The 72,089-nt window shown below is 39.9% G+C and overlaps 1 protein-coding gene, 1 long non-coding RNA gene and 1 pseudogene across 6 annotated transcripts; 1 reads left to right on the top strand and 2 right to left on the bottom strand.

Annotated features, from left to right (window-relative positions):
* Positions 1-33,387: 33,387 nt before the first annotated feature.
* Positions 33,388-42,256, bottom strand: LOC306643208. The gene is made up of 3 exons (XR_013758852.1): positions 42,128-42,256; positions 36,139-36,270; positions 33,388-35,194 (listed from the first exon to the last, which is right to left on the bottom strand). It is a non-coding gene; the product is annotated as an uncharacterized lncRNA (long non-coding RNA).
* Positions 42,257-42,332: 76 nt separating this feature from the next.
* ZNF396 (zinc finger protein 396) lies at positions 42,333-53,638 on the top strand. 4 transcript variants are annotated; one of them, XM_079109204.1, is made up of 4 exons: positions 42,333-42,392; positions 44,466-44,966; positions 45,264-45,393; positions 48,169-53,638. In XM_079109204.1, the coding sequence occupies exons 2-4, from the start codon at positions 44,547-44,549 to the stop codon at positions 48,612-48,614; spliced, it is 996 nt and encodes a 331-aa protein (XP_078965330.1). In that variant the 5' UTR covers positions 42,333-42,392; positions 44,466-44,546; the 3' UTR covers positions 48,615-53,638. The 4 variants fall into 4 exon arrangements, with proteins under 4 accessions (XP_078965330.1, XP_078965327.1, XP_078965328.1 ...); XM_079109201.1 differs by having other exon boundaries at positions 45,249-45,393; XM_079109202.1 differs by having other exon boundaries at positions 42,351-42,405; positions 45,249-45,393.
* Positions 53,639-67,096: 13,458 nt separating this feature from the next.
* Positions 67,097-69,378, bottom strand: LOC306643207 (lysocardiolipin acyltransferase 1-like; annotated as a pseudogene). The gene has a single exon. The product of its transcript is annotated as a lysocardiolipin acyltransferase 1-like (transcript).
* Between the last annotated feature and the right edge of the window lie 2,711 nt (positions 69,379-72,089).

Here is a 72,089-nt window from a genome sequence, read left to right as displayed (position 1 = left end):
AAAATGTCAAAGTCATATTGTGAACTACACTTTTTCTTAATTTAACTTTACTTATTAGTACTAATATCTAAATTAATAATATGCAATGCTTTAAAACAATAAATTTTTTTTTCAGAAATACAATATATGTAACTAGGTCTTCCCCTTAGGAAAGAGAAGAGATCAACAAATCCTCTCCTCTCAAAATAGCTATAAAATTGAACTGAATTATTCAGTAATAATCAATTACTAATTTCTGTAAATTGACCACAGAGAAAAGAATAAACTGAAGAACTCATATTCACAAAAAAACTGTGGAGATTCAGGTTCAAATAATGAAGATTTATGGCCTGTCATGTTTGCCTCCGCCCTCTATCCTAACCCAGTCAGCATGGTTGCTTTACCAAGACAGGACTGGCCTTCACTTGATTTGGAGCGCAGAGAAGAAACCCACAGCTGGCAGCAAGTGGAAAAAACCTGCATCCTGGTTGAGATGGACAATATAGGACTAGCTAGAAATTTAACAGGAAGATCCCAGAGGTGAGATAGCATTAAGGGCTTGAGAAGCCGTCCATATATCTATGGTTGTCTGGGAGCCTATGTGCATGCACAGTGGAAACACAACAGGGCCTGGTGTTAAAGTACTGCTGGATCAGAGTCAAAAACTGCCCCAAATTTTAATGCATTCCCTCAACTCAAACACAGATCCTCCAGTAACAGAATGGGGTATTTGAGCTCAGTTTCTGACGAGTCATTGAGTGACCATTAAGCCATGCAGACACAGAGGTGACTTAAGAAGTCAGCCTTTCTTCCTGCACAAATGATTAAAATGAGAATTATTTTTAAAAGCCCAAGGAGAGAAATCAATATATTCACACTTCAGTGTGAAAGATTCTGTAGTTCAAATGTAGGCAAGTTATAAAAAAAATATAAAGCAATAACAACCAAGACTCTCAGAGGATAAAAAGAAAACTGAATTCAGAGTTGATGTGATATATTATCTAAGATATCCAGTTTTCAACAAAAATTTATGAGTCCTGAAAAAAAAAGTCTTATAGTGGCCCAGATGTTGGATTTAACAGAAAAATACTTCAAAGCTGCTATTTTAAATATGTTGAAAAAGTTGAAGAAAACCAGGTTTAAAGAATTTAAGGAAAATATTATGAAAATGACTCAATAAGTAGAAATGTCAATAAAGAAATAATTTTTTAAAAAAAGAAAAAAATTTAAAATAACTAGATGGAAATTCTAGAGTTGAAAACAAAGAACAAAGTAAAACTTTGGATATATGGGATAAGCAGCATATTTGAAATAGCTGAAGAAAGAATTAGTAAATTTGAGGATAGATAAAATGTTATCTAATATGAAGAACCAAGAGAAAAAATACTGAAAGAAAATGAACTGTCTCAGATATCTGTGGTACAACAGAAGTATACCAACTACATAATGGGAGTTCCAGAATGAGAGATGAGAGAGAGATGAGAGGAAAAAAAAAAAAGGAAAAAAAATGGCTAAAAACCTTCAAAATGTGATGAAAAACATTAGTCTGGAGGTCTAAGAAGTCTAATGAACTTGAAGTTGGAAAAAGACAAAGAGATCGTCACTTAATCACATCAAATTGTTGAAAACAAAAAAAACAAAGATAAAATATTGAAAACAAGAAAAAAACTATAAGAGAACAATACAAATAAATTCTCATCAGAAAAAAATGAAGGAGAGAAGGTAAGGGAATTCAAAGTGTTGAATAATTGTTAGCCCAAATTTCTATAATCTGCAAAACTATCTTTCAAAAATAAAAGTGAAATAAAAGATATTCAAAGATAAGCAAAGACTGAAATAATGTGTTGCTAACAGATCTGCCTTTATTATAGAAATATTATTATTTATTATTAAGAAATAATAAAGGAGGTCTCTCAACGTGTTAATTACCTTTATATCACTATAACAAAATGCCACAGATAATAAACTTATAGAGAAAAGTTGCATCTTGTCTCACAGTTTTGGAAGTTCAGTCTATGATCAATTGTCCCTGTTGTTTTAGGCCTATGATCAGGCAGCACATCATGGCAGGAGTGCACAGCAGAGCAAAACCATTGACTTCGTGTCCAGAAAGCAAAAGAGAGGAAGAGGCAGAGGCCAGGATCCCACAACCCATTTTGGGAGCATGCTCCCAATGACTTAAGGACTTTCCTAAGGACCTACCTCTTAACAGTTACACCACTTTCTAATAACATCACCCTAGGACTATGCTTTTAATGTGATCCTTGGAGGACAGGTAACATCCAAACTATAGTATTCAAAATGAAATATCACACCAATTAATAGCTTGAATTCACAAGAAGAGAAAAAAAATCAGAAATGGCAAATATGTAGGTTAATACAAAAGACTTAATGATATACATTGTTCTATTATTTCTGCAAATTGCACAAGATTATATTAAACAACTACACTGGATTGTTTGTAACATATATGGATATGGTACTATATATGACATTAATGGCACAAAATTAGGGAAGGGTAGGAAGGAAATGGAGCTATATTAGACCAATGTTGCCATATTTTACCAGAGCAAGTTAGTTTTAAGTAGATTGTGGTATGTTGAAGTGTATATTGATTCCCAGAGCAAATTCTAAGACATTAAATCAAAACTATTGTTTAAAAATCATCCAAGAAATTAAAATACTGTACAAAATTATTTGCTTAACACAAAGAGAGGTAAAAAAGGAATAGAGGAACAAAAAATGTATGAAGCATATAGAAAACAAATGTCAAAATGGCACATATAAATCTGAGCACATTAATAATTGCATTAAATGTGAATGGAATATGTACTCCAATCAAACTCAGAAATCGTGAGACTGGATAAGAGAGAAAATCTAACTATATGTTATGTACAAGTCATATACTTTCAATTCAAAGGCACAACTAGGTTGAAAGCCAAAGGCTATCTGCTTTCACCACTCCCATTTAACATGTTATTGGAGGTTCTGGCCATTACAACAAAAGGTCAGTCAAATGTATTGTGTATGGAATGGAACAGAAAAATAAAAATTTTTATTCATGAACAACATGAATATTAAAAAAAAATGTGTGTGTGTGTAAAATTTGGTCATGTCTCAGGATAAAAGATCAATATATAAAATCTAAAATTTTTACAATTAACAGTCCAAAAATGAAATTAAGAAAGTCTTACAATAGTATCCAAAGAAATAAAGTACTTCAGAAGTTCAAGACTTGGGCTGGGGGTATGACTTGATGGCAGAGTGCTCAAGGCCCTGGGCTCAATCTTTAGCACCACATACACACAAAAAAGTACAAGACTTGTACACTACAATGTAAAACATTTCAAGAGAGATTAAAGATCTAAATAAATGGAGACATAGTCCATTCTCATGGATTGAAAGAAACACTATTATTAAGATGACTTCTCAAACCACCATTTGACCCAGCTACCCCACTGCTTGGTCTATACCCAAAGAATTTAAAATCAGCATTCTACAGTGATGCAGCCACATCAATGTTCATAGCTGCTCAATTCACAATAGCTCAACTATGGAACCAACCTAGATGCCCTTCAATAGATGAATGAATAAAGAAACTGTGGTATATGTACACAATGGAATATTACTCAGCCTTAAAGAAGAATGAAATTATGGCATTTGCAGGTAAATGGATGGAGTTGGAGAATATCATGCAAAGCGAAATAAGCTAAACCAAAGGCAAATGTTTTCTCTGATATATGGATGCTGATCCGTAATGGGGGGAGGGGGCAAGGGAAGAACAGAGGAACTTTGAATTGGGCAGAGGGGATTCAGGGGAGGGAGGGGATATGGGGGTGGGAAAGATGGTGGAATGAGATGGACATTATCACCCGAAGTACATGTATGATTGTACCAATGGTGTGATTCTGCATCGTGTACCAGAGAAATGAGAAGTTGAGCTCCATTTGTATACAGTCAAAATGTATTCAGTTGTCATGTATGACTAATTAGAACAGATAATAATAATAATCAAAAATGGCAATTCTCCCCATATTTCCCTATAGATTAAATAGAATTCTTATCAAAATTCCAGTATGAGCCAGGCATAATGGCTCATGCCTATATCCCAAAACTCAGGAAGCTCAGGCAAGAGAATTCCAAGTTTGAGGCCAGTCATACCTCAAGACCCTGTCTCAAAATAAAAAATAAAAAGATGCTGGGGGTGTGGGTCAGTGGTTGAGTGCCTCTGAGTTCAATTCCTGGTACCAAAGTAAATAAATAATGAAAAGGGGGAAAAAGCTCAATGATAAAGCACACTTGAGTTTAATCCCTAGTACCAGGAAAAAAAATTCTAGTAGGATTTCTTACAGAAATTGGCAAATGAATCCTAAACATATATTAAATGCAAAGGACCCAGAATAGCTAAAACATCTTTATAAGAGTTGCAATACTCATACTACCTGACTTTGAAACTTGCTATAAAGCCACATAATTAAGCAATATAGTATGAACATAAAAGATAAAGATATGGGTCAATAGAATATATAGATCATACATATAAATAGACATATAGATCAATTAAGAGTTCAAAAATAAATCCTTGTATTCATGGTCAATTGATTTTCCACAAAGTTGCCAAGATAGTTCAATTGAAAAAGAATGGCCTTCATCAAAATGTTGCAGGGCACATGGATATACGTATGTACAAAAATAAACTTAAGCCCTTACTTCAAAATATATACAAGTATTAACCAAAATGAATCATGAGCTTAAAAGTAAGACTAAAATGCCAGATGCAATGATGCATGCCTGCAATCCCAATTGCTAAGGCAGGAAGATCATAAATTCAAGGCCAGCTTCTGCAACTTAGGGAGATTGTCTCAAAAAATAAAACAGTGCTGGGAATGTAGCTCAGTGGTAGAGTGCCCCTGAGTTCAGTCTCCAAGTAACCCATACATGCACACATACACACACTGGAGTAAAAACTATAAATCATCTAGTAGAAAACCTTTGTTAATTTCAAATCAGGTAATAGACTTCTCAGACATGGGGTGTGTGTGTGTGTGTGTGTGTGTGTGTGTGTGTGTGTGTGCACGCGCGCGCAATTTATGATTTTGAATCCAAATTTAAAACTTTTGCTCTTCGAAAGGTATCATTAAGAAAATATGAAGTTGAACATCATGGCGCACACCTGTAATCCCAGTGGCTCGGGAGGTTGAGGCAGGAGGATCTTGAGTTCAAAGCCAGCCTCAACAAAAGCAAGTGAAACCTTGTCTCTAAATAAAATACAAAATAGGGCTAGGGATGTGGCTTAGTGATCAAGGGCCCCTGAGTTCAATCCCTGGTACTGCCCCCCAAAAAAAGAAAATATGAAGATAAACCACAGATTATGAGAAAACGTGCATATCTATGTCTTATAAAGAATTTATATCAAGAATAAAGAATTCTTACAATTCAATAACAAGTCAAAAAACTCAATTTTAAAATAGGCACAAGATTTAATAGGTATTTCACCAAAATGATATTCTAATGACTAACCAGCACACAAAAACATGTTTACACAAAGACTTTTACATGAATATTTATAGTATCTGGGCCCTGGGGGGCTGGCTCTGTAGAGAGTTGGGGTTGGGTTTGTCCTGCGGTGCTTGAATGAAGCACAGTAGTCGGTAATGATGATAAGAACAACACTAGCATGTAATCTGTCTCCAGGTAACAGTGGCGTTCTGCCCCAGTACGTGCTCCTCCATTCTCAGGATGCATTGATGGCCACCGTATTATCTGGGCCTCACTCATGCAGTGAGTAAAATTCTCATCAAGACTTGTCTCCCCTGACCACCTAGCTACCTCCTTGCCCCTTCAGGTCACCCTTTCACCTCCCTCCCACAGCCTAAAACAGCATCCCAAATGGTAATGATCCAGCTACTAGCCTGTCATTTCCTGGTAAGGTATATCTTACCTGGTTAAGACTGAGCACTCCTGTTCGGATCTGTCTCTTTGAAATCAAAAGATACGTCCTGTCACCCTGTCATGTCTTATAAAGAGAAGAATGGAGAGAGAAATGAGAATATTTACCACAACATTTACTAGGAATCCACAGCTGCAACATGTAAAAACCAGTGCAAAACCACAGTAGCCAAAAAGGAGGGAGAAATGGGGTTTTCTGAGCTTTGCTGAAAAGAAGGAATTTCTCTCATGGGTTAACTTGCTTGGAAATAGAAGGAGCTGCAGTTGAGACATGTGATTCTCATAACCAGCTACATCCTTTCAGACAGGAGGCAGAAATAATTGGATCCATTTCTATTTTAATTATAACTCTTTTTGGTTTTAAAGAAATCGCCAATGGAAATCTGAAAGCCACTACAAACAACACCATTTCAAATTCCCCAGATTTTAGTGTGGCCTGGATTTCCTTCAACAGGGCCAAAGCCACCCGCCACAATTGGTGTTTGTTGTTGTTACAGATCTAAAGTTTTCCCCAATGAACTGATCTCTCTCTCTCTCTCTCTCTCTCTCTCTCTCTCTCTCTCTTTCTCTCTCTCTTTCCCCCTTTCTTTCCATCCCTGCCTTTCTTATTCTATTTTCCTTTGGATGCAAGGGTAGAGACCTTTAGTATTTTGCCAACCCTTCCCCTACAAAAAATTAGAGGCAGAAGGAAGCCTCTTGTGTTGAATGACAGCCAAGTACAGGTACACGACACTTCCTTTTGTTCCCCCTTTGGTTCCCAGAGTGATTCCCCAACCTCTCTAGGTTCCCACAAGGAGGACAGTTTCCTAGTAGTCAAACGGCACAGTCAGCACTGTGAGACGATGGGCTTGAACCTCGCTGGAGCCATTTCCACTCACTTTCTTCCCATTAGCTCCTGTCTCAAAGATGTCCTTGACAGAGTTGGAATCTCAGCATCATCAATATCATCCAGTGCCCAAGGCAGGGGATGCAGTATCCATGGGGCCCCCAAGAAGATTTCTACTCCCAAGACCCTACAAGAGAATCCTGATGGACATCCGAGGTCCCCACGCCATCCTCTGACATTGATTAGCCCCACGGAAGGCTGGGGCTTGTTGAACCTGGCCTGCACAAAACAGAAGCTAGACTCACCTTTCTTTTGAAGCTGAGTGAATAAATAGAAAAAGCACAATCCATGTGGTAGCCACAGTTTTCTGTTTTAAATTAAAATTCGGATTAAAATGCTAGGAGAGTGCTCCAATGTTTTGCTTGTTTTTAATCCACCCTGCACATACTGCATACTTAAACCCACTGTGATTTGACAGTTCTTAAAAAGTCACTTTGGTGTGGTAGCAGAACAGTGGTTGGTTAGTTGGTTGGTTGATTTCTTTACACACATATGCAAATAAAAGTGCAAAGTGGGGCTGGGGAGATAGCTCAGTTGGTAGAGTGCTCGCCTTGCAAGCACAAGGCCCTGGGTTCAATCCCCAGCACTGCAAAAAAAAAAAAAAAAAGTGCAAAGCATTTGTGGATACACACCCACACATACCAAGACATACAAATAGCAAAATATTGCTGTTTCATAAAACTAAACACAGGGATTATACCACATTAATAACACAATATTACCATTTGAATTTGAAATGTCCCCCCAGAGCTCATGTATTGGAGGTTTGGTCTCTAATCCTGCAGTGTCCGTACGTGGGGCCTCTGGGAGGTGATTGGATCATGAGGGCACTGACCTCATTAAATCAACCTATTTATGGCTTCATAGCTTAATGGGTTTGGGGGGAAGGACTTTGCTATAAAAACAGCTCTTTACTTCCCAGCTGCCATGAGCTGACAGCTTTGTTCCAACACATTCTCCCGGCCCTGATATTCTGCCTCACTACAGACCTAAAAGCAATAGAGAGGGCTAGGGAGATAGCTCAGTCGGTAGAGTGCTTGCCTTGCAAACGTGAGGCCCTGGGTTTGATCCCTAGCACCAGGAAAAAAAAAAAAAAAAAGCAATAGAGATAGCTGACCATGAATTAAAACCTCTGAGACTGTGAGCCAAATCTTTTCTTCCTTAAGTTAATTTTATCAGGTTGTGTGTTATAGCAATGGAAAGCTAACAAACAACGATTTTAGAATACCAGAAAATACCTAAAGGAGAAGCCTCAAAATGTTGGTATTTGGAAATGGTTTCTGAATTAACCATACAATCAAGAGGTTTTAAATACATGAAGAATAAGCAGAAAATATAGAGACTGTGTGAGTGTGCTCATGTCAGGAATGTCTGGATCAACTCTTCTTGAACAAGGTAGGCTTGGTTTACCTAAAGGCATTCCAAGCCTAGAAATGAAGCCTAAGAGATCATTATAAGCCGCCAACAAGTATGTTTGTTCTTGTTTTGTAGTTTTTCTTTCTTTCATGCATCCCTTAATAAAACTGAACAAATTGCATTTGATATTTCCTAATGTTTCAAAAGAGGAAGAAAACTGAAGTGATTAAATACCTCACTCAACAATATTTTTTCTAGGTTTGTGCTGTCCTTCAGAACAGGCATATCCAAGACAATGTGCCTTTTGTACGTTCTCAGAGTGGAACACTGAGGTCCCTGTTCTCTTCTTGACAGCTATTCTCTCTCTAAGCCTCTGGGCCTTTCTGCAACACCTACCAACAATGAGAGCCAGCAACCTCATTAGATGGGCCAAAGTTTTATGTCAACACTGGTTTAGATTTCCATAATTTAAAAAAGTTCCGCAGTAACTCTTCCTATTATCAAGGGCCCATGTAGCATGACTGAATCTATTTAGAGAAGGAAGGGCCTTATAACCATCCTCCTCCAAACACTAAATACAGCTTACACTGGGAGCTTTTCCATTTCCCTGGCATCTTTCTCATGGGAATTTCAGATTTCTTGTCTTCATGATAAGGGTACCGGAAGGCTTTCCCCTGAAGCTTCTTATGCAAAGCTTGAATCCCTTCTCTTGTGGTTTTCCAAATTCTATTATTATTTTGCTTCTCCTGGCTTCTGCTCACCACCTTGTGCCTAAAATTTATTTATAAATATATTAGGATGGGGCTATGAGAGACAGTCCCCCAAAGATATTTATATCCTCATCCCTGAAAACTGTGGCTGTTAGTTTATATGGGAAAACAGAATAAAGGTTGCAGATGAAATTAAGGTTCCTCATGAGCTGACCTTAAAATAGAGGAGATTATCCTGGATTTTCTAAATTGGGCCCATGTAACGTAATATTAAGTGGACTTCAAAGAAGAAGAGGGAAGCAAAGATGGTCAGAGAAGACGATATAACTGGACAAGCAAATGGCCAGGAAGATGTAACATTGCTGACTCTGCAGATGGGAAAGGGGACCATGAGCCCGAGAATGTGGGCAACCTCTAGAAACCAGAGGAGACAAGGAAACATTCTCTAGAGCCTTTGGAAAGGAAAAAGAGCTGCTGACACCTTGATTTTAACCTATTGAAGTTGACTTTGGACTTCTGACTTCCAAAACTACAAGATAATGAATTTGTATTGTTTTAAGTTTACTAAATCAGTGGTAATTTGTTGCAACAGCAAGAGGAAACTAATATAGGATTGAGTAACTCACTGTTACCCACTCTCTTCCAATACCTCTTTAAGTTTGTTAAGTGTGAAAGTGCCAAAGGAATAATTTTTAAAATGATATCCTTATGTGATGGAGATGCTAACTTGAGTATTAATAGTTACATGAAATACGTAGTTGCATTGAAATTACAGGGAGGCTTGGATTTGCTTTAAAATACTCTCATGCAAAAATCAGGTTGTGGAGAGAGAGAGAGGTAATTGGATTATTGTTGGTAATTGTTGAAGCTGGATGATGGGTACACGGGAGCTCAATATGTAATTCTCTTTACTTTTTGTGCAAGTTTGAATATTTTCATAATATAAAGATGAAAGACCTAGGTTCAACAAAATTTCTAATGTCCACATCAAAGGTAGTTTTTTATTGTATGTAAGCTTAAGGGCATTTTCCATTGTTGTCCCTTATAGTTTAGTTCATATGACTTTATTTATTATTAACTTCATCTGCGCTAGAGGCTGGTTGTGGCTCTGGAAGATTCTGACCACCTTCCTGAAATGTTGGCAGAGAAGAAGACATTCAACCTAATGCACATAATGGGTGCAGTGTTACCTTCTTTCTTTGCTGGGTGAAAATGTGCTGGGGCCTTGGACAGTTGGAGGAGAGAGAAGAGAAGTAAGGCAGTGCTGGGGCCAGAGATGGGTCATCCTCAGGGTCTGACACCACTCTGCCTCCCTTCCTCCAGGCTTAGTTTGGTCCTAAAGCTTCCACAGAATTTTTTTTTAAAAAAACATATACATTCTTTTTTAGTTTTGGGGATTGAACCCATGGTCTTGCATATGCTACACTGACCTCTGAAAAGGGAGTTCGTGTGGACACACACCCTTGTACATCACCAAGCTTGGTGTCTTTCCATCATTTCTTCCCCAAGGATGCCCCTCTCCTGCAGGATCACTGTGCTTCAGAGACACTGCCAGCACATTATGTTGCTCTTGAGACCCAGGTGTGCCTGGGTTCCTCTTTTGCCAAGGCAAACATTCTTCTGAAAATGCTCATGTGGAAGCCTTAGGGAGGGACACAAAGGCAAGCATCTCTTTCCAACTAGATGGAACCCAGAGTGGGCCTGGATCCATTCCTGTCCCCCATTGTTCTTGCCTTTGGGAATGTAATACTTCGTAATAAGTTCTGCAAGAACAAACCGAATTTTGAGTTTTCCATGATTCTGTGGTTGGATACTCAGCTGCAGAATCTATTATGGAGGATGGGTCAGTGACTGGCCTCACAAATCTTGTGATGGGGGTTATACCGTGGGTGCAGGCAGGGCTTAATTACATGGAGTCTTTATTCCTTTCTAGAGAGAGGTCTGTATCTTGGCTTGGTTAGGGATATTTAGAAAAGAGAAAAAGATGGCATTCCAGAGAAACTGCAGACAGCCCAGAACTAGAAAAATATCAGACTTGTCAACAGCAACTTCTGGTATGCAGGGATCATGGAATGATGAATTTGAAAGAGTTGCAAAAAAGAATTGAACTAGAATTTCTTATCCAGCTATTTTGCTATTTAATGTGAGAGTGAAATAAAGATATCCTTGAACACAGAGACTTTCATAGAATGTTATTACATAAAAAAGAAAAAAACTTTTAGATAATACTCTTAGAGAAAAAAATTTAGCAAGAAGTCACTTTGGAATAAGGGATACTGGGTCAGTACATAATTTGGTAAAGTTTAATGTTTGTAAATATAAAATTTACTATTGTGTAAATAGGCAAGAACTTTTTTTGTGTGTGTGTATGTGTGTTGGGGGGGGGTGGGTGAGTGGGTACTAGAGAATGATCCAGGAGTACTCGTACTCTACTACTGAGCTACATCCCCAGTCCTTTTTATTTGAGCTACATCCCCAGTCCTTTTTATTTTTTATTTTGAGACAGGGTCTCCCTAAGTTGCTGAGGCTGACCTTGAGCTCGTGATCCTTCTACCTCAGTCTTCTTTTTTTTTTTTTTTTGTAGTACTGGGGATTGAACCCCGGGGCCTTGTGCTTGCAAGGCAAGCACTCTACCAACTGAGCTATATCCCCACCCCCTACCTCAGCCTTCTGAGTCACTGGGATGATAGATGTGCACCACCATGCCCAGCTTCCAATTTAAATTTCTCTTTTTAAGTATGCATGAGAAACCAGAGATCACCTTATGATAGAAGAAAGTCTATAGTATGAATAGAAATCAAATAAACAACAAGAAAAAGGTGGTTGAAAACTAAGATGATACAGACTGCAAAAGAAAATGTTTTGAAATACAATTAGTTTTCTAGGTAGATGAGATATTACATCCACTAAATAAAAACAGGAGGCTATAAAATAGAAACATTTAAAAACCAGAGAGATCTCTTAGATATTAAAAATGTAATAGCAGAAATGAAAAATTCAACAGGAGATTTTGAAGACAAAACTGAGGTCATCTTCCAGGAAGTAGAAAAAGAAATAGAAACACAGAAAGAAAACAGAAGAAAAAGAGAATATAAAATTAGGGATTAGCACAGGAGGTCCAACATTCTAATAACTGGGGCTTCAGAAAGAATGAGAGAGACAGAGAAGAAAATTACCAAAGGGACTATTTTAAAAATGTACAAGGTATTAATGGTGATTATTTAAACCTCAAGAAATAAAAGGACATTTGGTTCTACTCAAGATGAACTGGCAGGGACCAACTTTACTCTCCTGTTTCAATCAGCATAAAATATATGAAACAATGGCTTTACAACACTGGGCAGCAGGCAACCTTGAAGATTAATCTTGAGAGACAGGAAACAAATGAGGGGAGTCCTATGGTTGCCTCAGCTGTGCACATTTAGAGAGTTCCCAGGCTGTGGCCCTGAGAGAGGGGACGTGGACAGAGCCTAGCAAGACTCAGAACTGCACGGCTCAGGGAGATCAAGTTGGCCAAAAGTCTCAGGACAAAGTGAGAATCCAGTATACTATCTGCTGATGGTCACCTTTTTTTTTTTTTTTTTTTTTTTAACCTGGCATTGAACTCACTGAGCCACATCTCCAACACTTTTTTTTTTTTGGTGGTACTGGGGATCGAACCCAGGGCCTGGTGCTTCCAAGGCAAGCACTCTACCAACTGAGCTATCTCCCCAGCCCTCCAACACTTTTTTGTATTTTATTTAGAGACAGGATTTTGCTAAGTTGCTGAGGCTGACTTTGAACTCATGATCCTCCTGTCTCAGCCTCCCTAGCTGCTGAGATTATAGGCGTGTGCCACCGTGTCCAGCTTAGCAGTCACACTTAAGTATTCAGCAAAGGCACGCCAGCACAGGAGTGAGAGGAAGCTACCCCAGGCTAGGGTAAAACTACCTGAAAGGATTCAAGAGCAGGATCTGGCACGGACATGAGCTGAGGACTCTCCTATTCCCACCAGCCAGGCTGGGAAAGGTTTCATGCTCTCTGAATCAGGAGGCCTTGCATCTGTCATGGGAAGCAATCAGCCTAGATTTAGTGCCACTCGGGCGCACAGGAATCATAAAAGTAAGACCTGAAAGGGTCAGAATATTTCCAAGAAAACTAACTGCCTCCCAGAATAAACCTCAAGAATGTTCTCAGAATAAAACAGTATTCAGCGCCCAACAATGGCTGGCATCAAAACCAAAATCACCAGGCAATGAAAAGAAACAGTAAAATATAATTCACTCTCAGAAGAATAATCTGACAGGTGTTGAATAAGCAGACAAAGACATTAAGACAAGTATTAAACCTGTATTCTACAGTTCTGAAAAGTTAAATAAAGATACGTGCGTGGCTTTTTTAAAAATAAGAACTAAATCAAACGTCTAGAAATTAAAACTATAATGTCTGAAAATTTTTAAAAATGCCCTGAATGTATTAATGGCAGATTAGATTTGGTGTAAGAGAAGAACAAAGGAAAATGAGACAGAGGGTGGGTGGAACCCCACAGTGAACTAGGCAGGGAAGTGTAAGCAGCCTAATGTATGGATAAATGGAATCTTAAAGGAGAGAAGAAAATTGGAGGTTGAAACAAACAATAGGAGGCTGGGTATAGTGCTCACCTGTAATTCCAGTGAGTGGGGGGCAGGGGCGGGCAGGAGTGAAACAGACAGCTTGGTCCTTGTCCCATTGCCAATTCAATAATGAGAACAGGATTTTGAGAAAAAAGTTTTATTGCTTTTCTAGCACATGAGAAACGAAGGGGACTCCTGTCCCAGAGGTTGTGATTCTGCCCTTCAGGGAAAACAGGACTTTTAAAGAGTTATTCAAAGGCTACATTCCAGGTGTGCTCTGGTAGCGGGTTCCAGGGTGCACTGATGATGTGTTCTTTGTTAATTTGGAAGATAGTCACTTCCTAGATCCTCTGGCAGACATCTCCTTCCTGTAGAGCACAGATAACTCAAGGTAATTTTGATATCCGCCCCCAGGTTAGGGACGGGGAGAGGAAGAAGAGGAAAAGAACCTGTCTTTTAAAATTAAGCCTCAGCATATATTCAGAGCTTATATTCAAAAGGTGAGTGGACCACTGTTACAAGAGGATTGCAAGTTTGAGGCGAGCCTCAGCAGTTTAGGGAGGACTTAAGCAACTCAGCATGACCATGCCTCAAAATAAAAAATAAAATAAATAAAAAGGGTTGGTTCCACCCCCAATACAAAACAAACAAAAAAACCACTTTGATCAAATCGTGGCTAAACATTTTCCAAGTTTTCTGCAAACTATCAGTCAAAAGATCCAAGGAACTCAGGGAACACTAAGCATTAGAAGCATGAAGAAAACTACACCAATGTACACAATAATCAAATTACTCAAAGCCATTGGTGTGAACATCTTAAAAGCTGCTGGGCATAAGGTGGGCAGAGTATTATGTACAAAGAGACAAAGGTAAGAATTGGGACTTCTCATTGGAAACAATATAACCAAGAAGACCTCTTTAAAATACTGAAAGAAAAGTCCCTAGCCTTGAATTCTACATCCAATGAAGTGTCTTGCAAAAATGAAGGCAGAATAAAGATGTTTTCTCATACTCAAGAGTTGAAAGAAATAATCATAATCAGATTGCTATAAAAATATAACAAATATCCTTCAGGCAGAGGAAAACTGATGTCAGAAGGAAATCTGGATCTAGCTGAAGGGATAAAGAGAACAGGAAATGGTCACTACATGGGTACATGCACGAGATTTTTTCTTATTGTTTCAACCCCTTAAAAAATAATTGGCTATTTAACAAAAGCATTAACATAGCATTGTGGGATTTAGAGCAGGTATAAAATGGACAACATAAATGATTAAAGAAAAAATGTAGGTAAAGAATTGTAATGATCTCATTCTACTTGTGAAGATTGATTGTAATAAGTCAAAGACATACAATATAAACCCTACAGTAACTACTTGGATCCAAGAACGTTTATAAACTTGAAGATAAAGTAATAGAAACTACTCAAAATAAAACACTGAGAAATAAATTAACAGAGCAGCAGTAACTTGTGGAATAATTTAAAGTGATCATATCTATATCCAGTTGAAGCCTCTGAAAGAGGGAATAAAGCTGGTGGTAAAAAAAAAAAATCTGTGGCAATAATGACCCAAATTTATAATTTGATGAAATTATAGCCCTGATCTTAGAAGCTCAGTAAAACCTGTGCACAAGAAGGAGGAGAAGGAGGAAGAGGGGGAGGGGAGGAGGAGGAAAAATAAGTACACTTAAAGCACATTATAACCACATTTTTTAAAGTCAGTGACACAGGGTATACCCTTAAAAGTAGCCAGGGGGCAGGGAGAGGAGACACTTCATAGAATCCAAAAGTGCCAGCAAATTTCCCGTTGGAAAAAGTTCAAGCTGGGAGACGATGTGGCAACATCTTTGAAGCATTGAGGGGGAAGTCTTGTCAACACAAAAGTCTTTACTCAGCCAAAATGCTTTTCAAAAAGGAAAGCAAAATAAAGTCTTTCCCAGACGAACAAAAGCTGAAAGCATCCATCACTTGCAGATTATACTACAGGAAATGTTTAAGGAAGTCCTCCAGGTAGGACATTGATAACCAGACAGAAGACTGGATTTACTCACAGAAGTGAGAACCAGAAACAGGAATTGTTTGGGTAAATAGAAATGTGGTCGCAAAGCCAGACTGGTTGTGAAATGAAATGACAAAAATGTTACGGTAAGAAACCAAGCCCGGGAGGGAGTCGGTTCTGCTCCCCTAGCTCAGCCTTTCTCCAGAAAGCCTAATTAAACATGGATCCCCACCTTTTGGATTGTAAATAACTGCCCTAAGAGTTTGACTACGCCCTCTTGAAACGCAACAGATGCCGGTGAAAAGAGCCATTTCTTCTGTGTTTCTGTGAGCATGCTTTACATTAGAGACCCTGCACAAGGCCTTCAGCTCCATAGATTAGGAATTTTTTTTAGAAAGAGGAAAAAGTTCCAATGATAGGATGGGTCTAAGATGATGTCAAATAACCTATAGATACTGTGAGAAATTGTGGATCACAGCTCAGAAAATGGAGTTTTGTTTTCCTTTGGGCCTGCCAGCCTGAAATAAAGTTTGGAGTTCTCCTTTCAGAGTGCTGCTTGCTGTTTCTTGACCAGTCTGTTTCCCACAACAAATTTTTTTTTTTATTCTTTAAATCTCAAATCAAGATAATGGACTGCTTAAAGCAAAGAAATAATCATACATGTGAGGCTACAAGTAAAATATGTAATAACAGAGGGGAGAGATGGAGGTATACTGTTATAAGATTTTTATAATATATGTGTATTATGAGGTAGTATTATATTGCTTGATACATTGAAGATATCTACTATAATCCTAAATGCAAGCACTAAAAGAATATGACAAAGAGTTATAGCTATAGCTACTAAGGCACAAATGAGATAAGATGGAATCAGAAAAAAATAACACCAAAGTAGGCATAAAAGGAAGAACAAAGAACAAAGAACAGATCGAACAAATGAAACACAAATAATCTAGCGCCACTTGCCGCCGACCAGCGGGACAAACAACACGTACTCTTCAGAAGTTCATGAAGCAGCTTCCCTTTATTCGGACAACACCCTCAATATATAAGCAGTCTCATGCATAAGCAATTGTAATCAGATACGTCCATCCAATCCTACCAAAGGTCAAGCGATCACGAGCTCAGGCACACATGTAAATATATCTGTCCACGTGCTAGGCGGCTTAACCAATTATCATACAGCCAACGCTTCTTGTTTTTCTCAAGGCCGCATTCAGCATGCCCTTTGGCTCTCTGCCAGTCGCCATCTTTGGATGCATGTGGTGTAACCCTGGGCCCCGGGTCTCGCCCTCCACAATCTAGGTAAGTGATTAAGATGTAATCATATCAATTTACATTTCATATTAAATGTAAATCTCTATCTGTCAAAATGGATTAAAAAAGAAATACTCAATAATATGCTCCCTATGAGAAATTCCATTTAAGAGGGATGGAGGTATGATTCAGTGGATAGTTCTTGCCTAGCTTGTGTGAGACCCTGGGATCCATCCCTAGCACCTAGTCCACACACACAAAAAAAGCAATTTTAAGTATAAAATGTGTATACACACACACACACACACACCCAAATAGGTTAATTAATGAAAAAGCAAAGAAAGCAATTTGTCCTACTTGTTAATTATGAATTCATATTGCAAAGATACAGTGTTAAAATAGTGGATTCTAGCAAAGGAGCAGAAAAATGGATCGATAGTACAGAATACAGAGCTAAAAAATGTATCTAAATGTTATTGGATATACATGTATATAGGATATGAGCTTTAAAAATGGTCCCAAAGTATACCAAGGAAAGAAAGCATTATTTAAAAAGTTGTGTTAAGAAAACTGGTTTTCCCTGTGGATAAAAAGAAAACAAGATCTTTACCTTATACTATATATATGTGAGAACACCAGCTGGATTAAAGAACTAAATATTAAAGATAAAACTCACAGGTCATAGATGAAAATTTTGGAGAATATATTTTGTAAAATTGAAGTTGATTGGAATTCCTTCTTACAGAAGATCCCTCCCCAAAAACTAACCACAAAGGAAACAGATATGTGGATTTGAGCATGTCAAATTCAGGATTTCTGTTTTCCAAAGTCTCAATAAACTAAGTTACCAGACAGGTAATATTTATAATGACAGAAACTGATGGAGAATTAATACCTAGACCCTGTCCTGTCAATCATTCACGTCATCTACTAGCCACTGGCATCGCCAGTTACATTTGAATTTATTTATTTATTTATTTATTTATTTATTTATTTATTTATTTATGGCACGGGGTATTGAACTCAGGGGCACTCAACCACTGAGACACATACCCAGCCCTATTTTGTATTTTATTTAGAGACAGGGTCTCACTGAGTTGCTTAGCACCTCACTTTTTGCTGAGGCTGGCATTGAACTCTACATCCTCCTGCCTCAGCCTCCCCAGCACATTTTAATTTAAATTAATTAAAATTGAAGAACATTTAAAATTCAGTTCCTCAATTTTGCTAGCCACTTTTCAGTGCTTGGTAGCTGCCCGTGCCTGGTGATCACCATCCTGGACTGCACAAACTGGACATTTCCATACCCACAGAGTTTTATTAAATAACACTGCTCTAAAATATACAGGGACTTTTTTCAAAACAAGAAGAAGGATAGGTAACTTATTAGAAAAGTGGGCAAAGGCTATAACAAAGGCAAATCCAAATGGCTACTACGTACTTGAAGGGAAGCTCCAACTTATTAGTCACAAGGATATAAGACATCACTTTATATTCATCTGATTGACTAAAACTTGGAAGTTGAGTAATATTGACTATGGATGAGCTTGTGAAAAATGGAAACTTCATATTTGAGAGTGGGAGGAAGGACTGGTGCTGCCATTATGGACAACAACCTAACACTGTTGACTGCAAGTAAATGTGTACCTACATCTATGATACTGAAATCCTTCTATGTATACTGAAGGGTTATGGAAAATAATATTCCTAAAAAACAGCTCCCCAAGAAAAACGGAGGGGCAGTGTGGCTCGGGAGGAGGCCAAACATTAAACCTCTCCCATAGCACCTTTCCCTAATAAAAATGGGCCCTAAACTTAGCCCTTCCCCCATTGCAAATTAGCCCTAAATGGAGGCACAGCAAATACTGAAACTCTGGGAAACAACGGATCCCAGAGTAAGAAAAATGAGCTTCAAACTTTTTATAACCACCATCCTAAGTTAAAGTTTTAACCTGACTGTCAAAACTACATGTACGTGGCTTCCAATCATTACATCACTGTACCCTATAAAACCAAAATTCCCTCTGTAATTGGGGGCCATTTTCCCATCCGGAAAATGGGTCCCGACAGACCCCGAGTCTGCAAAGGAATAAAGGCTTCTCTGAATCCCTTGAGGTCTACCTCCCGTCCTTTTGCTTACATATAACCTGCCTGGAAAGTTACACATTGTATACGACAATTAGAAGCAGAGCTCTGTATCACATGTATAGCAGAAATGTTAAATCAGCAAAAGTTAAAGCTGAGGAATCTTAAGTAGATAATACCCACACCCAGAATCCCAAGGGATGCACATGTAAGAAAAAAGATTGACAAAATGAAGAGTTTCAGTCCAGTAGTCAAATTACAGGATCCTAAAGGCACAATGTCATTGGTGTAGTGTAAAACACAACTAAAGAGCATCATAGAGTTTTTAGGACGTCTGAATTAATGCGAGAATGTTCACCAGACATGCTCTGGAGGAGGGCGACAGACAGGACTGGTGCTCAGAGATGAGGGAGAGCATGGTTAAAGCAGGATGGAGGCCACGTGGGCTGATGAAGACGGTGTGGGTCCCCATGGAATATGTGCCCTTATGGACCCAGACAGAGGAAGGTCATGACTACAGGAAGTGTGCTGCTTAGAAAGAGAGAAGATAAATCAAAAGGTCAGCCACGAGGAAGCAACTTTGAAGAGGAACTTCTTTATTTTTTCTTTCCTCCCTAATTGACTGTCTTGCACAAGCTCCAAAGGCACACATGAAAGAGGAAATGAGGTTCACTGCAATGGGATACTTTTAAAATGGTATTTTAGTAATATTTCCTCTCAGGGGAGTAAAAGTACAGTACAGGCTGAACCTGGCATTTACCTAAATCTCATTTCACTCATAGTAAAGAAACGAAATTATATGATTTATACCTGTACCAGAAAAACGTGAGAATGACTTTGAAGAGTGGTATCCTACCAAGAAACAAGGCAGGATGCTGCGGAAACCCCTTCCATGTTTCCCACCACCTGTGCACTGAGATCATTCACCATCTCGTTCCTACCAACCCTTTCTGCCTCAGCCTCCATCCTGTTCCTGGCAGTGGGAGCTCAGCTTCACCCTAACAGATCGATTTAGCATTCCACCAGCACACCTGGAGGTTTCCTGACCACGGGTCTGTAAAACATCATTCACTAATGCCTCCTTAGGGGCCTGTTTAGTCCCAATTCACTCCTGTGACCCTTTCCTCTCCCTCCTGTCCTAAATGAATGTTCCTGCTTATTAAGTGGTAGGGCACTTCTTTTCTTCATCACTCATTGCCGACATTTTCTTTTAGCAGTTTGAAGCTATCATTCCATTTTCTTTTAGATTCCATTGTTTTGGTCTAGAAGTCAGCTATTGCATATTTTTAATAGATTTTTAAAAGTTCTCCATTATTAATGCTCTGTGTAGGGGGGAGATACTGGGAATTGAACCCATGAGGGCTCTACCATTGAGCTCTATCCCCAGCCGTTTTTTATCTTAACTAAGTTGCCCAGGTTGGCCTGGAATTTGGAATCCTCCTGCCTCAGCCTTCTGAGTAGCTGGGGTTACACGGTACACCACACCTGGTTCAAGTGTTAACTCTTACAATACTGCTTCTGTCCCAAATACCCTCTTACTTCTGAGACTGCTTTCTCTTACTTTCACTTCTTTATTCTGTATATTGTCTTCTGATCCATCAAAAGTTCATCAATTCTTTCTTCAGCTATCTAGTCGGCCATTAAATACATTAAATACTAATTTCGATAGTTGTATTCTTAGTTCTAGAACTTCCCTTTAACTTTTTTTCAAATATTCAGTTGCATCTTTCATCTCTCAATGAACACAGGAGCATGATGACTTTAAAGTTTGAACCTTATAAATTTATTCTCTAGCTCTCTTGTGGGTGAATTTTCCTGGTGGTTATTTTCATGGTCTCATCCCCCTTGTGTGTCTGGTAAGTTTTCCTTTTTCAGGTGAAATCCACATAATGTAAAAATAACCATTTTTAAAGTGTATGATTCAGTGGCATTTAGTGCATTCCCAGTGTTGTGCAAACACTACCTCTATTTGGTTTCAAAATATTGTCACCACCCCAAAAGAAAACCCTGGATCCATGGAACAGCTACTTCCTATACTCCCAGCACAGCCCCAGGCAACTACATATTTGCATTGTTTTTATTTATATCTTTGTATTTAAAATGGGCTTCTTATAGGTTTCTTGTGTAGTTGGGGTCTTCCCTTACTTGGGTCCTGTAAGGGATCCCACGAAAACCACACGGACACGGAAATCACATAAGGGAATTTATAAAGCAAACAAAGTGTCTCCCTGCAGGGTAAGAGAGAAAATGAGAGGAAAAGAGAAAGGAAAGAGAAAGGGCGTGTGCTAGAGAGAGTGTGAAAGTGAGGAGGATAGAGTAAGTGAGTAGGAGAGAGAGAGATGAGAAAAGATGGCGGGGTAGCTACAGTAAAGCAGTTGAATTCCGCCGGGCTAACAGGGGACCAATATCGGAGAAGGATACTTGCAAGCTGACTGATGAACCAATAGCTAGCTAGGATGTTCACAGATTGACAAGTGGTTGGGAGGCGGGCAAAATGGCTGCATCAGAAAGGTGGGGGGAGCAGCTTTGTACATTACAGGTCCCCTTCCCTGTACTGATACCTAAAAGTATCCAAAGCAATAAACTGGGGGCAATAGTTTGCGTCTCTTATGTCAGAGTCACTGTCCTTTCTTGCCTGATGTCCGGGTCTTGAAAACCACCTTTTCCTGTATTTTGTCTGTTAGTTCTTTTGGTTGTTTCAGATGGGTAGATAAATACAGTCTCTGTTACTTCACCTTGGTTAGGAGCGGGAAGTCTGCTGCTCTTTTAAAGCAAAATTTATGTGCAGTTAAATTCATTCTATTCTATTTTAATTTTAATTAATTCAGTTTTCATTTTAGCTTTCTCTGAGGCATGGTGGCATTTGATAACATTTTAACCAGGATTTTGACCATCTTGAAATGCTTCCCTGGTAGCTCATATTCTACAAAATATGCTCACTTCTTCCAAGTTAACCTCCTTTGCCTGTAATCAGCAAGTGCCAGTCTCCAGACCCCCTCTTCCCCAGGAGCTGATGAGAACAGCTGCTGATGGTGTCCTTAATCATCAGATGCACTGACTATTGCCATCCTGTTTTCCAAAACTGGGATCCTCCCATCCCCCACTCCCATCCCCCACTCCCATCCCACCAAGTGTCCACAGAACCCTGGGGCTTCATGCAAACCCGTTAGAGCTCTGGGGGGTTTTGCTCTCTCTTTTAAAATCTAGTCTAGTTAATGTATAGGTGTTTGTAGATTTCTAAAAACAAGCTGCATTTACACCAAGATATTTCGGAGTTATTTTCTCCTCCTTCTCTATTTTTGTCACCAATTCTCAGTGCTGCTACAGCTTCAGATGCTCCCTGCTGCCCAGCCAGACTCTCTTGGGGTGTGAACCTGTCTGAGAACCACTGCCACTGTGGAATGCATGGGATTGGTGCCATCAATCATCTTGCCAGAGGCAGGAACCCGTTTGATTCCCTCCCTGCAGGCCAATAGGTGTCACATTGGCTTAACATGCCATGGCCACAGAGCATCTAAACAAAACGTGGACCTTTTTTCATGCTCGAAACTTACCCATCATAAAAATATCCTCCTCGCTGTTATTGCCTCATCTCTCCCTGCCCCTTCTCAGCCAGATTTCCTGAAAAAGAACTGTCTGCACTCACTCCCTGCATTGTCCTCACGCCTGGCCTGATGGCGACCTGGCTCCCGCGCTCCTCCTCCAGCCTCCCAGCACATCTCTCATCTCCTACTTGCACTATAAGAGATGCGGCACACCCACCCTCTTGGCTTCCCTAGCCCTCTGCCACTCCTCCACTTTTTGTCTCCTCCTCCTGTTTCCTCCCTGTTTGGTTGACAGTCCTAGGGGTCTTTTCCCCACTCCCTCCGTCTCTTCCAGAACCACCCAAGGCTCCTGCAGCTTGATGACTCCTTGCCTAACAGGGGGATGAGGATGAAGAAGACTTGATAATCCAGGGAGCACGCCAGACTTTGGGTTAGACCTTGAGAAAGCTTTTGGAAGAGAATTAAGTCAGCAGGATGAGAATGCGACTCCAAGGACAAGCCTGGTGCTTCCCAGGTGTGGCTTCTAAACACTAAGGAGTCAACAACACTTGGGTATTCAGAATATGGAAAAGACAAAATATGAAGGCAAGAGGTTCCCACAACAAATTATCACATCTGACACTTGATGCAAACACAGGGAAATACATCAAACTGGAATGCTGAATGAGACTTCATTGTTTCGAATTGCCAAGAGGAGTATGACTTTGGCATGTCGAAATTCCCCTGGAGGGAAAAGAGCCATTTTCCAGATGTGTCCATTCCTGTTGGCTTCACACATGTCTATGACATGGTGCAGTAACAGAAGACACCACCCTTCTAAGGCCGCTGGTCTAAACGTCAGGACCTATTAGCCACAATTTTGTCCAATTGCCAACCTCAGGCTGGAAATCTCCCTTCCTGCCAAGAACTGCCCCTGCTCCCCAGCCCAGCTCAAAGCCATCTTTCCCAGGAAGATGTCTGCCATCCTTGCTTGGCCCTAGGTATGAACATCTTGGGCTGCGGAGATATCTCAGTCGATAGAGTGCTTGCCTTGCAAGCGCAAGGCCCTGCTGCCGAGTTTCAAGAGTTTCCTGGGTAAGACTCTTCTTTGGCCATTCTGTAGAATTTGGAAGGCAGGACTGGTCCCTCAAGGCGTTTGGCAACGTACTCACACACCATGTGCACTCAGTGAGCATAGGTGAGCTCAGGTTTGTCTAGAAATTCCCTCAGAAAGGTGGGGATTCCTGCAGGGGGTTGACATTGACAAGGCTTGTGGCAGCTCACCCCAATCCCCACTATGCCTATCAGCCATGATGTGCCACTGGAGAGCCCTGATGTGGCACTATGCCAGCCCCTGCACCAGACAAAGAATTCTCTACCTCAAATGAAGGAGGACAGTAGGGAGGACACTTGAAGCTCTCCCTGTCCTATTTGGCAGCACTTCCAAGAGCTCTTGGAGGGAGTCATAAGGTGGGGGGTAAGTGAAGCCAGAATTGGGGACAGGCAGTTAGTGTAGAAACAGAGGATCGGGTCAGATCGATGAAATGGAGAACATGAAAGCCATCTGCCTCTGGAAGTTGGAGACCACCCTGGGAGAATGGAATGTTAAGGACCTACAGAGCCCATTGATAACCAAATTTACCTGCCCTTGTCAGGGACTACAGGCAAGGAGATGCTAATTAATGCCCCCTGGGCCCTTACCTGCCTGAATCATCTTAGCCCTCCCCCTGCCCATTGCTTCTCACTTTATGCAAAACCAGGCCTAATCACGTAGGCAGGAAGGAAAGAGATAAGAGGGAAAGAACGGGAGAATAAAACCTATAAAAAGGACAAGATTTGTTCAATCTTTGGGTCCCCTTTTTCCACCCGGGGGGAGTCTGCTTTTTACTTTTCTTTAATAAAGCTTACTTTCTACTCTATGCTTGCCTCCGAGTGCTTCTCTGGCGTTATACTTCAACACCTGAGGAAGCAGGACTCGTCACCGGTAAATGGCGGTAACATAAGGAAGGGAGTTAGTCTGTTCCAGCTGGGAAAGGCTCACAGTATGTGTGTGTGTGTGTGAGAGAGAGAGGGGGGGGGGGCTTAACAATTGGACATTACCCTGCAGTAGTCCAGTCCTTCCAACCATCCCTTCTCTTCCTAATCTATTTCTCCCCCCTGCCAGTTGGGCTTCCCAAAGACTTCCCCTGCCATGACCCTTCCTGCAGCCACCTCTACTCACCTGCTGCTCTGCCTCCTCATTCCATGAAGACTTTTGCACCTGCCTCATCAGCCTCTCCACCCATCTCCTGTCCCTGCAGCGCCATGGATGAATCACCACACCCTGGCCTCTCAGTCCTTCATCATCTCAAATCATCTTGCCCCTCCTCAAAACTTCAACCGCACCCACACCCAACCCCACATCTTATTATCACATGAAAGTGCACCACTTTCCAAAGCTTGCTTGGAAGCTGTCCTTGTTGCTGAAAGCTCGGCCCTTATCCCCGATGTCAATCCAACAACGAGGACCCGGTTTCGAGAAAAAGGAAAGAGAAGATTGTTTGCTTTGCTAGCAAAGGAGAAACACAGGGGACTCCTATCCCAAAGGTTGTGATTCAGCCCATCAGCAGGAACAGGGGACATTTATAGAGGTGATTCAGAGAAAATGCGATCAAAGAGGAGAGATCAGGAAGAAGATCAGTGAGGAGAAGTTTAGGGAAAATAAGATTAGGAAGGTTGGGGAAAAGGTTGGAAAAAAGAAAAACCATGTAAGTTTCAAAGTGACAAGGGGTATAGTCAAAGCATCAAGTGAACCCCTGTTACATCCTGGTACCTCTGCTGGTGCACAGCTGCTACCACCCCTCACAGTCAACCTGCTGAACTCTTAACTCTCCCATGGTTTGCAGATGTGCTATGTGGAGTGGAATCAGAAAATGCCATTTATTTCCCCTCATGGAGCTCAGTCTTCCCCAACCCCTGCAGAAACTCAGGCAGCTCCAAGATTTTTCTGATTTCTTCTGACTAACAAAAGGTCCTCTAGTTACTGTAAGTCCAGTAATTAAAATGTTGCAACTAGTACATTAATAATAAACTCTAAATGCGCTGCTTGGGCTGGGTTCCCCTTCTCTGGCAGGGCAGGTACACTGCAGACCAGCCACCTTCGGGGAATAAGGTCCTGAAACTTTTCTTTTCCCTCTGACCTCTTTTACGACTTCAGCCCCACCCTTTACTGTGGGTTTTGACCGCACCCAGGGTGGAGGTGGCGATGAGGGTGGGGCAGGAGTCTCACAGCTAGGAATTTTGAGATCTGGCATCAGCCCTCTCCTTGAAGCAAGCTTTTTCTTCCTGTGGGTACTTTTTTGGGTTTTTCCGAGACCCCTAGTCTCTGGGGCTCTCTACCCAGCTGTTCTGTGTAGTCACCTTCCTCAGCCCTCACATGCCTGATGGAGCCTCTGAACCTACCTCAGCTGGAATAGAAAAAGGCCGCTGCCGGCTTTCTCACTCAGGTGACCGTCCTGGGAAGAGCTTCCACATTCTCTTAGCTCCTGCAAACTGCCACCTGAGCCCCTCCCGTATGGCTCCCTCTGCTTCTTCCCTCCACAGCTTATCTGGGATTGGCGCACCTTTTAAGCCTCTTTTTCAGGCCAAAGGTACAGGTACAAGGTCAGTGAGAGCCACAAAACCAGTTTTTGGAGGGTTCCTTTGTCAGGTAGTCTTGAACATCACTCAGGAAGGCAGCGCCATCTACTTTGCAGCCCAAACTTAGCTGACTATTTCTCCATTTGAAAATGCTGCCAGGCCTGGTGGCATGTGCAGTGCGGTTTTCTCTTTTCTGGGTGCTGTTGTTCTAAAAAGGGGAGGCAGTGAAAAGCCAGAATGCCCTAAAGGGAAAGGGACAACCTGGCCAGTGTAAGGCATCAGTGAAGGGTCAGCCTTCTCGGGCCCACAGTGCAGCGGGGTATACATCAGGTAACTTGCCATAGCAACCAATATGGCATCCCCTGGCCCCTGCTAACACCTAGAAACCCAAATGTGAGTGGAGGTGATAGTGATACCTCTGGTTGGCCAGTAAACCCCTCTTGTCTGGGACTGACTCCCCAGTTGGAGAAAACCCCTGCATAGTCTGAGAACAGGAACCACTTTCTCTTTTAAGCAGAGAGGGATTAAGGACAGAGGATTGTTTACCAAGGTCTTGCATGGCTGGAGAGTGTAGAGGAGAAAAATAGGTGGCGGTTACATAGCGATGAGAAGACACTGCCACTCTGGGACTGGTGTTCTTGAGCCCACAGTGGCTTCTGTGCTGCCCACGGTGCTTGGGCTGGTGCTGTAGAGGGGCCAGTGCCATTAATGCCAAACCGCTGCAGGGCCAAGCCCAGTCCAGTCCAGAAATGTGGTCAGTGTCAGCAGCATGCTTCCAACCCCACTGCACAAGGTGGGCATCAAGGCAGGTTCAGAGTCCCTGAGCCAACAGAAGTCTCTGGAGCAGATCCTGGGAGGAGCATGTCCCCTCCCTTCGGAAGTCTTCCTTCTGTTCTTTTCAGAAGGTATACAAATTGAGATGTAAAAAAAATTTATAAACTCAGAAAAGCTTATGGGAGCTTTCTGGAATCATTTGGTTCTCTCTGGGCAGTCCCACTTGAGTTTCACACATGAATAAATAATGGCAGTTGTAATAATAGCTGCATTTTAAAGTATATATATATATATATATATACTTAAAGGTTTTCTAGACACTTAGGAAATCCCACCTCATTTATTTTTCAGGACAATCTAATGAGGTGATTACTGTCATTGCTTCCATTTCACAGAAGAGGAAACTGAGACACCATGAGGCAAATTCACTTGACTCAGGTGCCCTGGCCGGAGGAGAGAAGCCCCTGCTCTGGTGGGATTTCCAGTGCGCCACAGCACTGCCCAGCAGACAGCTCAAGGGAATGCTGTCCTAGAGGCATCCACTTTTCACCTTGAGCAAAGCCCCTGTATTTGTTTTTTTTTTGGGGTGCTGGGAATCGAAACCAGGGCCTTGTGCTTACAAGGCAAGCACTCTACCGACTGAGCTATCTCCCCAGCCCAAAGCCCTTGTTTTGAAAAGAGTATGGTGTTAGATTGAAATGCAAGGGTGAAGTCTGAAACCCAGGCCACAAAAGGAACAATCGACGTTGTGGAGACAGTGTCCACTCCATCCATGACAGCTCCATAGGTCCCCAGGGTCAGTTCACTTCCAGGCCCTGAGAGAGGCCAGCTGACTAAATGACAGATGTTGGGGGGTGAGGAAAGCAATCCTGGGGCTGGGAAAGGGATGGATTGAGGAGAGGTGAAGAGATCAGGGAGGCTGTAGGTGAGAGACAACTAAGACCAGGAGAGGCGTTGGTTAAAGGAGATTAGAGGTCCTGGACTAGATGTTGATGTTTGAGAACCCGCCCTCAGATCACAGGGAATTCACCTGAAAGATACCACCAGCCTCTAAGAGGAAATTGTCCTGAACAAAGAAAATGGCCTCTGTGAAGTACAGCCTGGAGAAGGCCCTGGAGGGTCAGGGTTGTGTTGTGCCCAGAACGCGAATCCCCAAAGACCACCAGGGAGCCATCTCCGATGCAAAAGCAAAAGGGTCTTTATTGCAAGCTCGAACTCAGACTCATAGCATTCACTGATGCAGCAGGTACTGGCTGAGAGTCCTAAGTCTCCATTCAGTGGGATTTTTATGAGCTCCACAGTAGAGCGGGAAATTTGAACAAAGTAAAGTACACAGTTGGCTGATCTTCCAACATGTGTGGTTTGGCATGTTTCCATGGCTTAGGGTACCCAGGTCTTAACATATTGATATATATGGTTTGGAATGCTAGGCATTGGCTTGTTAGCTCCCGGTTGTTGTTTGCCAAAGGCCAGTCCTAATCTAGTAGCCTTCCTGGAATCGGCTATCTAAGCCTGAAATCTTTCATGCCCTAAATGCAGCCTGTCATGGCCACGGTTTAGCTCCCTTTTCAGGTTGGAGGGAACAGAGCCAGCTTCAAGGGGGGAAGCAGGGAAAACAGAGTCAGGTGAATTAGAAAGGTTGTCCAGGGCTGGGGAGATAGCTCAGTTGGTAGAGTGCTTGCCTTGTAAGCACAAGGCCTTGGGTTCAATCCCCAGCACCCCCCCACCCCCGCCCCGCCCAAAAAAAAAAAAGAAAAAAAAAGATTGTCCAGGAACTTAAAGAAAAAAAAGAGAGTTCAGAATTTGCCCAGTGTTTGGAGGCACAGTCTTGGCTAAGAAACCACTTCTGTCATCACCCGCCCCAGCTCTGGTGTGCTATTTCCTGCCTCCTACCGTCACCCTGGGCCCTTAGTGCTCCCACAGTTGACTTCCGCCTGTACGGCCTATCCCGTCCCCACTGTCTTGGCCAAACGCATCACTGATGTTGCTGCTAGGTCCACATCCTACCTCTGTTTGCTCCTCTCCGTTCCCAACTCTTGGCAGGAGTACCCCAACTTCAGGATATATCCTCCAAATGTGATATTCTTTATCTCTGTGATCCCACTAGATAGTGCCTTGAATTATGATTTGTTCTTCTGGTCCCTGGTGTAGTGCCCTGGATCTCAAAGGTTGTTTATGTAGGCATAGGAAGGGGTGAACCCTTTCCTCACCCATCCATGGCAGGTGTCAAAAAACAGGTTAAAAAAAGAAAACAATAAATTCAGTTAATCAAAATCTAAATGACATGAGAGCCTTCAGAAAGGAAAACTCGAAGACTGAAGGAATACTGTCCACTTCAACACTTAGATTCAGGTGTGTAGAAATGTGATTGGACCCGAGTGTGACTGATGTAATAGACTGAGGGGGCAAACACACCAAGGCCTCTCTATTCAGATTCTTCTTGGCCGCTTTGTGCATGTTCCTCCTGGGTATGGGGCAGAATCACCTGGAATGAGGGTCTACAAAGGAGTAGGGGAAAAATGAGCTTTTTAGCTGGATTTGGGGGAGATGAGTTTTAGCTTCCATCACCTGCCTTGAGGAAAAGAAATCTTGTTTCTATGACTCACTCAGGAGGAGAATGAGGGGGACAGACTGGAGGACCGAGAGGCTTTCCTTCTAAAGCTGCTTCTGAGGCCTTCCAATCTCCTTTACTTCAAAGTACCTGACTGCCAAACTGCGTACTTCGGCGCAGCATTTTCTGAGCCCCAGCATTAAAGAGGTTAGCAGCAATTTGTCATCTCCACCAAAACTGAAGTAGGCGGTATTGTGCCAAAGGCCGAGGCTGAAACAAAAAGAAAATCTCGTTCACCTTGCGCCCTCTTGTGGAGAAGAGGAAAATCACTATTTTACTACCGTGGAAGACAGATTTAGTTGTTTCCCTACCTCCTCCTCTTCCTCTGAATATAGTTACAATACCATATTAACGATGTCTTTGCCATATTTTGATTTTGTATTTTTCATAGACTATATACAGTATGGTATAATTTTGTTTCTTTTCTAGTAACACGTTTCTTTGCTTTTGTACTGGCAAATCATTGCACGATTTCATTTTTTGTTTAATTTCTTGGTGTTGATCCAAATTAATACCTAAACTTGGGCTGGGCCTGGGGCTCAGTGGTGGAGCACTCGCCTAGCACGTGTGAGGCCCTGGGTTCAATCCTCAGCACCACATAAAAATAAAATAAAATTACCTAAACTCTCTGCTGAGGTTGTAAGATTCTTTTCGTATTATCAAAAAAATCTGGACCTTCCAACAACTTTACTTTTTAAAAAAGTGATTGAAACTGTTCTCCGTGCAACTGTTCAAATTGAGACTATTTTCCCTCTTGTTTGTTGCCCATTCTGGAATTCCACACTTGCTTACCTTGACACTAGTTTGAGAAAGAGAAATTGTGAATTTTAATAAATAAAATCATCATTTTTCCCTTTGAGATTAGAGCTGTTAATGTCCCATTTAAAAAATTCTCCCCATCCCAATGTCTTAAAGATGTTTTCTTACATTATATTCAAAAATCTTTCTTTCTTATTTTTTTTTTTTTTCCACAATTAAGTCTACAATTCACTTGGAAATAATCATCGTCTATGGTGTGAGGTAGGGGTCAAGTTTTATTTTATTTTTTTTCTGTGTAGATATTTAACATACCCATGTGATTTGTTGAAAAAATTGTCTTTTTCCTCCTATACTTCTGCTGTTATTTGTGTCTTGTGTCAAGCAGTCTGTGTGTGTGTGTGTGTGTGTGTGTGTGTGTGTGGGAGAGAGAGAAGGGGGGGGATATCCTGGGACATTCACTCTCTTCCACTGATCAGTTTATTTTCTATGTTTTGGTTTTTTGGTACCAGTGATTGAACCCAGAGACACTTAACCAACTGAGTCACATCCCCAGCCATTTTTATTTTTATTTTGAGACAGGGTCTCTCTAAGTTGCTGAGTTTGATTTTGAACTTTCAATTTTCTCACTTCAGCCTTTGTAGCCACTGAGATTACAGGCATGCTCCACTGCACCTGACCATTGATCAGTTTATTGATCCTAATATTAGTACCACACTGTTTTAGTTTCTCTAACTTTAAAAAAAAAAAATCTTAATAACCTTTAGAACTAATCCTATCACCTCATTAGCTTTTAAGAGTGTCCTGACTCTTCTTAACATTGTATTTCATACATCTGTTAGTATCAGCTTTTCACTTTCCTCATAAAATAGTCCAATTTGGGGAAGTTGCCTTAAATCTATAGGTTAATTTTGGAAGAATTGTCTGTTTTACAATATCAGGTCATCTAATCCACGAAAACAGACTGTCACTCCATTTAATTTAATTTAATTTCTGCCAGTAACATTTTTACTGGTTCCTGAATATCCATTTCTATAGGTTTTACTTTATAGGTCCTGTTGGATTTTAACAATTGTGATAACATACACATGACATGAAATTTATCATCTTAACCATTTATAAGTGCACAATTCAATAGTGTCAAATACATTCACATTGTCATGTAACAGATCTCCAAAACTCTCTTCATCTTGCAAAACTGAAACTCTATACCTGTTAAAGAACAGATCCTCATTGCCTCCTCCTCCCAGACCCTGGAAACCACCATTTTACTTGCTGTCTTTATGTATCTGCCTACTCTAGATACCTCATGTAAGTGGAACCATATATTTGTCTTTTTGTGACGGACTTTTACTTGGCATAAAGTCCTCAAGGTTCATCCATATTGTAAAATGTGTCCAAATTTCCTTCTTTTTTAAGACTGAGTAATATTCCTTTATGTGTATGTATCATATATTGTTTATTCATTTTTCTATCAGTAAACATTTGGGTTGCTTCCATCTTTTATTATTATGAATATTGCTGCTAAGAATATGGGCATAAAAATCTCTCTTCAAGACATTGCTTTTTAGTCTTTTGGGTCTATACCAAGAAGAGTAATTACTGTCTATTCTTCTTCCAGTTTTTAAAGGAATTGCCATCCTTCTTTCTTTGTAATGACAATACCATTTTACATTCCCACCAATAGTGTACAGAGTTCCAATTTCTTCACATCCTTGCCAATGTTTTCTTTTTTCTGTTTTGTTTTGTTTTGATAGTAGTCATTCTAATGAATGTGAGGTGGTATCACACTTTGGATTTGATTTGCATTTCTCTCATGATTAGTGATGTTGAGCATCTTTTTGCATCATTTGCATATCTTCCTTGGAGAAATATCTATTCAAGTCCTTTTCCAGCTCATAATTAGGTTGTTTGGTTTTGTTGTTGTTGAGTTGTAGGTGTTCTTTATGTATTTTGGATAGTAATCTATTATCAGATATGATTTGAAAATATTTTCTCTCATTGTATGGGTTGCCTTTTCACTCTGTTAATTGTGTCCATTGCTGTATGGAAGTTTTCAATTTTGACATAGTCTAATTATTGCCAAAACTCTCTGCCCCCCTACTCCCCAGACCTTTGTAATCACTATTCTATTCTGTTCTATGAGATCAAATTTCCTAGATTCTACATGAGTGAGATTATATGGTATTTGTCCTTTTGTCTGGCTGACTTAACATAATCTTCTGTTCCATTCACAAATGACAGGATTTCTTTTTTTTTTTTTTTTTTTTTTTTTGCAGTGCTGGAGATTGAACCCAGGGCCTTGTGTTTGCAAGGCAAGCACTCTACCGACTGAGCTATCTCCCCAGCCCTCATTTTTTTTAATAGCTGCATGGTATTTCATTGTGTGTATATATACCACATTTCCTTTATCCGTTCACCTGCTGATGGACACTTAGGTTATTTCTATTTATTGGCTGTTGTGAAAAATGCTGCAATAAACATGGAGTGCAGTTGTCCCTTGTGACATACTGATATCTTTTGGATATATACCCAGCAGTGGTATTGCTTGGCCATATGGTAGTTCTATTTTTAATCTTTGAGGATCCTCCCTACTGCTTTCCATGATGATTATACTAATTTGCATTCCTACCAACAGTATAATACAAATTTTGGTAAAACACAAAACGATGTTCTTAGTAAATTAATTAACCTTTGAGGCAGAAATCTACTTGGAATTAGTTGTGTGCATTCAGTCTACAATTGTGCCCTAACAAGCTGTGATATTCTAATGGAAATAACTATTTTCATGTGTTCACAATTAGGCTAACTGAACTACAAAATTTTGATCTTGAATTAAAAAATACTTCAGCAGGAAAGCAATTCATCAACTGAATTTTAATTTTTGAATAACTGTGTTGTAACTCCTCTCAAATTTCCCACAATAGTGTCTTTGTAAATAAATCGCCTAAATTTTTGTTGAATTTGCTTAACATTAGCTGGAACTCTTAAATCAAAATATTCAAGAAATGGAGTATCAAAACTTTTGTTATTGAAGTTTTCATCAAGTTATAATTATTGAAAGTAAAGTTTGCTGATAGCAAATTTATCTTGGGAAAAATAAAGAAGAAAGTAAACAAATTAGACAATGAGGATGTAAATGGGACATAAGATTTAATTTTGAAATTCTCTTATTTTGAAATATTGCAAATTCTGGGAAAAATCTATGGGTGAATTTCCTAATATTTAATTTAACATATTAATATTTTATCCTTCAGTGGAAAGAAATGGAGAAGGCTTATGATTTTACAGCATCTACTTTTGACAAATATTCAAAAGATCATAAAGAAAGACAATTCATTTGATGACTTTAGCAAAGTATCAATACAAAAGAACATGAATGGGCTAGAGAGATGGCTCAGTTGGTAGAGTGCTTGCCTGGCAAGCACAAGGCCCTGGGTTTAATCCCTAGCATGGCAAAACAAAACAAACAAACAAAAAGAAAATATTTGGGCTGAAATAATAACACATTTTAAAATTTAAAAATTGGAATTGAGACTATCTCTATTTCATAGAATTTGCTCTGTGCTTACCAGGTACCTAAACAAGGTTAAGGATTTATTCTACTTTCATACATAAGTCTCAGTGGATGGATGATCAAGTGTCTGTGTCTCTGCCTTTGCTGTTATTCAGCGGTTAAGGCTATTCTGCCCATGATTTTAGCCAAGTCCTACAGGGTTGTCCACATTCATAAAGTAAAAGCAGGTAAATCACTCCTATGTGCATAGTGTTAGTCTGTTTTCTATCACTAAGAAAAAAAAATACCTCAAATAATTTACTTAAGAGGAAGATTTATTCTGGTTTGTAGTCAGAGGTTTCAGTCCACAGTTACTTGGCCATGTTGCCTTGGACCTGTGTTGAAGAACACATAGCGGGAGTTCTTGGTGGAGGAGTTTCTTAATCCATGGCAGCCAGGAAGCAAAAGAGAGACAGAGAGAGAAAGAGAGGGGGAGACAGAGGTCCCAATGTCCCCTTGAAAGAACACACCCCCAATAACCTAACTTCCTTTCATTAGGCCCCACCTTCTAAGGTTCTGCTGCCTCCTAATAACACCACAGGTTGGGGAATCTAGCCTTTAACACATAAGCCTTTGAAGGACATTCCAGATTCAAACTATAGCATGAATGTTCTATTTTATAGAATAAAGAAAACATAAGTTGAGGGGAAGGAACTTCCTTTCCAGGGTGTAACTGAGAAGCAATAACATATATACTGCCACAACTTGTTGTAAAAGGGGCTGGGAAATAGTTTGCTCATGAGTAACTGTATTGGTTTCCCATAGCTGCTGTAACAAAGTTAATGGCTTAAAACAAAACAGATTCATTGTTTCTGAAAGTCAGAAATCTGAAATGGTTCTAACTAGGCTGAAGCCATCCTGACATCAGGGCGGTGCTCCTTCTGAAGGCTCCATGAGGAAATCTGTGTCCTTGCTTTTTCCAGCTTCTAGACCTTGCTTACACACCTTGGCTCATGGCTCTTTCTTGTCTTCAAATCCAGTAATGTGGCATATTCAAATCTCTCATTCTGACTTCCTTTTCTGCCTCCCTCTTTTACTTTAAAGGACCTTTGTGCTTTCACTACAGCCACCTAGATAATTCAAAATAATCCCTGAAAGTCAACCAATATGCAACCTTAATTCTTCCATGCCAAACAACAACATGTTTACAGGTTCCAGGGGCTAGGAATGTGGGTTAGGTTCCTGAGTGGGGGCACACTTGCCTGCTGTCACACTTGCCATCTTCAGTGTGCTTGCATTTCATCTTTTTGTTTATTGCCTCACAGTTTCCAAATAACTAGTACAACTTCAAGCATCACCTTCTCACATAACTGCATTCAAATCAGGAATAAGAAGGAGGGAATAAAGGGTTTCCCTTTTATAAGAGGAAAGTCTTTCATAAAATCTTTCCAGATTTTTCCTGCATTCTCATTACTAAGAACTGTGTCTCTCAGCCAGCCCTAGCTGCAAATGAGGCTTGAAATGTGAGTAGCCAGCACAGAGGAACTGGATTCTGATGTGCAAGGGAGGAGCACTGGTTTCTCCCCCAAATAAGGGTTCTCCTGGCAAAAAAAAAAAAAAAAAAAAAAAGAGAAATGAAGTTGGACAGGCAACTACCATGTCTTCCCCAGAGAGCCACCAGTCACTGTTTCAATCACTTCCCACCCACATTCCTGTTTTCCCATACACTCGCTGGTTCCATTTTAACCCATGCCATCACACATTTTTCTTGACTCACTGTTGCTTATGCTATTAGATTTTTTTATTTATTTATTTTTATTTATTTATTTTTTTTGCAGTGCTGGGGATTGAACCCAGGGCCCTGTGCTTGCAAGGCAAGCACTCTACCAACTGAGCTATATCCCCAGCCCTGCTATTAGATTTATATTTGAGGTTCACTTTTGATTTTCAAAGATGAATTTTTATAATTCAGAAAAAGAAAAATAATAAAATTTCTTTAAAAATTTACTTTAAAAAAATAAGCTCAGGGCTGGGGAGATAGCTCAGTTGGTAGACTACTTGCTTTGCATGCACAGGCCCTGGGTTCAATCCTCAGCACCACAAAAAAAAAAAAAAAAAAAAAAAAAAAAAAAGCTCAATGTTGTAAACAAACAAACCTTGGCTCTAAAGACTATTATGCCTATTATGAGATTTTTAAAAATTATTTAGAAAAACTCTTTGGGGTTCTTCTGTCTCCTGAAAAGATCCTTTCAGTCTCATGATTTAATGGTCATGGTAGAAGGCGAAGGGGGCATTTATGGAAAACAGTATCACAGAAGTTAACGTTTCCTGTTACAACAATTTACACTTGATGCCTCCTTTCTGCTCTCAGAATTTAGTTCCCAGCTCACTGTAATCTGCATGTCCACTCAAACCTTTTTCTGGCAACAGTTCTGGGAAAGGGGATCACAGATTTGCCAGGATAGGATTCAATGAGGATTTTTCAATAAGAAGCCCTAGGCTGAAAGCCCTGGGCAAAGCTCCCCTGCAGACTCCCAAGACTCACGCTAAGCCAGAGGAGCCCTGGCTCCTGAAATCTCTTGATATAGATTCCTTTAATATCTGGGTGTTCTACGGTACAAAAGGACTGGGCCCTGGAGAGGAGACCAGCCATGATTCAATGAGTAACAAGCACTTCCTGTTGGCAGAGAGGATTCAGTGTGCTGATGTGTACAAAGCACTTGTCACATTGATAGGGGACAGACAGATGTAAGCAATGGGAACAGAGGTTAAGAGAATAATCCTATAAACTGGGCCCACTGTGCTGACCCCCACATGCTTTCTCTTTTAAGCAACTTACTTACAGCCAGCCCTGCCTGGTTTAAGTGGACAGGCTATGTTACATTCCTCAGCAAACTACCTGCTATCTGCAGGAGAAATGCAGGCCTGAAATGGTGACAAGAACCCAAGTTACCCTGAAGGGGGCACTTTTGTGACCCTTATGTGGAAAAGTTCCAGAAACTTAGGGAGACAAGGATAATTCCCCCTAATCATAAAATCTGTAAGAACAGCTTCCAGTTAGAACTGATCAGCATGAACCAAGTGACCTAGAGTTGTCATGCCAGTGAGGACTTGAAAGATTGAACATCCTGTTGTCAGTCAAAGGTCAAGAGGTGGACCTGGGCAAGACTTTCTGAAAACTACCCTGATAAAACTTGATTGGGACCCCAATATAACTGGAGGGCAGAAGAGGGATGCTGCCCCTCTCCTCTCTGAGGACCCACTCTCTTTCTTGAGAGTGTCCCTATTCCCTTTCCTATCCCTTCTGATAAACTCATGCCCATTATTCTGAGGGACGTGTCTGAAATTTTTCTGAACTGACTGCAAAAATAAGGGTTCAAAGTGGGGGCTGGGGGTCTCTATGCTGCTTCAGTTTGCAAAAGGTCCCTGCCGTGTAACAACAGTAATATTAAATGCTTACAAAATGTAAGTTCTTTTGGTGCTAATATTAGTGAATTGATTTCCCATATGCGAAAAGGAAAATCTCATAGTTAATGCTCTTTGGTTGTCTTTTGTGGAAAAGAAATTTTGGAAAATGCATAATAACCTGTAATAAACTCCATTATTCCAGGGGAAAGAATGTAACTCTTCCTGCATCACTATATAAAATTCCAGGAAAGGACTTTCTATCCAGGTCACAAACCCACCCCACGTCACCCTAAGGAGGTTCCTCAGCACGGAAAATATCCTGTGTTAGCTGTAAGTGGAGTCATATCTTCATGTTGGTAGAAGTTCAATCTCCTTAATCCATGTTTCCACGTTCCATTTAGTGCTTTACAAAACAAAGCATTCTAAAATAAATGTGACTCTGTGTATAATGGTGTTATAGCAGCAAATTATGTGGGAAATTTAACTATGTTTCCACTGATAAAATTATCTTTCCAAACGTTGCCCTCATTAGCAGATGTCTCTGTTCCAAGGAAGGTTTGCAATTTGCCGTTCCTGGTTGACTTCTGAAGAGGAAAACCCATGATAATAACTGTTTTTCTGCTTCACTTCATAGCCCGGATGTCTGTTGAGTTTAGAATAGGTACTGTGAAGGTTTTCTGGGCTGTAAAGGAAAGAGGAACCAGTATAAACTGAAGGGGGAAGAAGAACATAGCTGACAGCCGTGGACTATAGATCTGTCTAAAATATTCCAGGAAATGTTGCTGTTCTGCTCACTTGGCAGATCTGAGCTGCCTCTAAGAACCCTGCCAGGGGGCTGGGGATATAGCTCAGTTGGTAGAGTGCTTGCCTCACAAGCACAAGGCCCTGGGTTCTAATCCCCAGCACTGCAAAAAAACAAAACAAAACAAAACAAAACCCTGCCAACTGTGACTGAAATAAATAATGTATATGAAAGGGCAGCTTCTGGTGCTGTAGTAGAACAGTCCCTGGCCTTTCTGTCTAAGGATCTTCAGCCAAACTCTAGCAGCAGCAAATAGAGAAGAGGCTGAAAGTCTGTTGGAGAACTATTCTTCCAGAGGTAGTTCAAGAAACACCACAGCACTCAAACTGGAGCTCATTTATTTGTGTATTTAAGTAACATTTTTGTTTTTGAGGTGCTAGGGATCAAACCCAGTGTCTTGCACTTGCAAAGTGCTGAGCTACACACCCAGGCTCCCACTGTGGTCTTTAATGAAACTTCTTTAAAGACCAAAGAGCTGATCAAAGTTTCATGTGCTTATTTGCCATGTTTTGAAAAATCAGATTGTCTTGAGTTGTAAGAGTTTTATTTACTATGAGGACAAATCCTTCATTCGTTATGTTTTACGAATATTTTCTCTCCATTTGCTTTTTAATGGCATCTTTTGAAGAACAAAATCGTATTTTTCCCCTATAGTTCTTCCTTCTTGTGCCTTATCTAAAAAACCTTTGCTTAATCTAAGGTTACATAGGGTTTTTAAAACTATTTTCTTCTAGCAGTTTCAGTTTTAACTCTTATATGTAGGTTGGTTACCCATTTTAAAATAATGTGTATATGGTGTAATATAAGGGTTAAGATTCACTTTCAAGCAGATTTGCCTTTTACGGGACATTTCAACTTTCCCTTTAGAAGCCTGATGAGATGGGGCAGGGGCACTTATGTCCGCAAAGTGTGACATTTTGTCTGCTGATTATCAGAAGCCTCCTCTGTAGTACATAGTCATGGCTCACTGGATAGCAGAAACATTACTGTTGTGCCATGGTGGTGGAACTTGCTAGAAATCTGCCCTCCAGAACTTGTCAGAAATCTTTCCTCTAGGGTGCAAAGGAAAACCATTTACTGGGAAGCAGCTCATTGGAGGTACTGTTACAATACTGCCAAGAACATGCGGGAAACTGCTGCCAGGGAAAGCTGCTGCTGGGTCCTGGAGAAGCTGGCTGAGTTTGCCTTGCCAGCACATCACAATGGGAAGGGAAGCCCTCCCTCCTGCAATGTCCCTCTGGCACCTTCTACTGACAATCACAGCTCCGCGTCCCTTACTATAGGGAAAAGATTGACAAGGCCCATTTCATGTTAGACAGTAGAAAAATAAGGATTAATTTCAATAAACTGCTAGCTGGTAAAGGCACTATACTGTTTGTGACCATCTGGGCAGAATGTGACCTTGGATAAAATGTATGTTTTTTCAAAGATATAATTAGTTAGGATGAAATCAGACTGGATTAGGGTGGGCCCTAAGCCCAAAGACTGGTGTCCTTTAAGAGGAGATGAGACATGGAAAAACAGAGGAAAGAAGCCCATGTGATGACAGAAGCGGAGGTTGAAATGATATAGATGTAAGCCAAGGAATGGCAAGGATCGTGGGCCACCCCCAGAAGTTAGGAAGAGACACCAGAAGTTAATTCCAAGGCAGTTAATCTCCACGTATACGGTGGGGTCCTCTCTGCCATATCTCATGTGGATGAGAAAAGGGTTAACTGCCAGAGGATGATGTTGCTGTTATTCTATTACCCAAAAAACTTATCTACTCAATAAAACACACAGAGCCAATATTCTTTTTAAATGAGAGTAGGCATGACAAGTCTGGCCATATAAGCTCTGGCCTCTTACCACAACAACTCACCCAACTCTCTTTTATTTATAATAAATAGGTAAAGAGGGCAAGGACTGGAAGGAACTTCTTCTGTGATGGACAGGATAGGGTGGAGTTAGGGGAGCCATTCTCTTAAGGGGGAATATTAAAGGAGACAGGGAACCACTCCCATGCAGTGCCACATACTTCCTGGTAGTTCCTAAAAGCCAGGCCTCTACGTCCCATAGCTCAACCTAGTCTGATTCTGCTAAATAAGGACGGCTTTTCACAGTATATGATACCATCTTCAGGTTGTTTGGTGTTTTTGTTCCCTCAGGAACATTTACCAAGTAAGCAACTAAAGATCTCTCCCACATCTGTACAATAACTAAAATAAGTTTTAACTGGTACAAAGCCACTATCTTAGTCAGCTTTTTTCACTGCTGTGACTAAATGATCTGACCAGCACAATTATAGAAGAGAAAAAGTTCATTTGAGGGCTCACAGTTTCAGAAGTTATTAGTTCATAGAAGGCTGGCTCCATTCCTAGGGACTTGAGGTGAGGTTGAATGTCATGGCAGAATGTGTGGCAGAGGGAAGCAGCTTATATGAGATTAGGAAGCAGAGAAAGAGAGACACTCCACTCATCAGATACAAAATATATACCCATAGCCATGCCCCAATCCCCACCTCCTGCAGCCATACCCTACCATTTCAATTAATCCCATCCAGGGATTAATTCAACCCAATCATTTCTCCTCTGAACCTTCCTGCATTGTCTCACTTGTGAGTTTTTTGGGGGACACTCACATCTAAACCTTAACAGTCACTATTGTACCAAAGCCACATGAGGCTATTGAGCACTTGAAATGCAGTAAGTAGGACTGAAGAATTTATTTTCTAATTTGCTTTAATTTTAATTAAATTTAAACTGAAGTTACCACATCTATCTAGTGTTTACTACACTGGGCCCACAACCTATAGGCCATGGGTTAAAACTCTGAAATATCTGCTTTCTCAAAGCTTTCTTTTTGAGGCAGTTTTCTATTTAGCTAAGACAAAGTTGGCTGCTATGCTAGGTTTAAAAAAGTGGTCTTCCAAGTTGTCAGGTACCAATCTAGTGAAATTTATGTATTACTTTATTTGGAAAAATGATCTTTGCAGATGTGATTAAATTAAGGATATCGGGATGGACAGATTACTCTGGATTATCTGGGAAACAACCACAGGTATCTTTAGAAGATGAAGGTAGAGGGAAATTTGAAGATGCTGGCCTTGAAGATTAAAGTGATACAGCCACAGCCAAGGAATACAGATAGCTACTAGAAGATGAGAAAAGAAAGGAATGAATTCTCCCCTAGAATCTCCAGAGCAAATACTTTCCTGCCCTGCTGACACCTTGACTGAAGTCCAGTGAAACAGACTTTTTACTTCTGGTCTCCAGAACTATGAGGGAATAAATTTTATTTTAAGTCACCAGGTTTGTGGTCATTTGTTATGGAAGCAACAGGAAACTAATACAGTTGTCAATTGCTCCTTTTTGTTTGTTTTTAACTTTAGCCTCTGAGATCTGGCTATATGGTGGAACCCATGCCCATGAATTCAACCTTGACCTCTTGCCAAGTCTTACAAGCTTTTCAGTTCCTCATTCTCCTTCCATTTTATCCTTCAATCACCTTTTGTGACTTCATAACCTGGCCAAACATCACCCTTGTTTCAGATTCTTTATTGCCTAGAGTCATTTAACCCAAATCCATCAACCATAACAAACACAGTCCCTACGCATTTCTGGGCTGTCTTGCTATTTGTGCTGCAAGTTGTGGAGTTGCAGGTCGGGGGCGGTGGGAGGGGAATCACATCCTGTGAAAGCCTCTTGTTTGCAGTAGGAGTTTCCTCAATTTGCAATTTGAGGGCAATTTTAAATTGTAATTTTTCAATGTCTTCAAAGTTACAGTCTTTGTTTCTCCCCTAATGCCCTAGGTCATAGAATGCTAGTAAATCAACCTTTTCTCTCTTCACTTCAGGATCCAATATTCTCATACCCTTTGGGGGTGCTACAAAAAGTGTTTTCATCTTGCTATTGCTGTTGATGAATAAGCAAATGGCTTTGTAGCATCTCTGTCCTGTCCCTAATTCCCCACTTCCCTCTATAATTTCCAGGACTCCTTAAGAAAGTGGATGGAGGAGGAAGCCAGCATGCTGGGCTGTTAACATTTTTTAGTCCCAAACTTATTTTTCAATTGCACTTAATGTAAGTGTATGTACTGGTGACGAAATGTGTGGTGGGCCAGGTTCTCCCCTTTCTAAGTACCACTGTGTCCGCCTGTGAAAGAAATGGGATTGGAAGATTTTCCTTGAAAGGGCAACACCCGGGCATAAGCGCCGTCAGGAGCGCGAAGACATCCGAGGACCGCGCGCTCCGAAAGCACGGTGGGCCCCCCGCTCCCACCCGCCTGTGACCCGGCAGGTCCAGAAACTTGGGGTTTATTGTTTGTAGAGTGGGAATAACTTTACCGAGTTGTTGGACGAGGAGATGATAGGATGTTAAGCAGCTTACTCTAAGAGGCAACAGTGCCGGTTTATTTGAGCCAGACGCAGAGCAGCAGAGCTCCCCAGCCGTCCGCTTCCCCACCGCCGGCTCTCAAGCCCTCCGCAGGCAGCCCGAGGCCGCGCGCCGCTCGTCTCCAGGGCAACCGCTGGCGCAGCCCAGGCCCCGCCCCCACCCCGCCGGAAGCAGCTTCGCGCCAGGCGCTCCAGGGCAGTCCTTCCCCGCTGCGAGGTGAGAACCTAAGGTGCAGAGGCCGCGGGCAGAAGCGGCCAACACGGGGTGGGTTCGGCGCAGACCTATCACCACTCGTCCTTCTGCCGCAGGCGCAGCCCCTCCGCACCCCCGTTGGGGTCCTCTCTGCCTCCCCGTTTTCCTCCCCCACCCGGGCGGCCACCTCCCCTGGACCTTCCCTGCACTCCTGCCCCTCCAGCTGAACCCTGCCCCTCCCACCCGCCGCGCGCCCCCCACGGTCGCGCCGAGGCGAGGTCGGCGAGCTGGAGGAAGGGGCGGTCAGGGGGCGAATCCCGTGCTTGCCCTCCCAAGGAGAGTTTGGATTAGAGTAGTTCTTCCACAGTGACTCTAGGATCCAGGGGTCTGGGGGCAGCCTCGGCTCCAGGGACCCTGCCCCTTACAGGTCATCGTGTGACGTTGGGGAAATCGTGCCCTCGTCTCAGGTGTAGAGCTGAGAGCAGTTGTGGAGACAACTGATTCTTCCCCTGATGGTGAAGTGGCAGTGCATTCCCCTGCCGACTCTTCTGCGACTTCCAGAAGGCTCCGATAGCCTTAGGTTCCCTCACTTGGTCTCTAGGGTTCCTGGAGGGCTTCAAACAAGGTCAACCCTTATCATTTCTTTTTCCCTTCTCCTCTTCTTTCTTGGTTCATCTGTGTGTGCTGCTCCTGACCATTTCCTCCTCTGCTCTGGGCCTGTATGCAGTAGTCCCTCAAAGGGCCTTGCATGCCTCTGGCCTTTTGACTGCAAAGCACCCTGGAGAAATGTGGACTTTTTGGAATCATACCCGGACTTTTTCCTTTTGTCCTTGGCCACAGAACCTAGCTTTGCTGTGACAGCTTCTTTATCTACAACACAGAAATAAAAAAATAACCTCCAGGGCTTTTATGAGGATTTAAGTCAGTTTTATTTATTAAGGGACTTGGAAAAGTGCTTGACACATATTAAATCCTATATTTGTCTACTATTATTTGCCTCACACCACAAATATTATAAAGTATCATTATGTAACATAAGTTTGTGAAGCCACAAGCTTTATTCAGGTAACCGTCGGGTCTCAGTGTCTATAAATGCTTGGTGAAGTGAAGGGGAATCAAATGGCAGCCTATGAAATGAGGAAAGTGATAGGGACACGCCTAAGATTTTAATTAGTCATTTCTGAACTTGTACAAACGTTATAACAGACTACTATCCAGCTTTTAAAATGCGATTAGTTACTGGCGTTGCATACCCTAAAATGGTACTAAGAAAATGGTCTTTCCTGCTGCTTTCCTGCTAACAAGCCAACAATACTTGCAGAAATCATCACCTTGACACATCACTGTATTGCTGGTGGCACTATGAATTGATAGTCTATTTTGCAATTTAGTTGATTAAACACAGCAAGACAGAATTTTTAACTCTCTTTTGACCCCAATAAGCAGAGACCTTGGGACATGCTTAAAGGAAATGATCTGAAAGGAGAAAAATAGTATATTTATGAAGATGGGCCTCCCAACATTAATTATAATAGTGAAAATTAGACACAAGTAAATATTCTATAATAGTTGAGTCAATAATATTGATGTTATGATGGAAAATAGAAATGATTATGAAAATAGGATTACAATAATACAGATGAATATGGCACTATTTTTTAAATATTTTAATGTGAAAATAACATTATTTTAACAATTAATGAAGTTGTGAGAATTCTCAGAAAGTACTACTCTCATAAAACTTCCAGCTCTTTGCAACAGACTAGATAAAACTAATTCTTTGAACCTGTTGCAGAGTCACAGCTTTCAAAAGGCTTCCCTTATTTAATTCTTTGGAAGCTCATTTGAAATCCTGGCTGATCTTCTATTGTAATATTTAACCTCAGGAGCATGAATTTCAAAATAAATTGGGAATTACTCATGCAAATGAATTAATGAGTCTTAACTATTTGGTTCTCTTAAGTATATTCTTTGAAAATATGATTTATCTCGAGATTAAGGTTGGTACTTTCTGTGCAGCCTTATGTTATAATTTTAGTTGTTTGGTTCTAAGAAGCATTTGTCTTTTGTCTGTCTTGTTTCCGCTTGTTTCTTTAGTCAGATTTAAGGATTGTCCATAAGAAGAGCACCACCTCCTTGTGGGGAGAGCTTAACAGTCCTGAGCAATTGCCAGTCAGCATGTCTGCAAATTTGAGAGAGTTGTCAACATGCCTCCCACAAACTCCAGAGGAGCCCGACAGGATTCTTATAGTGAAGATGGAAGAGGAAGAAGGGGCCTGTGATCGGGACTCCAGACTCCATTGGAACAACTGCTACAGCCCAGAGACCTTTCGCCAGCAGTTCAGGCAGTTTGCCTATGAGGATTCACCTGGACCCCAGGAGGCTCTAAGCCAGCTCCGGGAACTTTGTCATCACTGGCTAAGGCCAGAGGAGCACACCAAGGAGCAGATCCTAGAACTGCTGGTGCTGGAGCAGTTCCTGGCTATCCTGCCCACGGAGCTGCAAGCCTGGGTGCAGCTGCACCGACCAGAGAACGGAGAGGAAGCCGTGACTCTGCTGAAGGATGTGGAGAGAGAGGTTGACCGTCCAGTTGAGCAGGTAAGAAGGGTACCTGTGGGGGCATGACTGCGGCAGATCATGGGGGAGGGGTGCACTATTAAATCCTATTTCCACTTAGCACAACTGGAGTTAACTAGAAGTGTAGGCTAATGAATGTGTTTCTGGGTGTCTCAGGAATATGTCTGAGACATATGTGTGAATACGTCTGCACATTTTTCCCTCCCTTTTCTGTGTCCAGGATACTTTCTTCTGTGTTATTTTATCTTCAAGTCCCTACCCACTGCCCTTCTCCAGACTCAGTTATATACCTAACTCTTCCAGGTCTTTTTTGGACAGAGGAAGGACAGAACTGCAGAGAAAGTGGCCCCCTGGAAAATCACTGAAGAGTTAACAAATAGCCAGCTCAAGCCCTTGAAGAAGCAGTTCCAGTGGGCACCGTGGGAACCATACTTCTTAAGACATCACAGTGAGGGGGCAGGGGGCAGGGGGCAGGACTCGGTTCATGGTGGGAGATGAAACGGGCCCAGCCTGCCACACACATCTTGGCTGCTTTGTTAGAGATGGCCTCAAATTTCTTCTCTTGTGTAATCCTCACTGTGAGAATTTCCAGTTATTTGTCCTATTTGGGTCTTGTTTCTTTTTTATAGATTTTTAGAAAATCTTCAGTTTTAAAATCCTTGACATTAACTCCATCAGGATTTTCAAACATTTTTTAAGCATGGCATGACCCTTTCACAAATGAAATTTTACATGGAGTTCTACTATATAAACCAGATGAAAACACAGCTACTCTGTCTGAAGCAGGGAGTGGGCAGTCCCAGCACATAAGACCTCCAGGTCAGCCTGATTCTCATCTCTTTTCCCTTCAGGAAGCCTCTGAGGCCCTTCTGTGGGACTTCAGGGTACACTGTGTAGCCACCGATCTGTCCCATCAATTCCTGTGTAACTGCTCAGTTACTTGTGAGAGTTGCCCACAGTACTGCTGAAATGACTTGGCTCTGTCACAGTGCTTTGAATATATTTCTCTGCTCCTTCACATCTTAACCTGGCTTCTCTTGCTCTTTGCATCAGTTTTTACAAAAATGCTCCAAAGTGACTGGCATAACAATCTATTCTTCCATTTCAGATACTTAAAAAATGAGTGTTGTGGGAAGAAAACAAAGCAGAATAAGGGAGTTGAATGCCAGAGATGGAGAGAAATCCCATTTGGGAGGAATTCTTACACACATACACGGCTTTATATTTCAGAAGTGGTTGATTGGCTAAGCAAAGTTAGACTTTTTCCAAAGCAGTTTTGATAAGAAATTATAGGAAAATGAAAATATAGAAATTTAGAGAGATATTTAGAAAAGATTCCTGACTCTTGCTTGGCACTTAACACCTCTAGTCTAAAAATCATCCTGGCTTAACCAGGAGAAAAGTGAAAATCTTTCCATACTCCATTAGGAGTGGGAAGGAAAACATCCTTGTCTGGTGTAGCGGTGACTACAGAAGTGATCATTCTCAAAGCCAGGACCTGTGCTCCTGGTATTGACAAGGACTGTGTTCCACCTGTGAATGTCCTCATGGGAACCTTTCCTACATTAAAAAAAAAAAAAATGCATAAAAAATTGAAGCAGCCAAAGACACTAGGATTTTGTAATACAAAGCATACAGAACCAGGATAGGATAACAACCATCTCTTAAAGCTGCAGCATGATTTCTGTGGTACTGAATTATGTTTTATTGGGCTTCTACAGAAGACCTCTTGTCTCAGTACTCTAAAGTTCTAACTTTGCCAGGATTTTGATAGAAGTGACTAAACATTAAGATCACTTTATAATGAGAGCAATTGAACATGAATTTGAAACAAAATCTTTACAATTTATAAAATAGTTTTGATTTAAACCAGTAATTATAAATAAACATGCATTTGTGAACAAATGCAAGAAATAATTTAATTCATTTTGGAATAACTATATTTAGATCCATTTTAAGTTGAATTATAAAGATTAAAAAAAAAAAACCTCACAGTTATCTTAGACAGTATCATACACAGTACTGGCATTTTTCTCCTGCAAACTACTTTTTTTGTGTTATTCTTTTAACTAGGCCTTGAGAGGACCCACAGAATCACTTAGCAACAGTCCCTCTCTGTGTTCCCTCAGTCCCGTTTATGTAATTATTTCAGATAAAGGAACTTCCCGCCATCACATTCACCCCCAGCCAAGTCATGTCCTCAGCCATTTCTCAAATTGCCCTGGTTTGTTTTTGCAGATTAATTTTAAACTGCCGTCTATGTTCAGCTTCCATTAAAGTGCCACCCTTGAGGACTGCTGAAGTGATTCCTTCAGTGAATACTCAAAATTAAGTTGCCTTTCAGATCTGAGCAGTTCTAGAGCTTCAGGCAGTCTGAGTCAGAAGGCACTCTGCACTGAGCTATATTTGAGTGACTGCAGCCCCTAAGCAGCCATGTACATTTTTTCATAGATATTAAATGCAATACAAAAATAATACAGGAAACTTAGCTATTCAACCAGTACTATAAATTATATACAGGAGAGATTTTTCCTAGATGGGTATTCTGTGCTACCCTTCATCTTTTTTTTTTTTTTAATGTTTTTGTTTTAGTTGTAGTTGGACACAATACCTTTATTTTATTTTTATGTGGTGCTGAATATCGAACCCAGGGCCTCAGGTGTGCTAGGCAAGTGCTGTCACTGAGCCACAACCCCTGCCCAACCCTTAATCTTTTAAAGTACCAATTATCCTAGTCTATAATTCTCCCTTGTCTAAATTTTATTTTCTGACTTCATTTTTCATCTTCCTTTTTGATCCTTTGGCTTTCTTCAGCTCATTTCTTAATTATTGATTCATTCATCATTATTAAGCTTTTATTTTGCTTATCAATGCTCTTGTCCTAAATCTTGTTTATTACTCACATTTGACTCCTCTTCTTCTAGTCGCTCTTCTTCTCTAATATTTCTTCATCTTAGGCCCTTTCATTTCTCCCAGTCTTTCCTGAATCTCTGACATTTCTTTTTACCCCTACTCACCATTCTCCATTTTCCTTGGAGCTTTGCATCTTTATATTTGGAAGCTACCTTTCTCTTTACCTTATGATCTCAATATCTTATCTTACCCACTCCATCCTCTGCATTGTGATGTTCACACACATTCTAGCTACTACTTCATTTATTTTTCATTTGGATCATTCTTTTCCCTTTCTTTCTGACATTTGCTTTTCTGTTTATTGTTTCAGGTGAAGACACCAAAACTACAAATGTAAAAACTGCTTCAAGGCAAAAGACTTCCTCAGGCATAGTGCTGTGCACTAACACCCTTCATATGAGTGCCTCCCAGAGTTTCACACCTAGAGGAATCCGGGAACAAGATGGCAGGTTTGAAAGAAAACAAGGAAACCCCTCTCGCAAAAAACAACACAAGTGTGAAGAATGTGGCAAAATCTTTAGTCAGAGTTCTGCCCTTATTCTACATCAAAGAATTCACAGTGGAGAGAAGCCTTTTGCATGTGATGAGTGTGCAAAGGCTTTCAGCCGTAGTGCAATTCTGATTCAGCACAGAAGAACCCATACTGGGGAAAAACCCTTTAAGTGCCATGAATGTGGCAAAGCCTTTAGTCAGAGCTCAAATCTTTTCAGACATAGAAAAAGACACACTAGAGAAAAAGTCCCATCAGTATCATGAGGGTCTCAAAGCACATAGAGCTTTTACAAACAAGATAAGATCCAAGGCACAAACACTCCTTTAATATAAATCAGTGTTTTTGATGGGCACCAGTTTCCTTTCAAGGGTCATAAAAGCCACAGGAAAGGATGTAGAATAGGCATTTTCTTTTCTGCTTATCAATGCAGGGTCAGTTCAGATGTTTGAGATTACAAAGCGTAAGTCAGATTTCCATCCTTAAGCAGCCCTTGAAAAGACATTTTCAGATGTATTTTACTGTTTCCATTATCAACTTAAATGATGAACTAGTATATTCCCTTTTTAGACAAGTGGATTTTTTTCCCTGTTGAAAAGGACTATATGTGTTATTCAGTGTAAAAATAAGTTGAGTACTAGAATTCTGAAGACCAAAATTAAATAACTCTTTAAAATTTTTCCAATTTGGTCTTCTGTTACCAGATTTACAATAGGAGAGTAGTGAGGAGCCCTGTTATGATTTGGGTCTTAAATGTCTCCCAAAGGTTCATGTATGGAAAGCTTAGTCCCCAGCTGATGGCACTCTTGGGACGTTGTGGAACCTTTAGGAGGTGGGGCCTAATTGAAAAAAGTTGGACCATTGGAGTAGTGCCCTTGAAGGGTACATTGGGATCCTGGCCCCTTTCTCCTTCTCACTTCACTTCCTGGCTGACATAAGCTGAATTGCCGCCTCCTCTGTGAGCTCCCCACCGTGAGGTACTACCTTGTCACAGGCCCAAGTACAACAGGGCCAAGCAATTGTGGACTGAAACCATAAGTCAAAAGAAATCTTTCTTCTTTTTAAGTTTATTTTTCTGGGGTATTTTGTCACAGTGATGGAAAACTGACTAACATAAAATTAGTACTGAGAAGTGGGGTCATTGCTGTGACTACACCTGATGGTGTGATTCAGAAGCCTTTGAAATGGGTTTGTGAGAAGAGTCTGGGGGAGCAGACTAGAAAAAGATCTATAATGCTTTAAGTAAAACTTAATAGGATATTGGTGGGTGCGCAGAAGACCGTATACTCTAGGAATGCAGATAGTAAAGATTGTGGTAATGAAGATTGGACTGGAAATGAGGACTCTATTGGGAATCTAATTAGCAGCCATTCTTGTTACTAGCTAGCAAAGAACTTGTCTACATTTTGTCCATGCTCTCAGACCTTGTAAGAGACTGAATTTAAAGGTAAGGGACTAATTATTCATTAACCCCCAAGTTTTCAATTCTGCATATATTTCAGTGACACAGGTATATTAAAATAAGTTGGAAATCAAATCTGAAATTTATATATCATTTCTTGTCAATGAGAAAAATACAGATAGTCCTATAAATAGGACACTGGAACAATATAATATCTCTTACATATATGTAAACAATTCTATAAATAGGACACTGAGTACATGTTACATAATGTACAAAGAAGTGACTTTCATGACCTGTTCAACAATTATTTTTGTTGGAATGGAGCAAAGCACTTCAAACAAAGAGTTACAATACATTTTTGACAATATGTTAGTTTCCCATTATGTGGTTTGTTTTGACATCATAGTTGTTCCTGCTATTTGACAATAATATGGCTTTTCCTGTCAAATCTACATCATCTTGAACATTAGTAGGTTCAGAAGTATTGTGTTTTCTTCCTTATAGGTTCTCCTTTCATAATTTTAAGTATAATAAGCATACCTCTTTTGGAATTCAACAAGTTTATGAGGTCTTTCCTGTCTTTGTTCACAAATTTGCAAATAGTTTATGCACATATCAATTTTTAAGTGAACAAAGGCCAATACCATTTTTTTAATACCTCTAATAATAAACCAACCAATCATGTTTATCCACACCACCACTGAAATTGATATAGGGACCCACTATCTTTGTTTGAGTTATATTGACTCTACTCTCTTTTCCTTTATTGAACTTTGTCAACTTGTTCCACTGTATTTTAATTCATTCCAGTAATTGATTGTGTAACCATTTTACAATGAGAATTTTCTTATTTGTATTAAATCTGTAATCTTACAGCCCTCTTGCTTGTTTTTTCATTAGTGTTGTCAGTTTCAGAGGACTCTGGTTAGTCTGTTTTGCAGTGTAGTTGGAATCCAGTATTTCAGAGGTATATCAAGAAGTTCATAAGCAGTGAATAAATTGTTGGGAAAAACGGTGTAATCATGGATTCTCTACCACTTCAGGTTTTCATAGAACTACTTTACTCCCAAGCGCAAGATGACCATTGGATCCTCTAAAGTACTTTTCCCACAATATTTGTCAGTTATAGCAATATCCTGACTCTCCACATAGTACCTTGAATTTATAATCAAATCTTGTGGACATTGTTTCAGTGGATTGTGTCTATAATAACTGATATGCATTTTATCAACTGTCAAAAATTCTTTAAAGATACCCAATTTTCATGCATGATTTTTGAATCATTTGTTAGAGGACAAATTTTTTAAAAAGAAACCAAGTACTTTGTAATGAGATAATGGGAAAGATGCCTTGAGGACGTCTCAGGAATCAGCAGGATCCCACCCATTGCCAACTCAAAGACTTTTGTTAGAGGAAAAAAACCCTAGAGCAAATTGCTCACTCAGGACTGTCTACAGAATTGGTTTTCCAGGATTCCTTTTCCCAAGTTCAGCCATCAAGACACTCAGAGGCCACTATAGCAAAGGTTCAAAAGGACCCTGGTGATAACATATGCTGGTGGCAGACTTTGGCATCATCCATGTGATGCTGGTTTGTAGGTAGGCAAAATGTAAGAGTTTGGGAGGCATGAAGGCTTCCTCTAAGACTGCAGAAGAAAGCCTGGGAGGCCAGGTAGTGTGTGGCAGGGTCAGAATCCCTGCAAGCAGCCTCTGTGAGGGTGAAGCCCAAGCCATCGTGGAGACAATAGGGAATTAGAAATGCCAGGAACATGAAACACCTGTTGGGAGGAGGTACAGGCAATGAGTGGAGCCAGCCTGAGAAAGTAGTCAAGTAGTTGGCAAGGCTTCCCAAGCCCTTTACAGCCCACATCTTGCCACTGTAAGTCTTGGATGCTGGACATGGAGCTACAGGATTTAATGTTTGTCCTGCTAAGTTTTACTCTTGTTTAGGCCTAATTTCTACCTGCTATTTTCCTGTTCCTGCCTTTTGGAATGGGAATGCTTACCCTGTACCATTGTATCTTGGAAGAATGTAACTTGTTTTTTTTTTTTTTTTTTTTTATGGGTGCCCACAGCTAAGGTTTGCCTTGTGTCTCGGAGGAGACTTAGAACTTAGATTTTGTGTGTGTGTATCGGAGGTGGGGGGCGGGATATTGGGGATTAAAACCACAGTTTCACACTTGCTAGCCAAGTCTCTACCACTGAGTTACAATCCCCAGCTGAACTTCAATTTTTGAACAATGCCAAAACTGTTGAGATTTTGGGTATTTTTGGAGATGGACTAAATGCAGTTTGCATTATGAGGTTAATTTGAGACTTTGGGAGCCAGGGACAAATTGGTATGGTTTGGATCTGAAATTTTCCCAAAGGCCATATACTAAAGGTTTGATAACCAGTTATGGCACTGTTGGGAGATGGTGCAACCCTTAGGAGGTGGGGTAGTGAGGTCATGTGCCCTTGAAGGGCCCCTTATCCCTCCCTCCTCTCTCTGCTTCCTGGCTGTCATGAGGTGAGCTACTTTGTTCTTCCATGTTCTTCCAGTCATAATGTTCTGCTTCCCAGCAGAGCCCAATTTATGGGACCACATGATGATAGGCTAAAACCATAGCCCAAAATAAGTTTTATTCCTTTTAAGTGGATTATCTCAGGCATTTTGTAATGGCAATGGAAAGCTGCCTGACAGGGCTGAAAAGAATACATACCTCACAACTTTGGTTGAAGTTTCCAAGGTCATTTTTAAAGGATGAGAAAACAAAGGAATTTAATCTCTTATAAAAGCTCACGAGGGCCTACATACTGTTGATGATGCTAAGTAATTTTCTGTGTTAGAAAAAATAGTTTGTTATGCAATTAAGAAATAATTCAATGGAAACATTAAGTTGCTGAGGCTGGCTTTGTACTTCCAAGTCTGGGATTACAGATGTGTGCCACCACAACCAGCTAATGGAAACATTAAAATGACCATCTATGTGTCTTTGAGAAGTGGCCTAAAGTTAAGGAATGTTTTCTTAATAAATAAGGTCATTTTATAGATGCATATATAAGATTGATGGTCATCTTAATATAAAGAAAAGAGGGAGATGAGGAATAAGATCATTCAAATAAGATGATGTAGCACAAATGTTGGCAAGGGCAGTGTATGATTGAGACGTACCACAGCTTGCTGGGGAAGCAAGTGCTCAACAGCTGATGACTCTCCTTCAGTGTTCTTGGTGTCCCCTTTTCTGGCATAAATCAGCTATATGTGCATTTCAGGCATCATAAGACATCCTTTTCAGGGTTGGTATAAGATAAGTTTCTAGATACACTGTCATGAAATGAGATGCCAAATGTTGATGCTCTTGTACAAATGAAATCACTGAATTTCAATTTAAAGAATCCACTACAGTCCCATAAATAATCGTTGAACCTAATCATTGTGATGTATGAGTTTTAAGACATTTTCTGCATATCATCTGTAGGAGATGAGTACCTAGTTTTACCCATACTTTATTCAAACAGATTCCCTGTGTAAAAATAAAATGATAGCCACAGATGTTGCTGCCTTCACCCCGAGGTCTTCTCTCCAAGTGCAGCTGCTCCTGAGGCAGCTACCGCAGACGTCTATAAGCCTGTTCTCTGGGTATGACTGTCACCTATACTGTTGCTTCTGATGCTGCTGTTGCTGTTGCTGCTGCCAACACTGCTGCCATCCTCCAAAGGTCACCTGGAGGTCTTCTCTCTGGGTACTCCTGCAGCTGCAACCACACCGCCCTCCGTCCCCGCCATTTCCACTGACCCCTGCCTATTACTGCTTCGACCACAACCCAGAAGTCCATTACCAGGGAGACTCCAGATTTGGATGAATGTAGTCACATCTATCTTGAGACATTGGTCAGGGCCTGGGGGATTGCTCATCCCTGGTGGTCTCTCTCCAAATTCCAGCAGCATTAAGATCCTGGTACTGCTATGGGTCAAACCTGGGATATCTGGAAGTCAGATCAGTGGGATAGTGTCTGGATCTGCCGGGGCCAGTCTGGGCCAGGCAATCTTGTGAGAAGTCAGAGATATGGTGAGAAACTTTTGAATGCTGACAGAGACAGCTGTTCAGTTTTCCATCAAGATTTATTTTATTTTTATTTTTTCTTCTCTAATATCTATCTGTACTATATTTGGAGCAAGGTATTTTTCATGCATCACTTTGTTGAGGATGGTGATATGTGCATGGTGTTCTGTTGTATATTCTTTTTATATATATATATATATTTTTTTTTTTTTTTCCCCTCTTTGTATGTATTCTTCTTCTCACTTGTCTGTTTTCCTGGATTCCCTTTCTGCCTTTTCTCCACCTAATGACCAATCTCTGTTGGTTCCTTTTCCACACTTGCTGTGGATTTTTACTTTTGGCTTCTCTATTTCTTCCTCATGACTGTATGTCCTACACTACTTCTGTTCTTTCTTTGTCCACCACTTGAAATTGTAAACCCTTTTGGCAAATTTTCTGTTTATATTGTAGACAGTGATTGAACTCATCATTTCTGTTTATAGCAAGACAGCAGTGGATACCTTGCTAGGAGCTATTAGATTTAAGGCTATATATTGTTTACACCGGGTGCTGTTGATATTGGTCTCCCTTTTAAAGGTGGGGTACTGGAAATCTTTAGGAACAATATAGATCTACAGGGTAGAATCTGTACTGCCTCAGATCTATACAACTAGATGGGAAAACACACAAGTAACATGGGAGAAAAAAAAACAAAAAAAAAAAAACAAGGAAACAAAGTGCCCCAAACAAACCAAGATGCCGCAATAAGAGAATCCACTGACAACACAGTAAAGAAATATCTGAGAAGGAGTTTAGAAAGTACATAGTTAAACTGATCTGCAAAGTAAAAGATGGTCTAAAGAGTGAAATCAAAGAGAAAATACAGGAAGTGAAAGATCACTTCAATACAAAGTTAGAAATTGTGAAAAAAATAAGCAAAAATCCTCGAAATGAAGGAATCAAAAAATCAAATTATAAATTAAATGGAAAGCATCACCAATAGACTAGATCATTTGGAAGACAGAACCTTAGGCAATGAAGACAAAATATTTAATATTGAAAGTAAAGTTGACCATGCAGAGAAGATGGTAAGAATCCATGAACAGAACTTCCAAGAATTATGGGATAACATGAAAAAACGAAATTTAAGAATTTTTGGCATTGAGGAAGGCACAGAGATACAAACCAAAGGAATATACAATCTTTCAATAACATAATATCAGAAAATTTTCCAAATCTAAAGAATGAAATGGAAAATCAAATACAAGAGGCTTACAGGACCCCAAATGTACAACATTACAGCAGACCCACACCAAGACACTTTATAATGAGAATGACTAACATACAGAATAAGGATAAAATCTTAAAGACTGTGAGGGGAAAAAAAAAAAAGCAAATTACATACAGGGGAAAACCAATTTAGATCTCAACGAATTTCTCAACACAGACCCTCAAAGCTAGGAGGTTATAGAACAATGTATTTCGAGCTCTGAAAGAAAATGAATGCCAACCAAGAATTTTATATCCAGCAAGATTAAATTTCAGATTTGAAGGTGAAATAAAGACCTTCCATGATAAACAAGTTAAAAGAATTCACAATTAGAAAGCCTGTACTATAGAACATTCTCAACAAAATATTCCATGAAGATGAAGTGAAAAAAAAAAAAAAAAAGGAAAACCAACAAAGGGAGGAACTACACTTAAGAATGGTCAATCAAAGGAGAAACTAAATCAAATTAAAAGCCAGAAATAAACCAAAATGACCAAGGAATACAAATCATATCTCAATAATAACCTTGAATGCTAATGGCCTAAACTCATCAACCAAAAGACAGACTGGCAGATTGGATTAAAAAACAAAACCCAACAATATGCTGTCTGCAAGAGATTCACCTCATGGTAAAGACATCCACAGACTGGACGTGAAAGGATGGGAAAAAAACATCACACATATGCATTCCTTAACAATCGGGTTTCCATCCTCATATCAGATAAAGTGGACTTCAAGCCAAAGTTAATCAGAAGGAAAAAAGAAGGTCATTTCATTCTATTGAAGGGAATTATGCATCAGCAAGGCATAACGATTGTAAATATCTGTGCTCCAAATAATGGAGCATATATGTACGTCAAACAAACACTTCTCAATTTCAAGAATCAAATAGACCACAACACAATAATACTGGGTGACTTTAACACACCTCTCTTACTACTGGATAGATCTTCCAAACAAAAACTAAAGAAACTATAAAACTAAGTAATACAATCAATAATTTGGACTTAACAGACATATATAGACTATTTTATCCATCAACAAGTGAGTACACTTTTTTCTCAGCAGCACATGGATCCTTCTCTAAAATAGACCATATCTTATGCCACAAATCAACTCTTAGTAAATACAAAAAAGTGGAGATAATACCCTGCATTCTATCAGATCATGATGGACTGAAATTAGAAATCATTGATAAAATAAAAAAATAGAAGCTACTGTAACAGGTGGAGACTAAATAATACACTATTGAATGATGAATGGATAGTAGAAGAAATCAGGGATGAAATAGAAAAATAGAGGTAATGAGTATACTGATACAACATACCAAAATCTATGGGACACTAGGAAGTACTAAGAGGAAAGTTTATTGTATTGAGCTCACTTATTAAAAGAATAAAAATCAACAAATAAATGACCTAACATTACATCTCAAAGCCCTGGAAAAAGAAGAATAAGTCAACCCTAAAAATAGTAAAAGACAGGAAATAATTAAAACCAGAGATGAAACCAATGAAATTGAAACAGAAGAAACAACTGAAAAAAATGACAAAACAAAAAGTTGGTCCTTCGAAAAAAATCAATAAAATTGATAAACTCCTAGTCATGTTAACAAAGAGAAAAAGAGACCCCAAATTACTAAAAAACATGATGAAAAAGGAGAGATCACAATGGACACAACTGAAATACAGAAGATAATTAGAAACTATTTTGAAAATTTATACTCCAATAAAATAGAAAATATTGAAGACATGGACAAATTTCTAGAGATATGTGGCCTACCTAAACTGAATCAGGAGGTCATGCATGACTTAAATAGAACAATTTCAAGTAATGAAATAGAAAATACCATCAAAAGCCTACCAATTAAGAAAAGCCCAGGACCAGACAATTCTCAACCAAGTTCTACAAGATCTTCAAAAAAGAATTAAACTCCTTAAATTATTCCATGAAATAGCAAAGGCGGGCTGGGGATATAGCTCAGTTGGTAGAGTGCTTGCCTTGCAAGCACAAGGCCCTGGGTTCAATCCCCAGCACCACAAAAAAAAAAAAAAAAAAAAAAAAAAAAAGAGAAATAGCGAAGGAAGGAACCTTTTCAAACTCATTCTCTGAGGCTAATAACACCCTGATACCAAAAGTGACGACAAATCAAGGAAAGAAAACTTCAGACCAATATCCCTGATGAATATAGAAGCAAAAATTCTCAATAAAATTCTGCCAAATTGCGTATAAAAACATATTAAAAAGATAGTGCACCATGATCAAGGGGGGTTCATCCCAAGGATTCAGGGTTGTTTTAACATATGGAAATCAGTAAATGTAATTCAGCATATCAATACACTTTAAAACAAGAATCATGATTATCTCAGTATATGCAGAGAAATTAAAAAAAAAAAAAAAAACAGCATCCCTTCATGTTCAAAACACTAGAAAAACTAGGGATAGTAGGAACATACCTCAACGTTTTAAAAGCCATATATGCTAAGCCAAAGGCCAACATCATTCTAAATGGAGAAAAATTGAAAGCTTTTCTTCTAAAAACTGGAACAAGTCAAGGATGCCCACTTCCACCACTTTTTTTCAACATTAGCCTTGAAACACTAGCCAGAGCAATTAAATAGAAGAAAGAAATTAAAGGTATACAAATAAGTAAAGAAGAACTCAAACTATTACTATTTGCTGATGACATGATTCTATATTTAGAAGATCCAAAAAATTTCACCAAAAAACTTTCAGAACTAATAAATGAATTCAGCAAAGTTATTTGGAGGCTCATGGTTTCAGAGGTCTCAGTCCATGGACAGCCAATTCTATTGCTCTGGGTGCAAAGTGTGGCCGAACATCATGGCAGAAGAGTGTGGTGGAGGAAAGTGGCTCAGCACATGGCCACCAGGAAGCAGGGAGTTTTCCTCTCAGCAAAGACAAAATACATAACCCAAAGGCATACCCCGGTGACTCACCTACTCCAGCCACATCCTACCTGCCTATAGTTATGACCCAGTTAATCCCTATCAGGGGATTAATGCATTGATTAGTTTAAAAGTCTAATAAACCAATCATTTTGATACTGCTGTTTACCGGTGACGAGTTCTGCTACTACTAATGTTGAAGATTGAACACTAGAGAAGCACTCCAAGGCAACCATATTAATCAGGTTTTATTTAAAGGTGATAATACAGACTTCTCCTGGCAGGAAGAAGGGGGCCATGGCTGATGTTTTGAAGTCCCAAGAAGTGTGCTCACCCTACATCTTTTATAGGTTAAAGTCTCTTTTGTTCTCCAGTTCTTTCCCCCCTTATTTCTCCTTCCTGCCTACATGACTAGGCCTGGTTTTTCATTAAGTGAGAAACCATGGGCAGGAGGAGGGCCAGGGTGATTCAGGCAGATAAGGGCCCAGGGGGCAACAATTAGTAGCCCCTTGTTTGCAGTCCTTGATAAAGGCAGGTAAATTTGGTGACATTCCATTCTTCCAGGGGCAGTCTCCAACTTCCAGAGGCAGATGGCTTTATGGCCTCAATTTCCTCGAATTGACCCGATCCCCTATTTCTACACTAACTACCTGTTCCCAATTCTGGCTTCAATTTTACCTCTAAACTTTTTGCATTGTCTCACACATAAGTTTTTGGAAGATACCTCACATCTAAACCATAACAACATTATCCAAAGGGCTTGGGCTGCCAGCACTCATTCTCTCTCTGCCTGCCTTCAGGATCCATCCCATCAACACTTAATGCTGTTGTGATCTCCAGCCCTAAACTTTTCCAGCATTTATCTGCAAAATCAAGGTGATAGCTAGTCCTTGAGTGAGGGGACGCTTAATGGTTCTTGATTTCGCCTTCTTCTTATGCATTCATCTCTTTCTACCAGAGTAATCTTTCTAAAGCACAAATGGTACATGCCCTTTCCTGGGCTTCCCTCTGCTTTTAGGATAAAGTCAAAACTCCTTTATGAATTACAGAGGCTCTTTAAGATCCGAGGGCAATGGCATTTACAGTTTTCTCTCTTGCCATTAGTCTCCTTCATGCCACGGTCATTTTGAATGATCGGAAGTCTTTCTCCTGACTCTGAAGCTTTAATGTGTCTTTTTGAACTTCTAGCCAGCTTCCACATGTCATCACACCCCCTTGTAATCTTCATGTTCTCATTTAGGTGCCACTTCCTCTAGGAAGCCTTCCCTGACAGCCCAGGAGTAGGCTGGGGAGCAGCACCACTCTGCTGTGAATTCCATAGCAGCCTAGCCTGGCTTTACATTTACCACATGAAAGAAAATGTTTTTTAAATATTACACTGTGAATGTGGCCCGAAGAAAGAGGAGGGAACTGAGTGACACTTTGGGAAGGAAGAAGTCATGAGGCAGCAAAAAGAAAAGTTGTAAATGCCCTCCTAGTCCTGGGAATGGGTGAAACAATAAAGGGGTCAGACACACCGGGTTCTTTCACCTCCGCGTCCCAATCCCTTCAGAAATTGTGGAGGGGGCTGAGGGAGAACCTGAAAAGAGACAGGGTTGTGCCTACTTGGCATTGAGTGCATTGGGAGGACAAATGTTGAATAGGCTGCCTGTGCTCCAGGCACAGGAATCCTGGATTCTTGTAAAAATGGCAATTTAGTGTTAGGCAAAGGGCCTTTACCGGGTTGGAAGATGTATAGCAGCTCTCTATGCCCAGTGGGGACCATGGAAATTAACTAGTATTATAGCCGAGGGAGTTTGGATAGTTGTGCAAACTGACCTTGTGGATCCTGTAGCTAAGAGCAGGCCAAGGCCAGCTGTGTCTTAGCCAGACCCTAGAGAGGATCTATAGCTCTTTCTAGAACAAAGGTTAAGGCAAATCAGCAAGAAAGGATACTGGCTCCCAGCCCAGCCAAAAGAACAGACCACTTGTTGCTGCTGTGGTGAGCAAACACCATAACAGACCAGCTGGCCAGCACCAATACCAGAGATCAGGATAGCAAGCTGCTCTAAGATTCAGTTTGCAGTACTGCCTCACCACAAGGAATGAAGCCCCCTTCCCAAACCTCCAGAGGGCAGGAAGAAGCAGACAGAAATAGTCAAGAATAAGAATCAAACTTAAATGGACTGAGCAATTTAATTCAGCTCTTTCACCACTGGCACCCCTAATGGAATAGAGATTCAAAAAGCAAAAACATCAATTATTGAAAAAAGAAGTTATATTTTTCTTTGCATGTTTGAGAACCAAATTTTTGCATAACTGTATGCTTCCCTAAATGGATACTCTATCTGTTTCTGTATTGGCCCCATTTTTTTTTTTTTTTTTTTTTTTTCTTTTTTGTTCTGGGATTGAACTCAGGGCCTTGTGTATGCAAGGCAAGCACTCTACCAACTGAGCTATAGCCCCAGCCCTGGCCCCATTATTTATGCTTCTTGAAGTTAAAGCATAAGTTGCCTCATTCACTGTTATTTCCCAAGCATCTGGTTCAGTCCATAACCCATCATAGGAGTTCAAATGCTTGTGGAATGAAAATATTTGAAAATCATATATCTGATAATAATTATTATTCAGGATATATACAGAACTCCTACAACTCAACAACAAAACTCACAACCAATTTAAAAAATGGGCAAAGGACGTGAATAGACCTTTCTCTAAATAAAATATATAAATGACCAATAAACACATGAGAAGATGCTCAACATCACTAATCTTTTTTTTTTTTTTTTTTTTTCTTTGTGGATGTGCTGGGGATTGAACCCAGGGCCTTGTGCTTGCAAGGCAAGTACTCTACCAACTGAGCCGTATCCCCAGCCCACTAACATCACTAATCTTTAAGGCCATGCAAATCAAAACCACAAGAAGTTATTACTTCACACTCAGAAGGATGGCTATTATCAAAACAAAAGCAGAAAATAAGTGTAGGCAAGGATATGGAAAAATCGAATTTGTAGTTCTCTGTTGATGGGAATGTAAAATGGTACAAGCCACTGTAGAAAACAGTTTGTTGGGTCTTCAAATTGTTAAGCATAATTACTATATGATTCAGAAATTCCACTCCTAGGTATACCCAAAAGAATTGAAAGCAGGGTCTCAAACAGATACTTACACACCAATGTTCATAGCAGCAGTATTTACAATGGCTTAAAGAAACAACCCAAATTCCCCTCTATGAATAAAGAGATAATCAAAATGTGATATATTCATATAGTGGGATATTATTTATCCTTTAAAAGAAACAAAATTCTGAAAACATGTTACAATGAGGATGAACCTTGAAAACATGCTAGGTGAAATAGACCTGACAAGAAAAGACAAATATGTGATTTCTCTCATATGAAGCATCTAGAATAGGCGAATTCATAGAGACATAAAGTAGAAGGGGGTCACCACAGCCTGGACGGAAGGGAGAATGGGTGTTATTGTTTAATAGACATATAGAGTTTCTTGAAATATATAGTGATGATGATTGTATAACACTGTGAATGTAGTTAGTACCACTGAATCATACATTTAAAAATAGTTAAAACAGGACTGGAAGTGTAGCTCAGTGATAAAATGCTTGTCTAGCATGCAGAAGGCTCTGGGTTCAATCCCCAGAACTGCCAAAAAAGGAGGGGGGTTAAAATAGTAAATTTTTATTCAAAAATTGTTATTAGTACATTATAGTTACACAGAATATTTGGGCTAATTTTGACATAATTATACAAGTATGGCGTATAATTAACTCCAATTTAGTCCCCAGTACTTCTGCTTTCCCTCCTCTACTCCCTCCCTTGTTCCCTTTCCTCTACTCTGCTGGTCTTTCTTCTATTTAATTATAGATATTTTTTACAATAGTACATTATAGATATACATAAAGGTGAAATTCACCATGGTATATTCATATATGTGCATAGGATAGTTTATCAGTTTCATTCCACCATTCCTCCTTTTCCCATCCCTCCTCCCTTCTCCTCAATCCCCTTTCTCTACTTCGTTGATCTTTCTTCTATTTACATGGAATTTCCCTTCACTTCCCACCCCCCATTTTGGTCTAGCTTCTGCATATGAGAGAAAATATTAGACCCTTGACTTTCTGAGTCTGGTTTATTTTACTTAGCATGATGTTCTCCTTCTTCAGGTTCATCTATTTAGCAGCAAATGCCACACTTTCATTCTTCTTTATGACTGAGTAAAACTCCATTGTGTATATATACCATATTTTCTTTATCCATTCACCTGTTGACAGATTTGGGCCACTTCCAAAACTTGGCTATTGTGAAATACACTGCCAGAAACACTGATGTGGCTTTATTCCAAGAATATGCTGATTTTAGATCTTTTGGATTTATAACAAGGAGTGGGATAGCTGAGTCATATGGTGGTTCCCTTCCTGTTTTCTTGAGGAATCTCCATACTGCTTTCCAGAGTGGTTGTACTGATTTGCAGCACCACTGAACATGTATGAAAGTTTCCTTTTCCTCATGTCCTTACCAGTATTTATTATCATTTGTATTCTTGATAATTACCATTCTGACTGGAGTGAGGTGAAATCTCAATGTAGTTTTGATTTGCATTTCCCTAGAAACTAGTTGCTAGAGACTTTCAACATTTTTTTTTTTTGTATATTTGTTGGCTGTTTGTATTTCCTCTTTTGACACATGGCTGTTTAATTCTTTTGATCATTTATTAATTGGGTGTTTTTTTTTTTTTTGGTGTTAAGTTTTTTGAGTTCTTTATATATTCTTGATACTAATCCCCTGCCTGAAAAGCAGGTGCCAAAGATTTTATCCCATTCTGGGGATTCTCTCTTCATGTTCTTAATTCTTTCCTTTGCTGTGCAGCTTTTTAATTTGGTGATCTCCCAATAACTGATTCTTGGTTTCATTTCTTGCATTCCAGGAGTCTTGTTATAGAAGTCAGTTACTGTGCCAATATTTTGGAGTGCTGAACCTACATTCTCTTCTAGCTATGGCAGAGTTTCTGGTCTGATTCCTAGGTCTTTGATCCACTTTGAGTTGATTTTTGTGCAGGGTGAGAGAGAAGGATCACTTTTCATTTTTCTACACATGGATATCCAGTTTTCCTAGTACCATTTCTCTGATGTATTTTTTGGCACCTTGTCAAATATCAGATGACTGTATCTATGTCGATTTGTCTTTGTGTCTTCAATTCTATTTCACTGGTCTTCATGTCTGTTTTGGTGCCAATACCGTGTTTTTTTTTTTTTTTTTCCTTTTCTTACTATAGCTCTATAGTATAATTTGAGGTTTGGTATTATGATGCCAGCAGCATTACTCTTCTAGCTTAGAATTGTTTGGCTATTCTGCATCTCTCATTCTTCAAAATGAATTTTAGAACTTTTTTCATAGTTCTGTGAAGAATGTCATTGATATTTTCATGGGACTTGCATTGAATATGTAAATGTATGGCCATTTTAATATTATTTCTGCCTATCCAAGAACATGGGAGGTCTGACCATCTTCTAAGGTCTTCTTTAATTTCTTTCTTCTGTGTTCTATAGTTTTCAATGTAGAGATCTTTCATTTTCTTGGTTAGATTTATTCCCAAGTATTTAATTTTATTTTTTGGAGTTATCGTGAACGGGATAGTTTTTCTGATTTCTTTTTCAGAAGATTCATTATTAGCACATAGGAAAGTGATTGATTCATATATGTTGATCTTATGTTCTGCTACTTTGCTGAATTTATCACCTCTAGAAGTGCTCTGGTGGAGTTTTTGGGTCTTCTAAATATAGGATCATGTCATCAGCAAACAGAGATAGTTTGACTTCTTCTTTTCCTAAAATAGTAATTTTCAAATTATGTATTTTTACCACAAGTAAAAACAAAAGAATTGGAAGAAACAAAAATAAAATTACTTTTATAAAATCAAAACTTTAATAAACATATTCTATTGGAAGAAAAAAGAAAGGAAAAGAAAAACCCTTGTAGAATAAATGTTATTGTAGGCAGAGGACCTAGAAGATAAAATCCACCAGTACTTAGTGAATGAATGACTGAATATGAGGCCAAATCATGTTATCATTGCCAGTTACTTAGAGAACAGGTAATGATGAGACTACCAATGAGTCCTGGAACAGGAATCAGGTAGACTGCAGAGGCCACAAATCCTAGAGGGCTAGGAAGACTAGTTGCAATTTCCATCTTAGATTCAAAATGTCTTCTTGTGTAAACCTATATGCTAAATTAATTATTTTACTGATTCCAGAAATTCTGCCCAATAGTTGAATCCTAGTGTCTTCAGTCTCTTAATCTTAGCTGAGTGTTAATTTAGCCAAGATGAACTGGTTTAACTTTACCTGAAGTTTAATATTTATTCAAAGACTTCAGTGATATTGAGAACCAGCTTATACAAGGGTGCAGAACTCTCATGTCAGAGCTAATTATCAGCCAGATAGGGAGACATCTACTATTTTTTCTGGCTCCATTCTACCATCCATTGCAGAGAAGTTGTCAAGATTTTAGGTTGAATATCTCCAGTTAGACATGTCAGTGGGGCTGCATCACAACTGGATGTACCCATTAAACTTTTTTTTTTTTTTCCATTGGTTATTAACAGTCTTTTCACCTAGGTGGTTTTTACAGTTTCGCTTCTCAATATTCATTCTACCCCCAAATTATTAGTCTAGGTCAATTATGGTAATCCTATTCCACATGTTTTAAGAGTCTTTTTTTTTTTTTTTAATAAGTGCTTCACCAAATCCTGGCCAATGAGACATGAATGGAAACCTGCTCCATGCTTTCTTCTAAAGTTTGCTCTCATCTAAAAAAGACATACGGAAGAGATAATACCTTTCTACCTCAAATGCTATTGTGACTGGTAATGTCAGAAAATGCTGCACCAGCTGGAAGACAAAGCAACAGCAGCAGAAGGAAGAGCCAAGAAAACCACAGGGAAGCTGGACTAAAGCCCTGGTGCACCATTCCTTTAAATAGAAGAGGAAAAAAAACGTTTAAAATCAATTATCCAATTGTCACCTTAAGCTAAGGAGAAAAAAAGAGCAATTTAAACCAAAGTATGTAGAAGCAGGGGAGAGAATGATAAAAATAAGAACAGAGTCTCTGGTTTTAGGGAAGATGGAGTAAGCACACTCCTCCCTGTATCTTCCACTGAAGGCAACTATAAATCCTGGACAAAATACATGAAGCAGTTATGGAAGGACTCTTCAAAGTAAATGATAGCAAGCAGGTTGGGAAAAGAGACCAGAATTTGAAATCCAATGAACTAGCACTGAATTTATTACTACTATAGCCCTGTTGTTTCCTGGCCTGAATTTAAAGGCAACCTGAAACTCAGGAGTGCACACAGATCTCCAAGTTGAACGTTCTATTTCTGGCCCAAGGAATGGGAAAGGTGGCTCCTGAGCATGGGAAAAATCTCATGTAGTTTTTTCTTCAGTTCCCTCTTCATCTTCCTCAGCCTCTAGGCAGTGCTGTGGCAGTGGCAGTTGCAGTGTGGCTGGGAAGGCACCTAAACCCCAAGGGAGGGAAACAACCCTCTGCTGTGAGCTGGGTTGCTTCGGTCTCTGGAGTATTGTACAAGTCCCCATCACTTTTATTTTCCTGTGTGCTCTTGTCTCTTGAACTGGACCTCAATGAAGACGCAGTTGGGAGAAGTGAACAACAGAGTAGAGAATCTAAAATTGAACCCTCAAGCTGAGGGATTGTAAAGAAGGGTCCAGGAAGTCAGAAAGTATTAAGGGTACTGCACAGAGGATGGAGATGAAATGTGGTACCCTAAAGTTGTGTATGAACACCTTGAGTCACCTCTAAACTGCACATATCTGGAGCTGATCCTAAAGAGCAGATCAGAGTCATGGAGGACTGAGCAACAGAGCAGACTGCCACATAGCCTCCAGCAGGCCCCTGGGAGGTGTACACAGAGGACAGGTCCAAATGCACAGGTTTGAAAAGCTAACTGACATGGAAGCACAGCCCAAACAAAGCTGATTAGAATTCGTTACTTGATTCTAATTGGGGAAATTGCCTGCTAACACAAACAAACATCAACAAATCAGCAATATCCTCAAATCCTTTAACATTCAAAATGTGCAGTATACAATGCAAACTTACTAGGCTTAGGAAGACCTGGGAATATCACAACTAGCAAGGAAAATGAAAATCAAATTATGCCAATGCCTATGTAATATGGATATTGGAATGAACAGAAAAATCCTTTAAAGCAGGTTTTAACCATGCCTAAGAGTAGGGATAAATTAATGGAAGGATAACTCTCAGGAAAGGAACAAAGAAATAAAAGAATATAAAGAAGAACCAAATGGAAATTTTAGAACTGAAAAATATGACAACCAAAATAAATTTATTACTGGATGGGCTCAGTTGAAGGATGGAGACAACTAAAGAAATGATCAGAAGAAATTATCTAACCTAAATAACAGATGATAAGATTGAAAAAAAAGAACAGTAGGAAAAACTCCAATGGGACCAAGTAGGCTTTATTCCGGGACTATAAGGTCATCTTGGTATTTAAAAATCAGTCTGGTAATCCACTAAATTAGTAGTCTAGTCTCAAGAGAAAAAAAACTACATGGTTATATTAATTGATACACAAAGGCATTTGACAAAATTCAACATTCTTTTATGACAAGAATAGAAGGGAACTTCCTCAAAGTGATAAAAGACATCTACTGAAAAATTAGAGTTAATAAGTTAAGTATGAAAGACTGACTACTTTCCCCCCTAAAATTGAGAACAAAGTAAGAATGTTCACTTTTACACTTCTATTCAACATTGTTTTGGAAGTCCTACACAGATTGGAAGTCAAAAAGTAAATTTTTCCTGTTTGCAGGTAGCATGATTACTTATATAGGAAATTCTCTTGAGTCTATAAAAAGGCTATTATTAGTAATAACAGAGTTCAGAGAGGTACAACACACAAAGTTCTCACTCAGTTCAGGCTGTTATAACAAAAAATACCACAAACTGGGTGCCTTACATAACAGAAAGTTATGCCTTATCATTCTGAAGGCTTGGAAGTTCAAGATCAAGATGCCAATTGACTCAGTGGCTGGTGAGGGCGCTCTTTCTGGTTTACAGAGGAATACCTTCTTGCTGTATCCTCACAAGGTAAAGAGAGAGTTGGGGGGGAGGGGAGAGGGAGAGAGAGAAAGAGAGATCACATAAACGTTTGTTTTGTGTATCTTCTTATAAGAGCTCTATTACTGATAAGGTTCTACTCTCATGGTTGAATTACTTCCCAAAGACCTCAATTCCAAATACCATCACATGAGGATTTGGTGAGCATACAATCCATAGCAAAAGTCAATACACAAAAAGTCAATTATATATACAGGCAATGAAAAACTATACATTTAAAATTTTAAATACCATTTTAAATAGTTAAAAAACAGTTAAGTACTTAAGAATAAATTGAACAAAATATAGGCATGATCTGTATATTAAATCTGCAAAATAACAATAAAGAAAATAATAAATTGAGAGCTATAGAGTGTTCATGGATTGGAAGATTCAGTATAATTAACATGTCAATAGTTGCTTAGTTAATCAATAGATTTAATGGAATCTCAATAGAAATTATAGCAGGATATTTTTGTAGATGTAGGTATGTTGATTTCTAAGTTATGTGGAATGCTAAGTGAACTAGAATTACTAAGACAATTTTAAAAGAAGGTAGTTAGAGGACTCACATTTTATTCTTTAAGTGCAAAATATCTTTAACAAATAATGATGATAGTAAGAAATATTTGATAGTCATGCCAAAATGCATCTCTGTTTACAAAAGTTTAGAACATTTTCCAAACATCCCTTAGGTTTTAACATCGTGAGCCTCATCATTTCACTCGTTTTTCTTTAAATTTAAATGTGGCTGCTTGTGTAAAAAGATGGTAATATGCAAGTTCAATAATTTCCAGTCACTGAATGTTCTGTCTTGCAGCATGAAGATTACAACAGTGATTATAAAATATTGCCCAACAAGAATGTACAGATATATGAGCAGGCAGCTTGCAGGGTTAAACAAGGTCCAGTACAGTATAGAGAGCAATTTGACCACAGGGCTCTGAGATTTGCAAAGCAAAATTACACTCTGTGCAGTAAGAAAATCTTCTGCCCTTCTTAGAAGAATGCATCCTCTCTTCCTTCTCCTTCCATCACATGTGGTGCCAGAGATGAAGGTTTTTCTTGGACATGTGACATACTGTATGTTGGGGGTGGGAAAGTGGATTTCCCTGGGGAAGTTCCCATGAAGGAGGTGCTTCTTTGTTTAAGGAATGTTGGGATATGCTGCAGTGAGGTTCAGGGCAGCATCAAAATTCTTACCTTCTCTTGGACTGTCTACCACAAAAGTAAAGCCTATAGTTCTTGGCTGTAAGACATATTCATATTTCTGAAGTCCCTTCTTTTCTGCAAAATCACTACTTTGAACTTTACTGTTTTCTGTAAAATCAGTCCCTTCTGGGAATATGAGGAACTGATGTAGTTCAAGAATATTACAAAAATAATCAAGCATATCTTCAAAATGGCTTTTGTCATTCTTCCACTTCCTTTGAATAAAGATACAGGCACAGCCTGCATGGCCCAACCAAATCCAGGAGCACTTTTGAGACTGGATTTGAGGTCGATTTTCTCCATTCTGAGATAGTTATATCTCATCAGACAGTTCCACAAGTATATCCAGTCCATTCTTGTCCAGGGGTTCATGATAACAACATTTCTTCCTCCATGTACAAATGCATCACCCATTTTAATAATTTTTACACCAAAACATGGTCTCCAACAATGCCCCAAGCTTTTATGGTCTTGCTTCTATTTTTAATTTTTTTTGGTATTGAGGTTGAACCCAGTTGAGCACCACTGAACCACATCCCCAGCCCTTTACTAATATTTTATTTAGAGACAGGGTCTCACTGAGTTGCTTAGGGCCTTGCTAAGTTGCTGAGGCTGGCTTTGAATTTATGATCCTCCTGCCTTAGCTTCCCGACCCGCTGGGATTACAGGTGTATACCACCTTACCCAACTATGGTCCTGCTTTTAGAAAATATGTTTAGTAGATAGAAACCACTTTGTTAATTGCTCATAGGTTCAGAATTATCACAACTTATTTTCCCCTGAAATATATATATTACTTCATTCTTTCGTTGCCAGCTTCTAGGAGTCCCAACTTAGTCTTTTAGAGACTTTTTTCTGCTTTTAGTTAAGGATCTACACCTTCACAATCTCTGACAAGAAGCTAGGAACATAAGTCCAAGGTACCAGGTTTCATCCCCAGGGTTGTGACAGGTAGCACTCACCCCACCACCACTGCACACTGTGGATGAGCATGGGGGAGAGGGGACTCTGGAGGGGTCAGACCTTGGGGTAGAATCCACCACTAATTCATTGCCAATGTTTATAGATGCTCTGTTTATAATTGCCTCAATCCAGAAATAACCTAAAAGTACTTTTGTGGTTAAATGAATAAGCAACTTTGATACATACAAGTAGATGTTATTCAGCAGCAATATTCAGCAATAAAATATGGAAACATACAACAAAGGCGATTCTCAAAAACATTGGGCTGAATGAAATGTCACAGGAAAGCAGGGAACTGAAACTCCAAACCTGGGTTCTTGTGTTCTGTGGAAAGAAAATTTAAAGTTAGACACCAAAAGCCATGCAAGGGAACTTTATTATAAATGAAAGTAAAGTAAAAGCAAAGTGAGGCTTATTGGCAACAGATCTGCTATTTTGCTGCCGCCATTATTCTCCCTCCCTCACACCATTGTACAACCTAGATTGCTAGCCTGTGAACTTCCTAGTCAAGTCATTGGTCCAGATTGTTAGCCAGTGAACCTTCTCACCAGCCATTGGTACGTTGTTATTAGCACACGAAATTCCACTACTTAATAGAAGCTCCCTCGCCATTTTCTCTCTCCTAGCCCCAAGAGCGGACACTCTGGTTGTCTGCCTAATGAAATCTCTTGTGTGAGTTCCCATGTCCAGAGTGGTTTTCTGGGTGCAGTCTTTGGGCTGCGACTCAGACTAGGCACCACAGAGTGCTTGCTCCCCTGGATTCAAGGGACCCAAACTGAGTCACATTTTTTTTCTAAGGCCCAAGCAGAGAGGACCCTCAAGAGAGAGCATAGGTTGTCTCCAAGTAGAGAATGACAAAGGAGACAACGCTGTCTCCAAATTTATTACTGTTTGATGTTTATCAGGAGAGTTCGGGACCACCTTCTGTACTCTTGGCTAATCAGGTGTTTAACTCCTTCTTCACATCAGGAAGTGGAGTTTTTTTAACCTTAGTGGTTTCTCTCTGTAACTGTCATGGTGGCCAATCTATTTAGGGGAGCTTCATGTACAAGTCAATCCCGTGTTAATGTGGGCACTGGGGTCAGAAAACTGGTCAGAAGTTTCCTTGGTGCGCCTGCACTAGTAAAGGAATCTTCCTTTCCAGACAACTGGAATTATATATAGCCATAATTCCTTGCTTCACATCAACATCAATGGACCCTGTTAGTGCCATTAATCCTTTTCTCTTCATGCGATTTCCAAGGAGCTTCCTTGCTTCTGTTTTCCTACAAATTAACTACCACCCTTTGCGTTCTCATCTACTTTGGAAGTCTTTTAAAGAAGGCCCTAAAGTAATTTGAAGAACACTTGTGACCTTGCCTGCAATTCACTGCTTATTGCTAGCTTCTACCTAATAGAAAGAAGCGTCTTAAGAGATTACATACTTTATGATTCCATTTATATTACTTCTTGACAAGTCAAAACTATTGTGATGGAGAGCAAATCAATGGCTGCTGGATTAGGGATGCTGGAAAGGTGAATACACCTTACCAGAGTTTCTTAGTATATTTTTATAGAGATGGAACTGTTCTGTATCATGGTTTTGGTGATAGTTTTATAATTCTATGTATGTCTTAAAACTCATAGAACTATATACCAATAACAAAAAAATACCAAATTTACCATGTTATTTTTTTAAAAAGAGCAACATTTCACAAAGAAAACATGTAAGGTCAAAAGTTGATTCTTTGAAAAATTAATAAAGTTGATAAATCTCAAGCAAAGCTGATCAAGAAAAGGAAACCAGAAACCACCAATTTCAGGAACAAAAGAGGGGGACATCACTGTAAGTCTTATAGACAGTAAAAGGATGTTAAGGAAATGTGAACAACTATATACCAACAACTTTGACAGCTTAAATGAATTGGATAACTTTTTTAGGAAGACAAAAACTACTTCCCGTACATCTCATTGATTAGAACTGAATCATATGACACTAATTCTTTATCATAATATTCTTATAATTTCATTTTATTATCAGCTGCCAGGAAGGCAAAGTGATTATCAAGCAAAAGGAAACAGGATGGTTATGGCTATCTTAACTCAGTCATAGTTGTTGCCTATGGCTGGGCATATTATTGCCTACCTCCACAAATCCAAAACATCAGGGTGTGCCAGAAGTAAGGAGGGGGCTTTATGTAGGAAGCAAACACATATCTGCCAGTCTTGGGTTTGCAATCACTTGTAATCCAAAGACTTCTGGTGCCACTGCACTTACTGGTTCAAAAGGAAGAGTAATATGGAAATTGCGCTCAGCAAGAAACCAAGCAGGTCTTGGAGAGTTGGAGGACTCAGGTTTATTTCTGCCCTGTTGGACCCAATGAGCCAGCACTCTGAAGTTCTGGGCCCCAGGCTGGGGCCACAGGGGGCTTTTTATAGGAAATTTGACATCATTCCTTAACCATTTCAACATCAGAGGGTTAGAATTATTATTTTTTGGGGGGGGGGGGTTAGAATTCTTAATCTTCATGACCAAGGATCTTGTACAGAAATTTTACAATAAATAGTTCACAGGTGCAGGACTAAGACAGTAAAACACTTGTGTTATGAAGTATCTCTTTCCACAGGCAGCAGTAACTAAAGATTTGAGTTCATCTCCCTAAGAGGTATATTTCTAAGAACTAAGCCTATGAGGTTATAGTTTAGAGTTAATTGGTATAGTGATCTAAAATTTATACTAGCAATTAATACATTCCTAAAAGGTTTACAAAGTATAAGAAGATACAAACTATAAGAAGAAATTTCACAGGTGTCTGTTGTATCTCTGGCCTTGAAGCCTG

The sequence above is a fragment of the Sciurus vulgaris genome (assembly GCF_902686455.1).
Source record: "Sciurus vulgaris genome assembly, chromosome: 13".
In the NCBI taxonomy this organism is placed as follows: Eukaryota; Metazoa; Chordata; class Mammalia; order Rodentia; family Sciuridae; genus Sciurus; species Sciurus vulgaris.
Note: the sequence above shows the minus strand (reverse complement) of the source record. Positions and strands in the feature narration are given on the sequence as shown.

What these genes read in the sequence shown, in the direction of transcription:
- ZNF396 (XM_079109201.1), top strand. Translation starts at nt 44,547, where the DNA reads ATGTCTGCAAATTTGAGAGAGTTGTCAACATGCCTCCCACAAACTCCA. An exon ending in TTGACCGTCCAGTTGAGCAG is followed by an intron (nt 44,967 to 45,248) that starts GTAAGAAGGGTA and finishes TAACTCTTCCAG; the next exon opens with GTCTTTTTTGGACAGAGGAA. An exon ending in ATACTTCTTAAGACATCACA is followed by an intron (nt 45,394 to 48,168) that starts GTGAGGGGGCAG and finishes TTATTGTTTCAG; the next exon opens with GTGAAGACACCAAAACTACA.